This window comes from Corylus avellana, chromosome 1, assembly GCF_965113065.1.
Source record: "Corylus avellana chromosome 1, dhCorAvel1.hap1.2, whole genome shotgun sequence".
In the NCBI taxonomy this organism is placed as follows: domain Eukaryota; kingdom Viridiplantae; phylum Streptophyta; class Magnoliopsida; order Fagales; family Betulaceae; genus Corylus; species Corylus avellana.
Window position 1 is genome coordinate 17,314,473 of NC_142490.1, and position 72,089 is coordinate 17,386,561.

The 72,089-nt window shown below is 35.0% G+C and overlaps 3 protein-coding genes, 1 long non-coding RNA gene, 1 other non-coding gene and 3 pseudogenes across 7 annotated transcripts; 6 read left to right on the plus strand and 2 right to left on the minus strand.

Moving 5' to 3' along the window:
* The first annotated feature begins 9,840 nt into the window (after positions 1 to 9,840).
* On the plus strand, positions 9,841 to 10,722 carry LOC148588013 (uncharacterized). The gene is made up of 4 exons (XM_088512465.1): positions 9,841 to 9,915; positions 9,992 to 10,096; positions 10,203 to 10,555; positions 10,657 to 10,722. Exons 3-4 carry the CDS (start codon positions 10,209 to 10,211, stop codon positions 10,703 to 10,705), a joined length of 396 nt encoding a protein of 131 aa, XP_088368591.1. The 5' UTR covers positions 9,841 to 9,915; positions 9,992 to 10,096; positions 10,203 to 10,208; the 3' UTR covers positions 10,706 to 10,722.
* A 1,062-nt stretch (positions 10,723 to 11,784) lies between these two features.
* Positions 11,785 to 12,469, plus strand: LOC132167927 (uncharacterized). Its single transcript, XR_015911323.1, has 3 exons — positions 11,785 to 11,853; positions 11,950 to 12,130; positions 12,403 to 12,469. It is a non-coding gene; the product is annotated as an uncharacterized LOC132167927 (long non-coding RNA).
* A 6,417-nt stretch (positions 12,470 to 18,886) lies between these two features.
* On the minus strand, positions 18,887 to 18,991 carry LOC132173194 (small nucleolar RNA snoR99). Its single transcript, XR_009439285.2, has one exon. It is a non-coding gene; the product is annotated as a small nucleolar RNA snoR99 (small nucleolar RNA).
* A 2,104-nt stretch (positions 18,992 to 21,095) lies between these two features.
* LOC132169284 (uncharacterized) lies at positions 21,096 to 23,905 on the plus strand (annotated as a pseudogene).
* Positions 23,906 to 25,127: 1,222 nt separating this feature from the next.
* Positions 25,128 to 28,469, plus strand: LOC148588014 (uncharacterized; annotated as a pseudogene).
* A 2,072-nt stretch (positions 28,470 to 30,541) lies between these two features.
* LOC148588015 (uncharacterized) lies at positions 30,542 to 43,335 on the minus strand. The gene is made up of 6 exons (XM_088513817.1): positions 42,937 to 43,335; positions 40,661 to 40,808; positions 40,271 to 40,402; positions 35,679 to 35,847; positions 31,519 to 35,580; positions 30,542 to 30,635 (listed from the first exon to the last, which is right to left on the minus strand). Exons 1-6 carry the CDS (start codon positions 43,333 to 43,335, stop codon positions 30,542 to 30,544), a joined length of 5,004 nt encoding a protein of 1,667 aa, XP_088369943.1.
* Positions 43,336 to 50,531: 7,196 nt separating this feature from the next.
* On the plus strand, positions 50,532 to 53,768 carry LOC132169293 (uncharacterized; annotated as a pseudogene).
* Positions 53,769 to 65,894: 12,126 nt separating this feature from the next.
* LOC132171378 (uncharacterized) lies at positions 65,895 to 69,669 on the plus strand. 3 transcript variants are annotated; one of them, XM_088512080.1, is made up of 5 exons: positions 65,895 to 66,165; positions 66,774 to 66,923; positions 68,281 to 68,720; positions 68,822 to 68,895; positions 69,049 to 69,669. In XM_088512080.1, exons 1-5 carry the CDS (start codon positions 65,979 to 65,981, stop codon positions 69,602 to 69,604), a joined length of 1,407 nt encoding a protein of 468 aa, XP_088368206.1. In that variant the 5' UTR covers positions 65,895 to 65,978; the 3' UTR covers positions 69,605 to 69,669. The 3 variants fall into 3 exon arrangements, with proteins under 3 accessions (XP_088368206.1, XP_088368205.1, XP_088368207.1); XM_088512079.1 differs by having other exon boundaries at positions 68,822 to 68,879; positions 69,039 to 69,669; XM_088512081.1 differs by having other exon boundaries at positions 68,822 to 68,854; positions 69,023 to 69,669.
* Positions 69,670 to 72,089: the final 2,420 nt, after the last annotated feature.

A 72,089-nucleotide genomic window follows, 5' to 3' on the forward strand; every position in this document is an offset into this window, starting at 1 on the left:
TTTTTTTATTTTAATTTTATTTTAATTTTTATTGAATAATGTACAACAACTTTGATAGTGATACAATGAAATGATAGGATCAAGTGACAATCAAAATTGAAACAATTGAAATTAAAGGTTCATTCAAATATCCGGTTGATCATAGTACATTTGTTCAATCGATCATGATAGGATCAAATGATCGATGAAACTTGAAACAATTGAAATTGAAGGTTTGATCGAATATCCGATCAATCATAATGAATTAGTTCGATTGATCGTGATAAGATCAAATGATTGAAACAATTGAAATTGAAGGTTTGATCGAATATCCGATCAATCATAATGAATTAGTTCGATTGATCGTGATAAGATCAAATGATTGAAACAATTGAAATTGAATGTTTGATCGAATATCCGATCAATCATAATGAATTAGTTCGATTGATCGTGATAAGATCAAATGATTGAAACAATTGAAATTGAAGGTTTGATCAAATATCCGATTGGTCCTACCTAGTGCATTCGATCGATCGATCGTGATAAGATCAAATGATCGAACAAAATTCAAACAAATTAAATGTTCGATCGAACATTGAATTGAAGTCTAAGCATTTTATATTATATTAGTGCATTACTTAAATTGATCGGGATACAATCAATACAACTTGACATGATTGAAGGTTCAATCAAACATTTGATAAAATCAATTCTGATCGATACTATTACATATTAGTCTGATCGATCGTAATGGGATCAAATGTTTGATCAAACATCCGATTGATCATAATGAATTAGTTCGATTGATCGTGATATGATTAAATGATCAATCAAACATCCGATCGATCTTAATAGATTAGTTCGATTGATCGCGATAGGATCAATCTTTCGATCAAACATCTGATCGATAGTAATGAATTAGTTCGATTGATCATAATAGAATCAAATGTCTGATCGATCGTACTGAATTAGTTCGATTGATCGTGATAGGATTAAATGTTCGATCAAACATCCGAACGATCCTAATGAATTAGTTCCATTGACTGTGGTATGATCAATTGATAGATCAAACTAGATACACTTGAAGGTTCAATCGAACATTCAATTGAAGGTTCAATCCAACATTCAATTGAACTATTAGCTTTTTATATTATCTTAGTGCCTTAGTTATATTGATCTTATATTATCTTTGGATTTTGTATTATTTTATAACTAATTATAAGAGAAATATCAACTTAATGATCTTTATCATAAAAATTTTATGAACCGAAATTTTTAGTTAATATTATAATAGTAAAAACATATTATAAGAGAAAAATTACAAATAAATAAATAAATAATTTTTAAAAAATTGGTAGTATAATTTTTTTTTTTGGAAAATTATAAAAAGATACTAAAGTAGCCTCCCGAACAACCAAATTGTATAAAAATGCCACTTATTTTTAATATTCATATAATACCCCTATTATTTTAACAAATAAATAATAAAATAATTAAAAAAAAAAAACGAAATTTTTTTCAAAAAATAAATTACAACTTGCTGAATGTTTTTTTATTTTTTTCTCATTTATTTTGGAGCCTTTTTTTTTTTTATATATTTTTGTCAATTTTTTTTTTTTTTAAGAACAATGCCCCAAATAGCCATTAAATGAGCTATACCAAATAATTTGCCGCCATCTGCTAAAAACTGGCGGGGGTCTCAAATTTTCGGAGGAAAACAATGAAATGATACCCTAAACGTGCCTTAGCTGCAGCACTCTCACTCTCACTCTCACTCTCTCTCTCTCACTCTCACTCTCACTCAGTTCATATTTTCGGAGGAAATACAGGATTCAACACTCACTCTCACTCTCACTCTCTCTCTCGATCGCTCTCTCTCACTCAGTTCTCCGACGCAAGGTTCTCTCTCCGGCAGCTCTCTTTCCGGCGCACCTCTCTCTGCCAGCTCTCACTCCGGCGCACTTAACGCTCTCCTGCAGCTTTCTCTCCGGTATGAGTTTCTCCTCTCTTCTTCTCTTTCTATTGGGCAGCAGCAATGTTCATGGGTTGCAGTTTTGCATCTAAAATGGTTGATTTTTGTGGTTTCTACACTGTTTCCTGTGATTTTTAGTATTGGGATATTTTCAAACATAGTATAAGGCTAATATTTGATCATTTCAAGCTTGTGTTGGGTGTAAATTTATTCAATTTTGCTCTTCATTTTGTTGCCTATATACTCTTAACAATTTAGGGTCGGACAAAATTTAACCTATATACTCTTATACTCATCCATAGTGATTATATATGAAAACAAGTATTTGGCTAAAGCAACAAGTATTTGGCATATAAATCAGAAGGTTCTGCTTCAATCCTAAGCATGCGTCCATCAAAAAAATCAAATAATAAACTCAACAATAACTCAAAATTACCAATGAAATTAAATAGTAAGAGTATAAGTTCCACCCTTGAACGAACCAGCTAGCAATTAGGCCCCAATAGCCATAATAATGAAAATAGTTCGTCCAAAACGTTTAACACGATCTACATTGACACTAGAAAATTCAAACAAAGTAATGCAAAATTGGTATTGATTTTTTTATTGTCAAGTATGGCTTTTATCTCACTTTAATGATATTGTACTACCAATACGTCTATGAATTTTGGTTTAATAAGCTAATTAATAATACCACAAAATTTTAATTTTGAAAATTATTTGTCATTTCTCCTCCCCCAACCCCATCCCCAAAAAATCTCTTTTTATGTAGTTGTTGTTGTAGTAAATGCCATAGTGTGATCTTTGTCTGTTCAATTGGTTGGAACAATTTTCAGTTGCTACCAACTGTTGTGTTCTTGCAAGTATCTTCTATCCGGCACTTGGAGTTCATTAATAAATGGTTTCCAGAAGCTCATATCTAAGCGGCCAGCCCTAGTTCTATCTCAGGCTTCTTCTTGAATATTTTTCAATGTACACACCCCTCGCCCTCGTGCAGGGGACCTGCCGGTGGAAATCTCACCAAAAATTAATTTGCCAAGAAGTGGCTTGATTAGTGTCATTATGGTATTAGGGACTAATCACCTAGGATTTAAGATGCACTTCTCTTTTATATGGATCTCTTGGTCTACTAACTGGGTTTAAGTATCTTGAGACTAGGTCCTTAGGGACTTGAAATTAATAGTGACCCTGTTTCAATAAGACAATTTTTATAGTGATGTCTTCCTCAAAGTTGTGGTGCCTGAAAGAGTGAGAAACAGCGTACTTGACAATAAAATATGTTACTTACAATTTTTTTTCAAAAGAAAACACAATAAAAATAAAATATTTGAGCCAATAATCTTAAGTTGCTAATGATAGGGTACACATACTTGACAATAAAATATGTGAGCCATAATCATTGAAGAGCTAAATAGTGGATAAGGGTACCAAAAATAACCTGACGCTCAAAAAAGCTCAACCACAACCAAGGTTGCCACTAATTCTGTTGCACCTATTTACATCTCTGACCCTAAGATACCAACTTAGAAATAGTTGAAAAGAATCACATAAAAAACATAACAAAAGAAACACCCTTGCCTTACAAGTAACATGAAAACAAGTATTTGGCTCCAAATCCGACGCAAGATAATTTGTGGTATAGGTACGTGGATTAACGGTGACCAAATGTTGCAATCCGAGTCATGGATCACACACCAAATGAAGAGCAACAATGTAGGAAGAGAAGAGAGAAATTGATCACTCTTGAACAAAGTGTGTAGTATGCAAGACAAGCAATAAGAAAAATACACATCTAAAACTTTGTTTATTATCCCCATTCATAAAGGTCATTCATTTATGACACGACCTGCAAACCCGACACAAACTCAACATGGATTTAGCGAGTTATAATTAAAAAGTCTGACTCGTTTAATTAAATGTGTAAACTTAGCGTTGATCCGTATAGTCTTATACGCATACCTTAACACAACCCGAACTCGAAACACAAGAAGTTGCCACCCCTAACTATTCATGGCCAGGGTAATTAATAGTACTGCAAATTGGGGAGGATATATGAAAAATAAAATTTATGACATTACCTATAAATTAACATTCTAGAGCCATGTTGTATTATTTGATTAGTTTGATGTAACATATGGTTAATTATGTGTATGTATTCATATGCACGGGTGGGTGGGTGCACACACGGTCATGTATAGCCATGTCATTAATTGTTTACCTGTATAAATGTGGGGTTTGTAGAGATATGTGTTGATTGGAGTAAAGCATAAACTAACTTGTTTGTGGGATAGATGATAGTGCGATCGATCGCACTCACTACAAGTAAAACCTCTCTGGTGGTGCGATTGATCGCACTACGTGCTGAAGACCCTGATATTGCGATCGATCGCACCACCAGAGAGTAAAGCCTCTTTGGTTGTGCGATCGATCGCACAACCAGAGAGGCTTTACTCTCTGGTGGTGCGATCGATCGCACACGTGATCATCTGAAAACTTGTATTCCCACTGCATCTCTCCCTTCTTATCTTGTGGTTGCATTAAACCTCTCTTATTCTCTTGTAACCTATTAAACCCTGCTTCTTCTCTTATTATTACTTGTTTATTAGTATTAAGTCTTATTCTTATATTAGGATTATGTTATTAATTTTCTAGTTCACATCAACTTATGTTATCAAAGTTGGTATAGTACATGATTGTATTGTCTTTTCCATTTAAGTTCAATAAGAAAGTAGCACAGTAAACTTGAAGCAAGACAACATTCTATAATAAATATCAAAGCTAACAACAATGGTAAAAAATGTAAAACTGTCATTGAGCTAAACAAGTAAATAAATTACAAATAGAAATTTGTTCTAAACTACTAACCCGCTTCTAGAATATTTTGTTAGGTAACATGGCATTGAGCTAGCATCAATATTTGAGAACAGACCTCCCATTTAATTCTATTAATTCTTAAGAATCTGATCTTCTAATTCCCTTGTGTGCGTACATGTACGCAATGAATAACCTCTAATAGGGACATCAATATGGATAGGAGTTGGATGCGGGAAAGTACTCGATGTTCAGAGCGATTTCAAAAAGGTGTGGAAGAATTCATGGGAATGGCAGTTAAATCAGTTGATTCACGTGATATGACAAAGTGTCCATGCCGTGATTGTGCAAATCGATATTATTCTCATATTAGCGAGGTGAAGGGTCACTTGTATATGAATGGATTTACTCCGGCATACACTCGATGGATATTTCACGGGGAAGAAGATCATTTTAGGGTAAACACTTCTACAAACATGCACACACATACAACTGAAATGATGGAGGAGGTTGATGCAGTTGAAGAATTGTTAGACGATGTATGTATGGGGACATTTGTTGATGCTAACATCGGAGAATCCTCTACTTCACAGGGCCCCCCAACTGATGATCACGAACAAACAAGCTCCTTCTACCGATTTTGGGAAGATGGTTTACGAGAACTTTATCCAGGCTGCAAGAAATTTATACAAATTGCTTTTGTACTGAAGATGCTTCATATAAAGGCGTTCTGCAACATGAGTAACAAGGCGTTTGATATGATGATTGACTTGATAAAGATGGCCCTCCCAGATGGAGAGACATTGCCACGCTCGTATAGAGAAGCAATACAGTTTAGGCGACACGTGGGATTCGGTTACGATAAGATACACGCATGCAAGAATGGTTGTGTGCTTTTTTGGAAAGAACATGCAGACAAAGTGGTATGCCCAAAGTGCAACAATTCAAGATGGATTGATGGCAAAGGAAAAAAAAGTAATATTCCTCAAAAGGTCTTACGGTATTTCCCAATAAAATCAAGGTTACAACGGTTGTTTATGACAAAAGAAATGGCCAAGGAAATGCGGTAGTACAAAGAAGGTCGAGAAGATGATGGCAATACTCTTAGACACCCTGCCGATTCTATTGTATGGAAAGAGTTTGATAAAAGACATGAGTGGTTTGCAAGTGATTCCCGCAATGTGCGGCTTGGTTTAGCAAGTGATGGTTTCAACCCATATGGTAATATGAGTACAACATATAGCATATGGGCAGTAATGTTCACGGTGTACAATCTCCCTCCGTGGATGTGTATGAAGAGTCCAAATTTGATGTTGTCCCTTATTATCCCTGGGCCTTCAGATCCCGGAAAGAATCTTGATGTATATTTGCGCCCATTGGTTGATGACTTGAAAGATTTATGGAATGAAGGCATACGCGTGTACGATGCATCAAAGAAAGAGACATTTCAATTGCATGCGACATTACTATGGACTATAAATGATTTTCCCGCATATGGAAAATTATCTGGGTGGTCTACAAATGGAAATCTTGCATGTCCAGTATGTAATAAGGATACATCGTTCAGGTATTTGAAGTATGGGCATAAGGTGTGCTTTATGTGTCATCGTCGGTGGCTTCCTCAAGAGCATCCATGGCGCAAAAGAGGAGATTTGTTCGATGGTACAGAGGAGCATAGATTGGAATCTGAAGAATTGTCTGCAAGTCAATTGTTGAAACAGCTAAGGGATGCTGAGGGTTTACAATTTCGAAAAACAAGCGGGAGAAAGAGAAAGTACACAGATGTTGTGTTGAATTGGAAGAAGAGAAGTATTTTCTTTGAGTTGCCTTACTGGTCAAGTTTGAAAGTACGTCACAATTTAGATGTAATGCATATTGAGAAGAACATATGTGAAAGTATCTATGGTACGTTGATGAATATTGATGGGAAGACCAAGGACACAGTCAAGGCATGAAGAGATTTACAGTTGATGGGTATACGTAAAGAATTGCATGTGCAGCCAAATGGTGAAACTTATAGGATGCCACTTGCGAAGTACACATTGACAAGAGATGAGAAGAAGAGTTTATGTGAGTGGTTGTCAGGTGTTAAATTTTCTGACGGGTATGCATCTAACATTGGTCGATGTGTGAACAAGCTTCCTGGTAAAATTTCGGGTATGAAAAGCCACGATTGTCATGTCTTCTTACAGTGCTTGCTTCCTGTTGCAATTCGAAATTTCTCTACGTCGGAAATACGAACAACATTGACCGAGTTGAGTACCTTTTTTACGCAGCTATGTGCACGGACGTTGAAAGTTGATATCCTGAAACAAATGAAAGTCGATATTGTAATAATTTTATGCAAAATGGAAAAAATATTTCCGCCAGCTTTTTTTGATGTTATGATCCATCTAGCACTTCATTTACCTCGGGAGGCCGAGCTTGCCGGTCCTGTACAAAACCGTTGGATGTATCCGTTCGAAAGAGAACTTGGAAGATATAAGAAGTGGACACGTAACAAAGTGCGTCCAGAGGGGTCTATTGCCGAGTGTTACCTAGCTGAGGAGAGCTTGACCTTCTGTTCCAGGTATCTTCGGGGGATTGAGACAAGATGGAACCGTGAACGGAGAAATGTTGACGTTGAGGAAGTAGAAATGAGCCAGCGCTTGGATGTGTTCTCCCAACGAGTTCGGCCGTTAGGAGCAGCTAAATTAGTAACACTGAATGCTAATGATTTTGGTAGGGCACGATGGTATGTGCTTACCAACTGTAACGAAACGGCCTCATATTTGGAGTAAGTTTAGTAATGGTCTTTGTGTTTTACCTGTTACGACATGTTATAATTTTAGCGGTGATGATCATTTACGAATATGTTTATTTTTCATGCAGTGAACATTATAATATGATCAAAAGAGAAGGCGGCCGTGACATTGATAAAAAGCATGAGGCTAACTTTGAACGTTGGTTCCATAAACGTTTATACAATAGTGCGTGTACTGCAGACAATGGCTCAAAACAATTATATGATCTTGCATGCGGGCCTGATCGTCATGTTAGATCGTACAGAGGTTGCATCGTGAATGGTGTTAGGTACCACACGAAAGAATGTGCAGAAACTCGTACTACCCAGAACAGTGGTGTTTCTGTTTCAGGTGAGGACGAAACCTCAATAACTGAGTATTATGGTGAGTTAAAAAATATTCTAGAGTTACGTTACCCTGGCCAAAATCTCATGTACTTGTTTGAGTGCGATTGGTGGGACACTGGGAGTGCAACAGGAATACAAATGGACCAAGGCTTCACGATTGTTAATACTTCTCGTACATGGTGTGAATCCGACCCGTTCATCTTAGCATGTCAAGCTTCGCAAGTGTTTTACTTGGATGATCCCAAATTGGGTGGTAATTGGAAAGTGGTGCAGAAGTGGATCAATAGGGACATCTATGATATTCCAACAGTACAAAAGGGAGATAATACAGAAGATGACGAAAGACTCAGTGATGACGTATACCAGGAAGGTGAATGTGTTGGGGGTAATATGGTCTTTGTTGATGAAGCAAATGTTGAAGCCTCCACTCAATTACGTAGAGATGATGCGACAATAGCAATTGATGAATTATATATTCAACTTGATGCAAGCATGTTTGCCAACGATAACTTGTCGAACGAGGACTATGATACAAACTTTGATGAGGAAGAGGAGTTATGTAGCGACAACGATAGAGACTCTGAACACGAACAATCATCTTCAAGTAACAGTGATACAGATTCTGAATATGAATCTGATGATAATATGTGTTGAACATAAGCTCACATTTGGTGTAAGTACAAAGTGTATTAGCATATTTAATGAAGTTGATGTTCTCTCTCTCTATATATATATATATATACATGTATTGTGGTGTTTGTTTTTTTTTTACTAGCATAATTATTGTATGTTTGTCAAAAATATTGAACATACTATATGGTTATAATTTGACTAATATATTTTTTTCGTTTTTGAGTTGTTTGCAGATTGATCATAACAATGACAACAACAGGACGTAAACGTGTTCCAGCAGCACGAGGCCGAGGCCAAGGTCAAGGTCGGGGCCTTATTGATGAGCATGAGAGTCCGACTCCCAATTCTGGGTTTGGTGATACAGATATGCAAATGGCGCCCTCGCCCCCCCTCCTCCTCGAGTTAGTGGATAGGCATCCTTCGCACGAGTCTAATGATCCTATTCACTCAGTGGCAGGATTGGATTCACAGGGAGGTGCCCCTACTGCATCTTGTAAGTTCATGAATTATATGTTTTTGAAATGTTATTTTTGTATTATTTTGGTTTGTTATAAACATTTGACAATATAACTTACTACGTTACCATGTTTTGCATAACAGCTACCACGTCTGTCAGAAGTGTAAGGGGTAAGGCCAAGTGTAAGAAGTTGAGTGAGCACGTACTTAAGCATGGTCCCTTAGTGCTAAACATCCCAAATAGACACCGGGCACCTATAGGCGATAATGCATCATGGTTTGCAAGCAAGATTGGGGAGATTATTCGTAACATGTGCGAACTTCATCACGGTGAATGGAAAAAGGTCCCAGCTGAGGAAAAGAACAAGTTATTATTTCATGTTCAGGTATGAATATCAATGTAATGTTTATGAATATGTTTTGTATGAAAAAATAATGTGACACATTTTTTACCATTGTTTTCTTATCTATTATGTATCAGTCAAATTTCGCACTGAATATGGAACGATACGAGCACGTCAAAGCTGTTGAAAATAAATTGGGTCGTGCATATGCTAGGATTCGTTCGAACTTGTATAGAGACCACTACAAAAAATATTTTGAAGGCATTGATAAAGACGATGATGAGAGGATTGCCAAGGCTAAGGCTATTGGGAGGGAAAACGTGCCAGCAGGATATGGTCTTGAACAGTGGAACCTAATATGCGACTCATTTGATGACGATAAATGGAAGGTAAATATATATTATTATACTGATTAGAAGATTCAGATTGATATAATTTGCATGCACTTGAGGACATTTTATGAATAATTGTGTTTTTTTTTTTTCCAAATTTTATAGAAAAAGTCTGCACGAAATATAAAAAACAGAAGCAAATTGGAAACAAATCACACAGCTGGCACTTGTTCATTTGTTAACGTCATTTACAAAAAGGTAAGTGTCTCTTTTTTATAATTTAATTAAAGTAACATTATTTAGTGTAAACTTTGATTATATGTATTATGTGTAGGAACAAGAAACAAAAGTGAAGCCCAATCCTGTTGAACTATATGAGGCTACCCATACAAGAAAAAAAGATAAAGAGTTTGTGAACGACAAATGCAAAACTCTATATGTAAGTAAATGTTTACGCTTCGATTATTAAGTTGATTAGTGAAGAACATGAATAGTAAACTTGCATGAAGTATATATTAAACTAAAGCCAACTATGACTTGTGCAGCTTCAGATGCAAGAATTAACAACCAGTGAGGCCTTAGAGGAAGGCAGTGTGGAGGGGACAAGTGTCGAGGACCGAATGCAAGAAATAGTCACACAAGTGCTAGGGGGCCGACGATCTGGTCACGTTAGAGGAATGGGATGCGGTCTTATTCCTACCCCTTTAAGTACTTCATCTCAAGCGTTCACCCACTTCGACAACCATGACGAGTGTAGGAAAAGACAAGAAGATACTCAAAGCGAGCTTCAACAGACTAGAATCGAACTTCATCAGTATAGGGAGAATTTGCAAGCCAACGTTGAGGAAACCAACAAATTGAAAGCCACTGTTGAGTTCTTAATGTCACGTATTGGAGGGTTAGTGAAACTATATCTATGCATTAATTTTAGAAAAACACACATACTAAGTAATCGTTAAAAAGCTTATTAATCATTATATGAAATTCTATTCTTCTTAGGTCTGGAGGGAGCTTGCTTGGAGGTGCATCAAGTGAAGCCAACAATTGAGGGAGCTTTGGAATAACCATTTATTTATGATGTACTTTTTGATACCATCTATTTCAAATATTTTTTTTTGATACTATGTATTTGGATAGTTGTTGGTACTTTCTATTTGCTATTGTGTATTTGAGTATTTGTTGATCGTGATCTGTTTGGTAATGTATATTTGTTGGTACTTTTTATTTGGTTTATATTATGTTAAGATATTCGCAAAATTTTTGGTTCACGAACTTTTGAGTTAGTAAATCTCCCTTGACATGTTTATCAAGGTTAAAGAGCTTTGAGTAAACAATGCAAGGGAGTAATAATATCTTTCTAAATTTTATTTTTAAGTGTATGCAGGATGATAAGAGTACAAGAAAGTTAAACTACCCAAGCAGGTTCTTACTTTAATATGTTTCATGAACAAACACATTTTTAGTATTTCTTTCTCTATCATGTTGGGTTTCATTCTTATTGTCTATCATATATTGGTTCATTGTGGTAGATTACTCAAATTGCTTATGAGGATGAATTGGCAAGGAAGAGGATGCAGATAAGTATTTTATTTTGGGTTTTGGAATTTTCCTGGCCATAGATTGTAAAACATATATTTAATAGTTTTGTCCTTTGGCAGGTTTGGTTCATGGGGCAGTTCTCACATATTTTTGATGATTTTGATGAGGTTAGTCATTTTGAGTTACGTTGCTTGTGAGCATTTAGATTAGTTTGAAGATTGTTGTCTGATGTGGTGAAGTAGTGTTAATGCATAGTACTCTTCTCTAAAAGGTGTTAAACTTTTAAACTTTGCCAATATTTGTGGTTTTCGGCTTCTGTTTCCAATGATAGGTGTCGTTTTGTAGTTTTAAGCCATTATTCATGATATGTTTGCCCTTTATATTATATCATTTTCATAATTATAGGATAAAGAGGTATAAGATGTGTTAGTTGTGGTGAATGAATGGGAGAGAGTGGTTGATGGGTTTGTTTTGTTTTGGTGATTGATAGCGTCGAGAAGGAACGAAGCGGCGGGGTGGCTGAGGAAGATGGTGGGAGTAGTGGGGGCGAAGGATTTGCCGGCGGAGCCGTTGGAGCAGGAGTTCAGGCTAGGATTGAGAGGTGGGATCATTCTCTGCAATGTGCTCAACAAGGTTTACTCTGGAGCTGTGCCCAAGGTTAGCCTTTTCCTCATCCTTATCTTCATTTAAATTCTGTGTCTTTTTTGTTTTTTCAATTTGGGATGTTTAAGCAGTAGTTTGATTTCTTTTTAGGTGGTGGAAAGTCCATGTGATTCTGCTTTGGTTCTTGATGGGGCCGCATTGTCCGCATTTGGCTGCTGTATTTTATGCACAGAAAAGGAAATATTCTGATAAGTTAGGACCTCAATGGAGCAAGGAGGAGCTTGAGCATTTTTATCAAGCCTATTGGAAATATGGAAAAGACTGGAAGAAGGTATGCCTTTATTTGACGTTGTGTTTTATTTACTCTTTTGGGATTTACTTAATTAGCCATAATTGGTTGTCTTTCATTATATAAGCAGCTTCTAATTTTTGTGGTGTAACTTGATATCTAATTTGGTTATGCATACATATGCAAACATTTTTCATGCTTTCTCCCTGTAATACTGTTTACAATAAAATTTTCTGTTCTAATGAGACAATTTCTAATGTGCTTCAGTTTTGTTTTTGGTCACTTTTCTATTATTGACTTATGTGCATATCCAGGTGGCTGCTGTAGTACATAACGGATCCGTTGAGATGGTGGAGGCTCTCTACATTACAAACTGGGTTGGTAGCATCCATTACTGTTAGATTGATTTATAACTAGAATCCGTAAAAAACAAAGCTTTCTGCAATTTAGGAGTATTATGGCAATTATACCAACAGTTCTGTATGTGACTCTACCTTTTCCTTTCCTTGCATAAGCAGTGAATATTCTTCTTTTCATGCAAGCTAATTTTTAAAATTAAGCACTATTTTCACCTTTCTTGTATAATCTATTGCGCTTTATTTTAATGTAATTGATTTGCATGAACTAATGATCAGGGTATGACCTGGTTTAATATTTCTTTTGTTTTTTTCTTAATACTTGTCACTGCTTTGTCTTGAACGCGTTCTTACAGATTTGAATAAGGGTCATAGTGCTCATTTACTTCTATTAATTGCAAGCTGGAGGATTGAATCTACTAAACCTCTTGGCAGAAAATAGTTTCTTTTGCATCCCAGTTATTAGATAGTTTGGAGCGGGTTTGTCATTCAGTTAATAATTTCTTCTAGTTTTAGTAGTTAGTTATGGTGAGATTCTTGATAACTAAAGTTAATAAATTTGTATGAAATTTGATCTTAAATTCATAAATGAAACTGGTTTGCATATGTAAGTAATTTGGTTCCCTGGGTCTGGGTCTGCGCTCGATCGCACACGATTGTGCGATCGATCGCAACATCACAAACACCTTCTGGTACTGCGATCAATCGCACACGATTGTGCGATCGATCGCAAAATCTCGAACACCTTCTGGTACTGCGATCGATCGTACACATTGTGCGATCGATCGCAGATTATTTTTTTTTAAAATCTTTTAGGACAATTAGGGTCCACTTTGTGGACGCTAATGGTTAACTATTAGCGTCCACTTTAAGTCGACGCTAATGGTTAACCATTAGCGTCGACTATGGGTTCCGTTTACATCACCTTTAGGGTCAAAAAATTGTGACTTTTAGGGTCCAAAAAGTGGACGCTAAAAGTTATCAATAGGGTCGACCCTAAGCCGACGCTGATAGATAGTTTTTTATTTTTATTTTTTTAGGACCATTAGCGTCCACTTTGTGGACGCTAATGGTTAACTAATCAGCGTCCACTTTTATTTGGACGCTGATAGTTAATTTTTTTTTTAATTTTTTTTAGGACCATTAGGGTCCACTTTGTGGACGCTAATGGTTAACTATTAGCGTCCAATTTAAGTCGACGCTAATGGTTAACCATTAGCGTCGACTATGACTTTCTTTTACATCACTTTTAGGGTCAAAAAATGTGACTTTTAGGGTCGATAAAGTGGACGCTAAAAGTTATCATTAGGGTCGACTTGAAGTGGACGCTGATGATCACACGTATGAGCATTAGGGTCGGACTATTAGCGTCGACACTTTTAGGGTCCAAAAGTCGACGCTGTTGGCAACAGCGTCCACTTTAGGACTTTTAGGGTCGACTTTGAGTCGCCCCTAAAGACCTAATTTCTTGTAGTGTCTGCATCTTTCTGAAACTCTCCAAAATACTAGTGTGTTTCTCCTTCAGTAATTATTAAATTAATTTTAATGGCGTTGTAAAGGTTAAAAGAGCGGTGATATATGATGACAGACTTATAAATGAGTTGGCAACTACTCTCTGTTTTTGGATTTTATTCTTTCTGACTACACTACAAAATGTCAAAAGGTCAAATGATGGCTCATGGCTAATGGTCATATTTTATTTATCTCCATCTCTACACTCAAACTATATTCACCTATATATATATATATATATATATATATATATATACTATACACCATTTGTTTAGTAATTTAGTGATCTGGACTTTTTTCGGTGATTTATTAGTGAGGAGTTGTTGATTTACAGATAAGATCAACGCGCCATAGTTATAGTATATATATAAAAAAATAAGGTCAAAGTGTCACATGGACGGCAAGTAGCTCTGAATTTACTGACTTTGTTAATTGTGAATTTATGTGGATTCTAGAAACTTGAAATGCTTATAACAACCGGTTTCGATTTTCAAGGGTAGTTCAATCGGCTGTGGACCACGCTTAATAAAGCAGAGGATACTAGTTCGAATCTTCCTCTCCCTTTCCTTGTGTGGATATGTTCAAAAAAAAAAAAAAAAAAAAAAAAAAAAAAAGGGCTTGGAAGACATTATTAGTGCATCATATGCATACATTGCAAAATGTTGGAAAACAAATATATAATTTATAAGTGACGTCAACCTCCCACGAAAGCATTGTTTTTATTTATTTATTTTTGTTAGAACAATACGAAAGCATGGTTAAACTAATCTTAAAATATTAGTGCATCACTTGCATTTATACGTACATTCGTTTGTTGTTGGGGTTTGAACTACTCAATTCCATGTTCTTAATTACACATACATTACAAAATTATGAAAAACAACATGCATGTACTTGTTAATAATAATTCAAAAGTGACGTCAATCTCCCACGAAAGCATTGCATTTTTATTTTAGCTTAAAAAATAAACTAATCTTAAAATATGATTGCATCACTTGCCTTCATACATTACAAAATTTTGGAAAACAAAATGTCAATACATCGTGCTTTAACTTGATCATAATTAATATATAAGTGGCCTCAACCTCCCATGAAAAGAAAGTTTGCTAGAATTGAGACAATATATTGTTATAATCCTTATATAAAATATAATATATATAAACATAAATCAAAATATATAAGAAATATAAACCAAATAGAATATTTTTGGCTTCCTAATATTAATCGGTCAAGCGCTATTAAAGGGAAAATAAATAAATAAATACAAAACAACTTATCCAAGATCATCATTCTCCAGTTGTCAATCAGGAATTTCAGCTACTCAGCAGTTTAATAAATATTTGGGTTACTGACGCTTGTGGGAAATTCCAGAATAAGAGAGCCCAAAACCATTAAAGACAGAGTGTGGAAGCGGTTGAAAGATTGGAAAACAAAGTTTCTAAGAAAAATTTATTAAAAGTAGTGATCCAAGCAATTCTAACGTACAGTACGAGCGTTTTCCTACTATGACAGGAATTGTGTTGAGAAATTCATTATATAAAAGTTTTGGTAGAACCATAAGAAAAATGATTCAAAGATTGGGAGGATAATCTGGGAGAAAATGGGGTATTCAAAGATGAAGGGACTGATGGATTTTAGAGATTTATTATGTTTTAATAAAGAACTATTGGCTAAACAATGTTGGCGAATTTTATAGAATTCCCATAGTTTGGCAGAACGGGTCATGAAGGCAAAATATTTTTCCAAATGAAACTGTTAATGGATGTGGCTTTGTGCAGTAGATCACTGTCCTTTGCTTGGAGAAGTATGTACGTGGCACGTTAGTTATTACAAGAGTTATTTGGAGAATCGGGAATGGAAAGGCGGTTAAAATTTGGGAGGATAAATGGCTGCTAACTCCAACAACTTATTATGTCCAATCACCATGGAGGCTAGCTACTAGTGGAAGACGCCAAAGTGGTGGAGCCGATAGACCCTGACGCAAAGTGGTAGAATACGTCCTTAATTAAAGAAATTTTTAAGGAGGAAGAGGCCGGAATAACAAGCAAGATTCCATTAAGTCGATAAAGGCAAAGAAGATCAAAAGTAGAATAATTGTCTAAAAATTTTGGGAGAACTATTGTAGTAGCAAGTAAGCGGGTTGTTTGCTTAATACAAGGGTGTGCCTTTTACTAAGTTTTTGTAAGTATGAACTATTGAGGAATATAATCCCACATTGCCTATGGACAAGACCTTGGGTATGTTTATAAGGAATGGACAACCCTCTTCTATAAAACTGGTTTTATGAGATGAATTAGGCCAATAAATTTTTTCATGATATCAAAGCCTATTACAGAACAAATAGAACCCACACCAGGGATGGAACTGGGGGTGGCCGGTGTAGGCCATGGCCCAAACACAAGGAAAAAATAAAAAAATTGTTTAGGCATATTAAAAAAAGTGATAGGAGTGGTTGGGCTATAGTTTTCATGCATAGAAACTTGGAATGCTTACAACTGGCTTGCAGACATTATTTGGGTTGTTAAACTAATCTTAAAATATTAGTGCTCAACTCACATGCATTAATACATTACAAAATTTTAGAAATCAAAAGATGACTTCATCATTAGTGACGTCAATCTCTCACGAAAGAATTACTTGCGTATTATCGAGAGGAGCTTCTTGTAATTTCCTTTTAGAATTAAACGAAATTATTTACTTTACTATTTTATTAATTTTTTGTTCCATATATTCATTTGTGTTTCTCAACATTGCTTCATAAATCTGGTGGTGGACTTCGTTTCAAACGCGCCAGCTAGGTTAGTATCTTAAACTCTTGCCCTTCACAAAAACTCCGTTTCCTTTGTTAAGCTCAATTCCCTTTGGCTAGCTTAGAATTTTGATATATTTTTATGTTTTTTGTTCTGACGTGTCAATTTTAATTATTCGGTTTCCAAATCTTAAAATTTGCTAGTATCTCGATATATATATATATATATATATTTTGTTGTTGAAAATATCTGTCTGATTCAACGTGGAATTCATGCATGTGGGAGGTGTTTGATATTTGAACAAAACCATGGTAAATTATCATTTCCCATAAACTGAGATTATTTACAAATGAATAACTTATTGATTATGTACTGATCATATGTTTTCTATCTGATTTTATTTCTTACAAAAGATGAAAAGGTCCAAGGTTGTGCTGTGAAGTAAAGAGCCTCAAGAAATAACACAAAAGTGAAAGGTGACAATTGCAAGGAGTGAGATATTTCCAAAAAAATGAGTAGTGGACAAAATAACGATCAAGAAGCATCCACTTCCTCTAAATCAAAAACACCATTAGATAAGTCCGTCTCAGATGAGAAAAATCTAGCGAGTGAGCGATCTCTCATTCTTTGTTGTCTATATGCTGTCACATAGAGTACATATGATCACAAATCACTTTTTCAATTAATATCTTAATTAAGGAGAAGTATTATTTATGAATTCATTTGTTTTATGTTATGCATTCCATTCCAACTCACAAACACTTGATTGGGAATTTGGCTAAAATGATTTGTAAGCATTTCTATAGGCCAAGGGGTTGGCTCACCTGGTGGAAGCCTGGGACTTTAATGGTTTGCGGTTTGAAATTCACTGAGTGCAAACTGCCTCTTGGGACTCAGAGTCTTCGCTGGCAACCATCATGAGCTTGTGCACGCTTCCCTCCATCTCAAACTGGGCTTTTGCTCTGATACCATATGTAATAATTCACTCTAAATGATATAATATTGTCCGTTTTAGGCCAAGCCAGCATGGATTTATTATTGGATTTATCCCGAAATGCCTTATACCATTTAGAGAGAGCATATTATATATAAGCACATCATTTTTCTCACACTCAGGCAATATGGGACGTCACACCCTACCTTGGTAGGGTTCCCGGTCATGCAAACAAAAAAGAATAACGCACATAGCGCGCACACAAAAAAAAGAAAAAAGAAACATTTCATTTGCTGCCTTATTAGATCTTTATGATCTATATTTCCAGGGAGGCAGGGACAAACAGATTTCATTACCTTGATACTTCTGTTCGCTTATATATATATAAGTCCTATTTAGATAGGCTCAAATCTTTGACTTTAAAAGACATTTAGATTTTAAACATTTCATGCCTGTGAGGTCGGTCATTTTATATTATAAGTATATTGTGAAAACTTAATTGAAATCTAATATTTTCTAATCTTGTATGTCACTTGAAAGCCAAATAGGGAACATGATTTCCTAGACTTTAGGATCTGAGATACGGACTTTGCTGTATCCATGCATAGATTTTAGCAATAATTTTTATTTATTTATTTATTTATTTTTGTCTCTTGGGGATTCTAATTATAACTGGCTTTCAGAAATTAGTCACATTATATAGGTTCTATGATTAAACTAATCTTAAACAGAACAAAATATTAGAAAACAAAAATGTGAGTGCAACATGCATGCATGCATAACTGGTCGTATTTCATAAGTGACGTCAAGCTCCCACGACAGCATTGTTTGCTTATTATTTACAGGTGAGTACAGTTTTTGTCTGCGTATGTGTTTACGTCATGTAGTGGATTAATTCTAATTTAATTAATTTAATTAAAATGATCAAACTCTTTAATCATAATCGGACCAAATTGGTTAGTTTGTGTTGGGTTTGTGTCCACTTCACGAGTCGTGTCAGAAATTATTAGCCTTATGTCGCATGTCGGGACATGCAGTAGCATGAATATAAGACTATATATGTCAATCCTAACTAACCCTTTAAATTTAATAGGCTAGATCCCTCAACCTTAATCTACTAATTTTATTTTAAGTTCATGGCACAATTTGTCGGCGGTAATATTATTAAGAGAAACTTGTAATTTTATTTAGTATTGTAATATATATATATATTTGATAAATTAATATACTTAGATGTAAGGTGAGAGAATCTAGCATCCTAAAATGATCCGCTAGACAACAAAAGAGACAGCGGGCAAAGTGAATGGGATGGATGAATATATTTAATGGTGAAGATTGTTTTATAAATCTGGTGGACTTTGTATCCAAACGCTCCAGCAGACTCTGAAGCTCAATTTGCAACGGCTAACTAGAATTTTAACAGTAAGTGTTCTCAGCCTCCTACAATAAATCTTCAGCACAATAGTTGTTGTCATCATGCCAATAGTAATTTCTCTTCCTCATGATTTTCTTCTTCTTCTTCTTTCTTCCTTTTTTTTTTTTGTTTTTTTGTTTTTTTTTCCCATTCGTAAAAGATAAGCCTGGTACTCTATCATGGTGCTTCCTAGATATTAATTTACTGATTCACAAATTTCATTAAGAAAACTCTATGAAAAAGAAAAACTGACTAACAAATCATGCTCAATATCACATACAACTGGGATCTCTATCTCTGATCAGCTTACAATATTGTTTAAATTTATGGAATGAAATTTGATAAGCATAATGAGCAAGACAAATGAAAAAAGTTATGCAGGATCTTTACTCAAAATCATCTCTCTCTCTCTCTATTAGAGTATATTTGAATGACCCTAAAGTTAGGGATTTGATTATGATTGATGAAGATTAGATTAGCCTAATTTAGGGATTTGATTATGATTTTCTTCATGGTATCAGAGCGATAGGCTAACGCCATTATACGATCCAATGGTACTATGTAAATTTTTTTTTTTTCTTCAATTTATTTTGCTTCTTGCGAAAAAAAAAAAAAAAAATTCAGCATATTCAGCAACGTCGTTCTCCGCAAGGTCGAACCTGCACCCAGCCACTGTCCACCTCACGGACAGATCCATCACCGTGAACCTCCGCGCCGTTCAGAACATCCGATCTCATCCCAGCGCCGGCGCCGGCAGCGTTTCTCTCAGCCTCAGCCTCAGCCTCCTGTTTCAACGGATTTCTTCACCGGCGATTCACCAGTGTCGAGTCCAGCCGAGTTGGATTTCTCTGTTGCCATCCTCATTCCATCTGCTTCCAGCCTTCCAAGCGCCGACTTCCATCGCTCTAAGCGTTGTTCGCGTCTTCGATCTGCAGCCTCCTCCATTGGTTGTCCACAACCCATCACCAGAGGTGTTGTGTGTGTGCTGAGAAGATTTTGTAGAAGAAGACGTGTGTTTGGCTACAAGTTTCATTTAGCCTTGTTCGAATTTGCAGATTCTCTTATTCTAGTTTTAGGAATATGTTATCCTAGTTTACAAAAGAGGCCAAGTTGCCCATCAAAATTCAAAAGAGGCCAAGCTGCCCATAAAATAAAAAAAAAATCAAAAAATCAAAAATCAAAAATCAAAAGAGGCCAAGTTGCCCATCTATTTTTGCTCGGCTCTGTGGTATTGTTTAAAACTCAGGCTATTTCAGCCCATAGTTGACTCTCTCTTCAGCCCAATGTTGGCTATCTTTTTATTTAGCTCTGTGGTATTATTTAAAACCCAGGCTATTTCAGCCCATAGTTGACTCTCTCTTCAGCCCAATGTTGGCTATCTTTTTATTTAGCTCTGTGCTATTGTTTAAAACCCAGGCCCACTTCTTTTATTTAAATTCTTGGTGTCTCTTTTATTTAAATTCCACTATTATTTTATTTTTTCATTTGATTATAAATTTCTTCATGGTATCAGAGCGATTTCTCTATTTAAAGAGACACCAAGATTTTAACGTGGTTCGGTCAACGACCTACATCCACAGATAAAGCCCAAAGGGCTACATTAAGCTCTTATTGAATGATTTGTTTACAATACAAAATGCCCTATTTATAGAGCTTACACATAAATCTAATCTTAATCAAATCTCCTAATTTAGGATGATTAAATCATAATCAAATCCCTAAATTAGGCTAATCTAATCTTCATCAATCATAATCAAATCCCTAACTTTAGGGTCATTCAAATATACTCTAACACTCTCTCTCTCTCTCTCTCTTAGTTTTTATAGTCACTCTTCATCTGCTCATCTCCTCATCCATTTAAATATTCTATAAACATGCGCAATACTATATTAACTATGTACTGATCACACGTTTTCTATCTGATTTTGTTTCTTACAAAAGAAGAAAAAGTCCAAGTGGGTGCTGTGAAGTTAAGAGCCTCAATAGAGAAGACAAAAGTCAAAGTTGGCAATTGCAAGGAGCAGTGAGATATTTCCAAAAAATGAGTAATATTCGTCAAAGGGCTTCTGGTATTACTGGACAAGATCATAACGATCAAGAAGAATTCGATTCCGCTAAATCAAATACATCACCAGCTGAGGATATTATAGATGAACGTATGGCGAGTGAGTGCTCTCCCATTATTTTTTGTCAATAACTTTTGCAATAAATATCTTAGGGAGAAGTGTTATCAATTCTTTGCTTTATAAGTCGCACACACAAAAGAAGAAGAAGAAACATTTCCTTTGCTGCCTTACTAGATATTTTATATCTTCCTGCTTCTTTAGTATCTAAATGGTATGATATATCACCATAATATTATACTTCATATGCTTTCTGCTTCAAAATTTCCAGGGGAAAAAAGATTTTACTACCTTGACACTACCGTTCCCCTCTATCAAGCTGCCCTAAAAGGAGATTGGAAAACTGCTAAGGCTCTATTTGAGAAATATCCAGATGTCTTTAGTCGTCCCATAACAGAAGGGAATGACACAGCTCTTCACATCGCAGTTGTAGCAGAACGGGAAGCTTTTGTAAAAGAAGTGGTCAAATGTATGGTTCCTAAAGAAATAGCGTTATCAAATAACGTTGGAAACACGGCCCTTCACTTTGCTGCTGGATCAGGAATCGTGTCGATTGCCAAGGAGATGGTGGAAAAGACCAAGGGACTGCCATTAATCCGTGGTGCCGATGAAAAGATACCACTTTACGTGGCAGCTTTAAACGGACGTAGAAAGATTGTGATGTATCTATACCCTCGGACTCCTTTTGAAGAATTGGAACCTATGGAACGCATTGATATCCTTATTGCCACTATTATGACTGATATGTATGGTATGTACGTATTTGGGAGTTCGAGAAAATTAATTTACAATTTGATCTACTTACTCAAGTTTCAATTGAACGTGAAATGTGTATATCATGAAAATTTCAAAATGGCATAGAAAGGTTTTTTTCTGGACAGAGTGGTTTCTATTGCGATATACGTACTGACCATATATTAATGATTTTTGAGCCAACCTTTGCAATGATCAAATCAAATGTGTTGTTTTATGGACAGATATAGCATTGGATATTCTGAAAAATTATCGAAGTTTAGCAACTATGGAGAATAGCTATGAGAGGATAGCATTCCAAGAGTTGGCTAGAAAACCTTTTGCAATTGGCAGCAGAAGTCAGCTATCAATATGGGAAAGGTGCTTAAACAAGTACTCCTGTGAGCTTTCCTACAACACAATTTTCTTTACTTGGGCTGTGGACTGTGGGTTGTGGGCTGCAGTAGTGGGTTTCTCAGTCAACTCCTTTTAAAAAATTTATCAAAACATTTTTAATAAAATGATGTAATTATAACTTTATAGTTGTTTCCAATATCTATTGGACGAGAAAGTTAACAGAGTTCTTGATTTAAAAATGCTTGTATACATGTCTCAAATTTATAAAATTTAAAACTGAAGTCTCAATGTGAAAAGCAGGAAAGCACAAACAGATGGTGACATAATTTTCCCAACTTAAAATATCATTTCTTTTTATGAATCTTACTAAGATAATTATTGCAGTTCCCATCTTTATTGATTGTAAAATTGATATTTCTTTCTTATCAAATGATATATATATATATATATATAAATTTTCTTTCTTTTTTCATAATCACAGGGTTCAAAGGGATGTGTAACAAAGCTTTGATGCAGACATTAGCTCATGAATTAGTTCATCTTGTCTGGAAAGAGGTTCTACTATTGCCAGAAAAGAAGTTCGAAGATCTAGTTAAAGAGCATTCGTCTTTTATTTTTAAAGTTGCAGAATTAGGGAATGTTGAATATCTAATTATACTAATACGTTCTTATCCTGATCTCATATGGAGAATAGACAAAAACAACCAAAGTATATTTCATATTGCTATTAAACATCGGCAAGAGACCGTGTTCAAACTAATATATGAGATAGGCGCTATCAAGGGTATCATTGCACAATATCTTGACCCAAATGAGAACAACATGCTACATTTAATTGGACGATTGGCTCCTTCCGATCGACTAAATATCATATCAGGAGCAGCTCTTCAAATGCGACGCGAGTTATTGTGGTTTAAGGTGAGTGGTAATTATATAATCTAAATTTATTTTTATTTTGGTTGCACTTTCACTAGTCAATTTTTTATACCTCAATCAATGTAGGAGATAGAAAAGATTGTACCGCCTTCATACAAGAAGATGAAGAATATAGATCAAGGCGGTACAGCTGCATATACACCTTGGGAGTTATTCATCAAGGAACACAAACAGTTAAAAGAACAAGGTGAAAAGTGGATGAAAGACACAGCAAATTATTGCATGCTTGTAGCAACATTGATTGCCACAATGGTCTTTGCTGCAGCATCTGCTGTACCAGGTGGCAACAATCAAGAAATAGAAACACCAATTTTTTTGAAAAGTAATTGGTTTATGGTTTTCTTCATATCAGATGCAATGGCACTGCTCTCCTCTTCGACTTTGATACTGATATTTTTGTCAATTCTCACTTCGCGTTATGCGGAAGGCGGAAGGGGATTTCCTCACGTCATTGCCTGCAAGGTTGTTTTTTGGACTTACAACACTCTTCATCTCTATAGCAAGTATGGTAGTTGCTTTTAGTGCAACTTGCTTTTTGGTTTATTACAGCGAAGTGGCATGGGTTCCAATTGTTATAATAACTTCCGTTGGTGTCCCAGTTACTTTATTTGTTGGGCTACATTTTCAACTTTGGGCTGATATTATCCGCTCAACATACTGGTCTAGGTTCCTTTTTCGGCCACATAAACATAGGCTTTTTTAGCAAAAGATGTTGATGGGCAGTTGATTAAAATTTGAAGTGTAGGTCAAACAAAAACAAGGAAGACTGTAGAAAGAATGGTGCAAGGAAAGATTATGAATTGATGTTCTTCTAAATCATTTCCATCAAGACTTTAAGTTGAGCTTCATTGATTAGAACTAGCGTTATTTTTATTTTTATTTTGAATTGTACTTTTCTCTATAAATCCATAGTGGGTTGATTATAGTCAAGCTACCCACTAGTAAGAACTTTCATTTTGTCAACTGATTCATACTATACTTCTCTTTTAATATCAGCAGATATAGAAAAAAAATAGAGGTACACATAATATGAATAATTAAATCACAGAGAATCAAATCTATTTTGAGAGATTGTCTACATTTACAAGGCTGCAAGAATGATATTTCTATTTCACTATATATGAAAAATAAAATGATTATAAATGGTAAATTTGGGCCACTCTTCATCAAAGTCTTTAAAATTAGTTCTTGGATACAATAAAATTATGAATTTATTGAGATGAGCTCAATTTAAACTTAAGTAAAATTGGTATGAAACTAGAATTCACAACCCAAGAAGCAATATTCCATTTCTTAATGTTCACATGGGTTCCTTCATTTAACACTCTATAATGACTAATATTCTCTCACTTGAAAATTAGTTTTAGAAAAAAGAACAATAACATTGAAAAATCTCCAAGAATGCTTATATATTGATGCTAGATTTAGAGGGGGAATGAATAGGTCTTGTTGAATTAACCTACTAATTTAATTAGTATTTAAATCACAGTTCAACAAAATTCAAACATATATTGATTCGAATAAATCAATATTGTATATGGAAATCAAACACTAATTAATGCACTAATAATACATGTATCATATGATGACACAATCAATATTAATCAAGCATCAATATACTATGATAATAAATAAATAAATAATCATCACATTAATAATGAAACACAATATTTATCACACCACATGATCAACACCAATATGATATTTATTGTTGAGAAAAATTTACTTGCTTTAGAAAAACCATAGAACTTAGTGCAGTTCAAATGATATTATAAATATAAGTTTTCATAAGACAAAAATATTGTATGTGGAAATCAAACACTAATTAATGCACTAATTATACATGTATCATATGATGAAACAATCAAGATTAATCAAGCATCAATATAAATGGTATGATATATCACCAAAATATTATACTTCATATGCCTTCTGCTTTAAAATTTCCAGGGGAAAAAAGATTTTACTACCTTGACACTACCGTTCCCCTCTATCAAGCTGCCCGAAAAGGAGATTGGAAAACTGCTGAGGCTCTATTTGAGAAATATCCAGATGTCTTTAGTCGTCCCATAACAGAAGGGAATGACACAGCTCTTCACATCGCAGTTGTAGCAGAACGGGAAGCTTTTGCAAAAGAAGTGGTCAAATTTATGGTTCCTAAAGAAATAGCATTATCAAATTACGTTGAAAACGCAGCCCTTCACTTTGCTGCAGGATCAGGAATCGTGTCGATTGCCTAGGAGATGGTGGAAAAGACCAAGGGACTGCCATTAATCCGTGGTGCCGGTAAAAAGATACCACTTTACGTGGCAGCTTCAAACGGACGTAGAAAGATGGTGATTTATCTATACCCTCGGACTCCTTTTGAAGAATTGGAACTTATCGAACGCATTGATATCCTTATTGCCACTATTATGACTGGTATGTATGGTATGTACGTATTTGGGAGTTTGAGAAAATTAATTTACAATTTGATCTACTTACTCAAGTTTAAATTGAACGTGAATGTGTATATCATGAAAATTTCACAATGGCATAGAAAGGTTCTTTTCTGGACAGAGTGGTTTCTATTGCGATATACGTACTGACCATACATTAATGATTTTTGAGCCAACCTTCGCAATGATCAAATCAAATGTGTTGTTTTACGGACAAATATAGCATTGGATATTCTGAAAAATGATCAAAGTTTAGAAACTATGGAGAATAGCTGTAAGAGGATAGCATTGCAAGAGTTGGCTAGAAAACCTTTTGCAATCGGCAGCAGAAGTCTGCTATCAGTATGGGAAAGATGCTTAAACAACTCCTGTGAGCTTTCCTACAACACAATTTTCTTTACTTTGAATGAGATACCCACGGCAGTGGACTGTGGGCTGTGGGCTTCCCAGTCAACATTTTTAAAAAAATTTATCAAAACATTTTTAATAAAATGATGTAATTATAACTTTATAGTTGTTTCCAATATCTATTGGACGAGAAAGTACTTAACGGAGTTCTTGATTTAAAAATGCTTGTAGTACATGTCTCAAATTTATAAAATTTTAAACTGAAAGTCAAACAGCTCCACAATAGGGATCGGGTTCAACGGCATCATATTCCTTCTTTCAATGCTCCTAAACTTCTAGCATCTATCACAAGTTGAATAGTAGGCACGGGAATCATGAAAAATGGAGGACCAATAGAATCCACTTTGAAGAATCTTCGCTGTCGTCTTTTTAGAACTGAAGTGGCCTCCACATGCATGATCATGGCAAAAAGAGAGGACATTTTGCTGGTCACTTTCAAGAATGCATCTCCTTATAATCTGATCTGGGTAGTATTTGAACAGGTAGGGATTATCCCAAAAGAAGTACTTCTCCCCATCCAAGAATTTTGATTTGTCTTGCCTGGTCCAATGTGATGGCATCTGGGCGGTGACAAGATAGTTCTCAATGTCTGCGAACCACGGTGCAGGAGTCTGAGAGATGTGTATAAGTTGATCATCAGGGAACGTCTCAGCAATAGGCACAGTAGCATGATCCGAGTAGACTAAGACTTTAGACCATTGCAAGTAGGGTCTAAACTTATCCAGAGCAAACACTACAACCAACAACTCCTTTTCAGTGGTGGAGTAGTTGAGCTGTGCATCATTTAGGGTCTTGTTGGCATAGTATATGACATGCGGAAGCTTCTCCACTCTATGCCCCAAAACAGGTCCGACCTCATAATCAGAGGCATCACACATTATCTCGAATGGCACTCCCTAATTAGGTGGCTGAATGATTGGTGTAGAAGTTAAGGTCTTCTTCAGAATCTCAAAGGATGTTTGGCACTTGTTATTAAAATTAAAAGGAACATCTTTTGCCAACAAGTTACATAGATGAAAAGCACGAAAGCACAAACGGATGGTGACATAATTTTCCCAACTTAAAATATCATTTTTTTTATGAATCTTACTAAGATATATAATTAGTGCAGTTCATAAAGATTGTAAAATTGATATTTCTTTCTTATCAAATGATATTTAAATATATTTTTTCTTTCTTTCTTTTTTCATAATCACAGGATTCAAAGGGATGTGTAACAAAGCTTTGATGCAGACATTAGCTCATGAATTAGTTTATCTCCTCTGGAAAGAGGTTCTACTATTGCCAACAAAGAAGTTCGAAGATCTAGTTAAGGAGCATTCGGCTTTTATTTTTAAAGCCGCAGAATTAGGGAATGTTGAATATCTAATTATACTAATACACTCTTATCCTAATCTCATATGGAGAGTAGACAAAAACAACCAAAGTATATTTCATATTGCTGTTAAACATCGGCAATAGAGCGTGTTCAATGTAATATATGAGATAGGCGCTATCAAGGGTATCATTGCACAATATACTGACGCAAATAAGAACAACATGCTACATTTAGCTGGACAATTGGCTCCTTTAGATCGATTAAATATCATATTATGAGCAGCTTTTCAAATACGACGAGAGTTATTGTGGTTTAAGGTGGGTGGTAATTATATGATCAAAATTTATTTTTCTTTTGGTTGCACTTTCACTACTCAATTATTTATACCTCGATCATTGTAGAAGATAGAAAAGATTGTACCACCTTTATACAGGAAGATGAAGAATATAGATCAAAATGGTAAACATTTGTATACGTGTATCTGCATATGTATGTCGAATATAGAGGAAAATGATCAACATGGCCATAAAGATCAAGTTGGTAAAGCTACGGATACACCTTGGGAAGTTCTCATGGAGGAACATAAAGAATTAAAAAAACAAGGTGAAAAGTGGATGAAAGACACGGCAAACTATTGCATGCTTGTGGTGACACTGATTGCCACAGTAGTTTTTACTGTAGCTTTTACTGTACCAGGTGGCAACAATCAAGAAATAGGAACACCAATTTTTTTGAAAAGTAACTGGTTTATGGTGTTCTTCATATCAAACGCAATGGCACTACTTTCTTCTTCAACTTCAATACTGATATTTTTGTCAATTCTCACTTCACGTTATGCAGAATGAGATTTCCTTGCGTCATTGCCTGTAAGGTTGTTTTTTGGACTTACAACACTCTTCATCTCTATAGCAAGTATGGTTGTGGCTTTTAGTGCAACTTGCTTTTTGGTTTATTATAGCGAGATGGCATGGGTTCCAATTCTTATAATTGCTTCGGCTGGTGTCCCAGTTACTTTATTTGTTGGGCTACATTTTCAACTCTGGGCTGATATTATCCGATCAATATATTGGTCTAGGTTCCTTTTTCGGCCACATATACATTGACTTTTTTAGCAAAAGATGTTGATGGGCAGGTGATCAAAATTTGAAGTTTAAGTCAAACAAAAACGAGAAAGACTGTAGAAAGAATGGTGCAAGGAAAGATTATGAATTGATGTTCTTCTAAATCATTTCCATCAAGACTTTAAATTGTTCTTCATTGATTAGAACTACCATTATTATTATTTATTTATTTTATTTTGCATTGTACTTTTCTCTATAAATCCACAGTGGTTTGATTAAAGTCAAGCTACCCATTAGTAAGAACTTTCATTTTGTCAACTGATTCGTACTATACTTCTCTTTTAATATCAGTGCATATAGAAGAAAATAGAGGGACACAAAATATGAATAATTAAATCGTAGAGAATCGAATCTGTTTTGGGAGATTGTCTACATTTACGAGGCTGCAAGAATGATATTTCTATTTCACTATATATGAAAAATAAAATGATTATAAATGGTACATTTGGGCTACTCTTTATCAAAGTCCTTAAAATTAGTTAATGGATACAATAAAATTATGAATTTATTGAGATGAGCTCAATTTAAACTTAACTAAAATTCATATGAAACTAGAATTCACAACCCAAGAAGGAATCAATTTCTTGTTCACATGGGTTCCATCACTTGACACCCTATAATTGCTAATATTCTCTCACTTGAAAACTAGTTTTAGAAAAAAGAACAACACTGAAAAATCTCTAAGAATGCTCTATATATAAGCTAGACTTAGGGGAATGAATAGGTCTTGATGAATTAACGTACTAATTTAATTAGTATTTAAATCACAGTTCAACAAAATTCAAACATATATTGATTCGAATAAATCAATATTGTATGTGGAAATCAAACACTAATTAATGCACTAATTATACATGTATCATATGATGAAACAATCAATATTAATCAAGCATCAATATAATATCAATACATGATAAAAGATAAATAAATAATCATCACATTAATAATGAAACACAATATTTATCATACCACATAATCGACACCAATGATATTTATTGTTGAGAAAAATTTACTTGCTTTAGAAAAACCATAGAACTTAGTCCAGTTCAAATGATATTATAAATATAAGGCTTAATAAGAAAAAAATATTCTTATAAATTCGAAAAAACCAAAAAATAAAAAACTCACCAATTAAGAATGTGCGACCAACAGGTAGAAGAAAAAATGAAATGTATTATTAATAAAGATAAGACATTTATAAAAACCAAAAGAATTTATTGCGTAGAAACTAAAATAAACAGGATCGATCAGAATTGTTTGGTAATAAAACAGCACTGCGCCAAATATTTTCACACAGCAAATCCTTCATAGTTCATCCAAGTCTGATATTCCTCATCAGTAGGTGGTATCCCTTGCTGCAAACCGTTGATAGTGCTAGTGAGGGTCTCCATCTGAATTTGCATTTGTGTATACCGAGTATCCAACGACGACATAATATAACACTTGATTAACCAGATGATACATGCAAACACGCACACACGGATTGGAAGTTTTGATCCCGCAAATGGCCAAGAAATATCTGAATATTCCAAGGAAAAACCTTCGCCAGCACTTGGTGGGTTACTCTGAGTTCTTGAACCTGATTTGCTTGGCTTGAAGGAATCCTGCTTTTTCGATTTAGATGATTTTAATTGCCCATCTAGAATCAATAAGTATAATTAGTTACCAACAGCACGAATGGCACCAGAGAATACTCAACAAGTCAGCAGCATATATATATATATATATATATATGTGTGTGCGCGCGCGCGCGCGCAAACATACACACAAAGCTGAAGTTCAAATATATGAAAAACAGCTGATGATTGGAAAAAAATAAATAAAAAATAAAAAATAAAAAACCTGTGGCAGGGCGTCCATTTTTCTGATCATGAGCAATATCTGACTGCGGGTTATTTCTTCTTGGTTTTTCTTCCCTTGACTTCGGGGAATGCACTTCATGTTTTAGTTTTTTCATTCCGTCTCCATTTCTCACCCCTAGAGGATTGCAAGATTTTTTTGTTCTTGCTTCACCGGAAGGGAATAGGACTGTGAATTGATTATACAGCGGAATATCATCGCTCGGAGACGGAACGGAATATGTCCTCATTTTTCCTTCTAGAACGAATTAGTCGGGCACCAAAAATGTTCAACAAGTCAATGATATGTCTGTTGAGTAGATATGTATGTCAGCCAATGATTAAGGAACTAGCTAAAGCTAATGCACCTCGATCCATTAATTAAATTTTTTACCATATATATATGGTTTATTAACAAGAAAAATTAAATATATATAAAAATTAAATGATAAATCCAAAATATGAAACCCTTTCATCATAGCCGACGCTAAAGTAATTTCCTGACTTATGCGGCCAGATCTCACTGAATATTGGTCTCAAACAACTAACGAAAGAAGATCACGTAGAAGAGAATTAGGTTTCAGGTGAAGTACTGAAATATGTATACTAAAATTAAGCAAATAAAGAAGAATTATTTTCATTTGGACTATTTTCTGATTGTTTTTATATGTTTGTCTAAGAAAAATGAAATTTCCATATATATATATATATAAAGATTTCATCATGTGAAGGAATGCCTCACCGGAAATAGTTAAAGTATTCTCGATCTAAATTCTAATTAAACATAATCCTTGAACAATTTTCAAATGACCTTGAATGCTTCAAATTGCAAATTTTACTAATTATCAGATCATGATATATATATATATATATATATGGTGATGATGGAGATCGAGGAGAAGACACATGAAAAGAGTATGAGACTAAGAAATTGATTACCTGCAGAGATCGATATATGATGGCGAGGATAATCAGTCAAGAAGTATCGTAAAACTCTCCAGGCCACTGGTTCAAGACCCCGTCAACAAATCAACCCAACCTTTTTTTTTTTTGTAACAAGACATCCATTAACAAACCAAGGGGCCAAAGGCCTTACAACAGGAGAAAGAAAGAGAGGGGGGTGGATCCTTTCCACTACATAAGGGGAATGATGGAGAGGGGGGGGAAAATAAGTGGGAATGCAGCCCGAGAACACTCTTGCCGCGGCCCAATAAGCCACATGGTGGGCGCAGAAGTTTGCACTTCTGTGAATTTTCTTTGCCTCCCAAAGAGGGGAGGCATTAAGGAGTAACAAAGAGTTGGCAATCACTGATTGTATATGCCAGTCAAAAGTGATGGAAGGGTTTTGCAAAGCATCAATAATCACCGATGAGTCACCTTCAAGAGAGAAACTTGAGAGCTTCAAAGAGGCTGCTAAGGAGGCAGCAAGCTGAGCTGCAAGAGCTTCACCATAGATGGGATCACATGGAGGATTTATTTGGGAAATAGCCTTAACAATGTGACCCTTTGAATCTCTGCAAACAGCAGCCTGCACTGAAAATTTTTCCCTTATAGCAGTGTCAAAATTGATCTTGTGTGAACCTGCTGGGGGAGGGAACCAGAATTCTTTTACAGTAATAGGGGAGGAATACTTCCAAGCTGCTGCATGATCCAGAGATGTTCTTTTGATGGAGCTAGCCAAAGAAATGATATCTGGAATAATGCCTTCATGCACTGCTTTATTTCTAGAAAACCAGAGAAGATCACATAAAACCGAAGCATAAATTTGAAACAAGTGAGAATCAGCTTTAGGAATACCAAAAGAGGAAAAAGGATAGATGATGCCTTTTATCCAGTCTGGGAGACTAAGAGAGGACCAAGCTAAGGAATCAAGAGGCCAAAAAGAGGATCTCCAAGCAACTCTAGCAAAAATGCAACGAAAGAAGAGATGGGAAAGAGAATCCTCTTCTGAGCTGCAAAGAGGGCAAAGGGATTCTGAATTAGGGATATTGAAGATAGCTTTCAGCCTGACTTTAGAGGGGAGAATGTCCCAAGCAATTTTCCAGAGAAACAAAATCAGCCTAGCATTAAGCTTTAGCTTCCATAAAGCCTTCCAAGAGCTAGACTCAAGAGGAGAAATGACAGTAGAGGTTCTAGAGTTGCTAATCAACCTAAAAGCTGAGCAGGTAGAAAAATTGCCATTTGAGGAGGGGGTCCAAAGAAAAGAAGTGGAAATGTTAGGGCTGATTGGAATCTTTAGAATTTCTTTGACACAAGGGGAAGTGAACAAAGAGACCAGAAGAGGAAGATTCCAACAGCCATTTGGGGTAATGAGATCCGATATAATCAAGTCAGGATAAGAGGACCTACTCAGAAGAAGAGGAGTGGGGGTGAAAAAAGGCACAGTAGGAATCCAGGAGGAGTTCCAAACAGAAAGGGAGGAAAATCTATGAATCCTATGGCAGGCACCTTGAGAGATGATTGGCTTAGACTTTAAAATGCCTTTCCACAGCCATGAAGAGGAAGAAAGGGAAGAGGGGGAGAGGAAAGATTCAGATTGGAGATACTTACCTGAGAGCTGGGACACCCAAAGAGAGTCTGAACCCGTGAGGAGCTTCCAACCAAGCTTTGATATGAGGGCTAGATTCACATCTTTCATCCTCCTAATGCCTAAGCCACCAAAAACTTTGGGGGTGCAGATAGAGTTCCAAGACTTGAGAGAGAGATTCCTGGTTTTTGATGAGGGAAATCCCCACCAAAATTTTTTGAAAGCCTTGTCTAACTGGCTGCAGAGACTCTTAGGGAGCAGGAAAGTGCTCATGGCATAGGAAGGGATGGCTGCAGCCACAGCATTGATAAGCATCAACCTTCCAGCTTGAGAGAGGGACTTTGCACGCCATCCATCCATCTTAGATTTAACTCTATCAAGGATATTGAGGAAAGCTGCTTTTTTGGAATTGCCTAAGAGGATAGGGAGACCAAGATAAATAGACTTTGATGGGTTTTTTGAGTAGGGCAAGATATCAAGAATCATTTCAGCAGTGGTGAGGTTGGTGTTTTTTGAGAATCTTATAGAAGATTTTCCATTGTTAATGGATTGGCCAGACCAGAGGCAGTATTTCTTAAGGCAAGAACAGATACTATTGGCTTCTTTGAGGGTGGCTTTACCAAAGATCAAGAGATCATCAGCAAAAAGGAGGTGGTGGATGGCTGGGGTATTCCTAGAGATTTTCAGCCCTTTGATGTTTCCTAGAGTTTCTTCTCTAAACAGCAATCTAGAAAGGACTTCTGTTCCTAAGATGAAAAGGAATGGAGAGAGGGGATCACCTTGGCGAAGGCCTCTCTTGGGGGAAAACTGACCAAAGGGGCTTCCATTAATAAGAATGGAGAAAGAAGAAGAGGAGATGCAAAGTCTGATCCAGTTAATCCAAGATGGATGGAATCCCAACTTCTTCATAACAGATAATATGAAATCCCATTCCATTTTGTCAAAAGCTTTCTCCATATCCATATGAAGAAACATGAAACCCCCTTTCCCTTTTTTGCTTTTGAAAGAATGCAGAAGCTCATGGGCCAGAATGGTGTTGTCTTGAATATTTCTGGAAGGAACAAAAGCTGATTGCAGGGGAGATATGATCTTGGGGAGCAAAGTCTTCAATCTAGTAGCCAAAATTTTTGTAATAATTTTGTAGACAATGTTACACAAGCTGATAGGCCGAAAATGGTGCACTGAATGAGAACCCTGCTGCTTTGGAATCAAAGCAATGTGAGAGTGATTTTGCTCCTGCTGCAGATGATGATTCTGGAAAAAATTTCTAATGCAGACAAGAACATCAGTTTTGACAATGGACCAGTATTTCTTATAAAAGAGAGCTGTGAACCCATCCGGACCAGGAGCTTTAGTTGATCCTAAACTGGAGAGGGCTTGAACCACCTCTTCTTCAGGAGGTAATGCACATAAGAAGGAGTTGTCCTCTGCAGAGACAACAGGATCAAAAAGACTAAGCATATCTTCTTCAATAGGAGGAACCGAGGAGGAGAACAAATTGGAGAAATGGGACACAAAATTCCCTCCAATTTCAGCTCTATCAGAAATCCATGCCCCTTCATTTGTCTTCAAAAAGTTTACTGCATTTGATCTTCTTCTAATCAGAGTAGAGGAGTGGAAAAATCTGGTGTTGAGATCCTTACACTGCAACCAAGTTTCTCTGGATTTCGACCTCCAAAGAGATTCTTCTTTGATCAATAAACCATCAAGTTCTTTTTTCAGCAGAGATTCTTGCAAGCTAGCTTGGGAGCTAGGAGGGGAAGTCTGGATCTGATCAATCTTAAACAGAGAGGACTTGATCTTTGCTTGAATGTTACCAAAAATAAGGTTGTTCCACCTTTTAAGGGCTGCTTTAGTTTGAGCCAGCTTCTTCACCAGAACAAGGCCTGGAGGGCCAGAAACCAAATGCTTCCAAGTAGCTGCAATGACCAGACCACAAGAGGGATCCAGAGTCCAGAATTCTTCAAATTTGAAAGGTCTAGGCAAAAAGGAGGAGGTAGTGTTAGTGTTTAGAGAGATGGGGTTATGATCTGAGATGGAGGCCGGGAGATGGATAAGAGAGAAATCAGGGTGAAGATGAACCCACTCTAGGGAGGCTAAACCTCTATCAAGCCTTTCTTTAATAGTAGCAAAACCTTTTCTATTGTTGCACCAAGTGAAGGGGTTACCAACAAAGCCAAGGTCCACCATGCCATGCTGATCTATAAAGTTTCTGAAGGGACAGTGGGAGGAGCTAGCAACAGGTCTGCCTCCAAGTTTTTCAGATTGATCCAGCACAAAGTTGAAATCACCAATGCAGAGCCATGGACTAACAAAAGCCTCACCAGCAGCAGTGAGAGAGTCCCAGAAGGCTAGTTTGTTTTTCTTTTCTGGGGGGCCATAAATACAAGATAGGATCCAGGGGCAGTTGGGAGGGTCAGAATAACACCAAGCAGTGATGTTGTTCTTATTAGTGAGAAAGCTTTCTAGTTCCACGCCTAACCTCCAGGCAAGAACAAGACCACCACTAGAACCAATTGAAGCAACTTGAGTCATCAAGTAGAAACCAAGACGATTCAGAATAGAGGAGACTTGAGAAGGAGAAGTTTTTGTTTCAGAGAGAAAGAGAACATCAGGGCTATTGGCTCTGATCAAAGCCCTGAGACCACGAACTGCAGCAGGACGAGAAATCCCTCTGCAGTTCCAAGATAAAATCTTCATATGCTGCTGGGGGACACCATATGGTCCCCTAATTCAGTGGATACAATATTAATTGGCACAACAGAGGCAGCAAGAGAGATAGAAGGTATAACCTTTTTCTTTTTTCTAGAAGCTTTGAAGAAAGACCTTGCTGGGAGCTGCAGAAGTTTGTCTGGAATGGAGTCCATAGGAGTGGGAGATTCCAACTCATCAGGTGTGAGAGCTATCAGAGGCGAGCTACAAGAGCCTTTCTTACATGGGAGAAGATCCCCAGTCAGCCTAGCTCTTTTCTTTTTAACCAGAGGAGGGTTATAACCTGGAGGGGAAGGCTTTACAGGTTTGTGTAGGCGTGGTGGGAAGAGGGAGGAACGAGTGTTTTTTGAGGGGCTAGCTTTTTTGGAATTGTTTGAAATTTTTTTCCCGGGTAGAGTTGAAGGGTTAGTTAATACCGTTGGCTTGAAAGTGAATTCTGATGTGGAGGGGAGAGGTAGAGACATGTTTGGGCTTAATGGGAGACTAATGAATAGAGAAGGTTGGGCTTTAGTGGAGGGCCCAGGTAGATCCTGGTTCGAAACTAACGAGCATTGGGAGTGAGGAGATAACTGTTTTGGAGGAATGTACGCATTGCAGTTTCTATCAGTTTTGAGGGTTTATAATGGTCAGCATATTACGAATCTTCATTATTCAAAGTCAATTAGAACACAAAAAACTATGAGAGAATGCATTAAGACAAAGTCAATGGCAATGAGCAGCTGGTTTATCACTTTTTTTTTTTTTTTTGGTTTCTTTAGAAAGAACCCCCGAGGTTTCCTAGCCTCCGAGGCTTACAAATCATTAAAAATAAAACATTAGCACATATGCTATCCGTAATGTGAAAGCAATTAGGTCAATAAATGACAGCTGCAAGTGTGAAAGCAGTAGGTACTGATCAAGACCGACTTTCTTAGTAAATAATAATAATAAAAAGTCTGAACTAGTTTTGTTTTGTTTTTTTTTTTTTTTTTAATAAAGGTAAGTAAGACTAAATACAAACAAAAAACACAGTTAAGGTAAAAAATTACATAATCCAAAATACAAAGACCAAAAAGAAAATATAATCTTGACAGCAATTCAACAAAAACTTCAAAAGGGCTCCTCAAAGGCAATCAGTGTAGCTCGCCCAAGAAGAAATCCTAATTGAAATGCAACCTTTCACAATCAAAGTTTAATGTGATTAATTGCTAATAAGTATAACATGTCCTTTTTATACTTGATATTCTAGACTTATAAGTCCCTTGACAACCAAGAAGGGATAGGTTTTTTGGATTTTGCTGTACTTTATGCGGATTCTAGAAACTAACTATATATATATATATATATATATATATATATATATATATAAGAAAAATAGGAGATTTTCAATAATAAATCAGGAAGAAACATTTACCTCAACAAGAATACTCTCAAAAATAAATACAAAAAAGTCCTTCCTCCAAACTTGTTCTAAAGACTGATTAATATCCGCCTTTGCTAATTTGTGTGTAGCTTCATTGGCTTCCCTCTTTATATGTCTCAGAAACCAGATTGAAAACTATTCAGAAAAAGTTTAGCAACTTCAATCAATTGCCAGTGCCTACTCCAACACCGCCCCTCTTTCCGCAATGCATGAATTATTTTTAGTGCATCTCCCTCCATTATAATATTTTGTATCCTATATTCTCTACAAAAACCCACCATCTTCCAAGCCGCAAAAGCCTCAGGAGGATCATAAATATATGGCATTGTGGAGCACAGTGATGCCAGCACTTTCCCTTCATGATATTTGGCTATTATTCGTGAAAATTCTAAAAACTACTTCAAACGACACCTATTGAAATGTCTAGATGTTTCACAAAAATTATGTATAATAAGATCTAACCTAACAGTAAAAATTCAACCAAATACAGATATGAAATAAACATTCAAAAACACAGATATTTGGTTACGAAAAGGAAACCATTTAGAGAACTCTCTAAATGTAAAACCTCTCCGGAGCAGCCAAACCCAGGAAATCAATCCACTATAAGAAGAATAAGGAATACAAGAAGAATTACAAAACCTTTGACTCTTCTTTGCACACGACAAGCGGCCCACTTGACTTCTATCGCAATAGCCCTTTCCAGAACATCTGGCACTATTCTTTTATATGATTTCCTTTTACCAGAACTCCGATAGACTTCTCAACCGTAAATTTATCAAAGGAATAATAAAAACTCTAAGAGATTCAATTTAACGCTCACCACATATGATCTCTCTTAGCACAGCCTTCGATGAACTCTCTAGGGGTGAAAAATTTGTGCCTCTTTCTTATATAATGATGTATATATATCAGTACATCAAACCCTAAACCTGGGCCCACTAAAAACACGTTTTTGGGCATAATAGGTACGGGGTGTCCGGACAGGTTAATGGGATGTCCGGACACGGCCTTGCGGAGCAAAAATAAGGTTTCTGAAATTGCAGTCCGGACACGGGGAAGGCCTGTCCGGACCCGGCATGCAATGAGTGAAACATGATTCTGAAATGCTGTCCAGTCTTGATCAACAGCTCCGATCGATGGGCATTTGTGGCCCGATTGATCTAAAATTTTGTACAAATGTTCATGACACATGAATCTACATTATGAACGGTGGAGATTTGATTCTGAACATTCTATATCAGTGTTTGAGCCTGTGAACAGTAGCCTCTACATTTTGGAACTGAATTAAGCCAACACCAGAACTAACAAACTCCCCCTTTGGTAAATCAGTGACAAAACCAAAATGCCGATCCAATCCCATCATCTCCCCATATTTACTCCCCCTTTTTGTCACAGAGTGACAAAAGGTCTTCATATTTTCTAAAATACTTCACAAAATAAATCAAGGCATATGTGGAACAAGAATATAGAAATAAAGCTCATGACAAAAAAAAAAATGACGTAGAATGCAAGCTCATGAACACACATCACCAAAAACTCCCCCCCAACATATCACTCAATAATCAACAAGAAACTAAAAAAGCAAAACATGTTTCTCCCCCTCAAAAGTCAAATGAACACATGATACACACATCAATAACTCATGTATTACACAATGAATATCCCAAACATGCTCTAAATATGCAAAATATGCATTAGACTAGAAATGGCAAGAAACTCATATTGCTTAAACCAAAAAAATTCCATTCAACCCATGCTTGTGTGGTGTGTGTGTAAGCCATCCAAAGAGAAAAATTTTCAACTTACAAAATGAGGAAAAAGTTTCACCACCATGAGGTTTTGACAAGTATATCAAATCAAAAGTCAAATCTTATCATACTAGGGCTTAGCCACTCTCAACCTATACATTTCTCTTTGTAAAACATTTTACACAAGTTTGACACAGTGAAATAAATTCCTTTTGGAATATGATCTTTTGATTTTATTTGTTTCACTATTTTGTTTATTTTTCTCTTTGAGAAAGAGTCCTTAAACTTTTGGTGCTTATCACAAAAGAGAAAGCAGGAATTTTTAAGCCTTAGGTTCAACTAGCATATGGTCAATTTGAAAAATATGACTAGTCAAAAATCTCATATGGTTACCTAACAGACCTCACAAATAAAGTGAAACAATACCTCAATTTAAACTTAAATGTGCACAAGAGATAAAGCATAGGCAAAATGTACCACATAAGTTCAGGCTTTAGGTAACCACAAAAACAAGTCCATTGACACAAATTTTCATTTCATGCATATTAAGAACATTCCAAGACACAAGGAATTAAATCCATGAAAGAAACATGAGAAATTAATGGACTATATATCTAGGTGCATAAGACAGAAGAAATAAAAGAAAACAATCAAAGTAACATATTTTTGTCTTTTTAAAAATTTTCACAAAAGAAATACACGCGAACGATAACAAATGCAAAACAAACAAAAATGCAATGAATAAAAAAAAAAAAAAAAACATGCTTGAATTGAGATTACAACAGGCAATACATGAATAGCCTTTAGTATTAAGCTTTCATCACATCTTATAGGTCCCACTACAAAATAATGATTTGGTTTAATAACAACTTCTAGGTCTTCACAAGACATTACACATTTATGAACACTTGATTAGCAAATAGACAAAAATCTTTGTGGTCCGCACACAACATCTCATCTATAAGCCTTTCAAAGATCATAACATATGAATTTCTTAAAAAGTCCTTTATGAATATGCCTCATAACAGAAATCTCCAAACAAACATGTATACACTCTTCACACAAAAAGTGTAACAGCAAAAAAAATTGCAATGCATAAACTAGAAAGCAAAAAAAAAAAAATGCAAAGCAAAGAAAAATAACATGCTCTAGGATTTTCAAAAATAAGCAAAACAACAATTCCTAAGCATGTTATTTACTCACCTAAATTTAGGTGAGATCACTACCACTCCCCCTCAATGGGTGAATGGTATCAACCTTCTTAATCCAAATTTTCTTCATATCGGGGACAAATATGCGACTCTTGTCCAAATCATTTAACAGGTTGATAACACCCCTTAGCATGTTGAATAATTCCTCATAAATATTCCTAGAATGAAAATAATCTCTTTTTGACTCATGATTATTTAACTGAAAACAATTAGGGCGAATATGCCCAATCCTATCACAGTGATGACATGTAGGAATGAACCTTTGAGAAGGTTGGTTCCTTGCAAGATAAACAAAGTTGGAGTTGCTTATATGTAAAACGTGCTCAACACGAGAGTACTTACCTTTCTTACCCTTCTTACCTCTTAAGGTCGCAGTAGCTGTTTTCTTCTTTTTCTTTAAGACTTCTTTTCCTCTTCTACTTGAGGAGTGAACAGCAACTTGCTTATCTTTATCCAATGGCCCTTCCAAGTTTTCTGTTTCAACAAAAACTTTCTTGGAAGAAGAAGCAAGGTTAGAGGAAGGAGCAATAATCTTGTCAAAATCAATCCCAGGTTTATCACAAGTAGATTTTTTGGTATGCAAAATTTTGTCGAGAAGATTATCATTAGAGAATTTTTTCAATAGAGTTTTGGACTCCTTTAATTCATTCTCTAATGACTCAACTTTATTAGCAAGATCATGGTTTTCAGATTTCAATGTTTTACACAAATCAAGAGAATCACTCAATTCACCAATTATCTCATCTTTATCATGTTCAGCCTCTCTGAGTTTCTTTAGATTCTTGGAATTAATAACTTGTAGCTCAGAGAATTTTACAAACAACAAATTATAAGTCTCCTGAAGATCAATTTCATTATCAGAATCGTAATCAGAATAATACTGTTTATCATAAGACATAATAGTTTCACAAAAAGTATTATCAACAGTTTCGAAACAATCAAGAGTTTGGAACATCTAAAAAGTATATAGGATCACACTCAGGAATTTAATCCTTTGACAGAGTGAACCCGCTTTGATACCAATTGAAAATTCTAAAAACTACTCCAAATGACACTTATTCAAATGTCTAGATATTTCTCAAAAATTATTCAGAATAAGATCTAACCTAACAGTACAAATTCAACCAAATACAGATATGAAATAAACATTTAAGAACACATATATTTGGTTACGAAGAGGAAACCATTTAGAGAACTCTCTAAATGTAAAACCTCCCCGGGGCAGCCAAACCCAGGAAATCAATCCACTATAAGAAGAATAAGGAATACAAGAAGAATTACAAAACCTTTAACTCTCCCTTGCACACGACAAGCGACCCACTTGACTTCTACCACAGTAGCCCTTTTCAGAACATTTGGCACAATTCTTCTATATGATTTCCTTTTACCGGAACTCCGATAGACTTCTCAACCATAAATTTATCAAAGGAATAACTAAAACTCTAAGAGATTCAATTTAACGCTCACCACATATGATCTTTCTTAGCACAGCCTCCAACGAACTCTCTAGGGGTGAAAAATTCGTGCCACTTTCTTCTATAATGATGTATATATATATCAGTACATCAAACCCTAGACCTGGGCCCCACTAAAAACACGTTTTTGGGCATAATAGGTACGGGGTGTCCGGACACGGCCTTGTGGAGCAAAAATAAGGTTTCTGGAATTGCGGTCCAGACACGGGGAAGGCCTGTCCGGACCCGGCATGCAATGAGTGAAATAATATTTTGAAAATGCTGTCCAGTCTTGATCAACAGCTCCGATCGATGGGCGTTTTTAGTCCGATTGAGCTGAAATTTTGTAGAGACGTTCATGACACATGAATCTACATTATGAACGGTGGAGATTTGATTATGAGTATTCTATATCAGTGTTTGAACCTATGAATAGTACCCTCTGCATTTTAGAACTGAATTAAGCCAACACAAGAACTAAGAATTCGAACTCCTATCTTCTTTTTAATTCTTTCTACGACAACATCCCAAATTGTCGTGATCATTCTTACTGGTTGCCTTTCCCATATCCACACCCTAGTTGCTTAGTTATTCTTGACTTTATTCCTTAACCATGCTTTTTAAATTTCCTCTACGAACTCTCTTGCACATCACCATGAATCCCTATATTTCTCTACAACCAATTTTTGGGAGCCATAGGCACCAACTCTAGATCCTCATCATCTAATTAATCTCTTCATAAGAAATTAGCAGGTTGCTAGGTTGTAGGTGGGCTGAAGCAAAGAACATCAATACGGAACTAGATAAATAATTTTAGATCTTGAGTCTATCAATGATCTAAAACCTCTTCTCAAAACTATAGAGTCTATTTATAGTCCAAGGAAAAATATGAAGAAAACTCACCTATGAGTAATTCTTATTTAAGACAAAATTGATAAATCAACATAAATTGTTTCTCTAGAGGCTATAATCATGTATTTATAGCCCCTAGACTCCTATTACTAGTAGAACACAGAATAATAACTCCAAAAACCCTAATCCTACCAAAACAAGGAAAGAAAGTCAGTTTAAACTCAAAAATGTAGCAAAACATAACATAGTGTTCCCGCGTGCGCTCGATCACACCTCTAGGGGCCTGGTGCGCTCAATCGCAGTCAACGTGCGATCGATCGCAGTTCCAGGAGCTTTGCAATCTGCATCATTCTCTCCTTGTTGGAGAGAATTCGCCCTCGAATTCGTCCAGTTCTTTCCACAGTCCTTTGGATGTCCAATCAGTTCATTTCATTCTCCTCTTCTCAAAATCACAAGGCCACATCCCATAAAAAACATGATGGCTCTAATCATTAGCAGACTACGACGACGATGTTGAATGCCCTGCACCTCACCTTACCGTGTAGATTTGCCATGCTTTTCTCATGTCTTGTCTTTCCCATAAGCCATGAAAATCGTCAACTAACTAGCAACGACCGCATCACCTTTTGATAGAACCTTCCCCTCCGCCATATAGATCTTATCACAAATTTAGTTAGAAGAATTTGACAAAATAGCATCTACCCCGATGAAATCAACATCATTAATTGGTGTAACACTCAAATCAAAGGCTTTATCCTCAGGGCTCTTATCAAGCACATGATGTGTAGAATTGTCATCAAAAATTGCAAAACTATCTGAAAGATTTACCACTTCCAAGGGTTCCTCCTCTTCATGAAAAGTCGCAATACTCTCTGAAAGGTTTACCTCTTCCACTTGTTTCCCAAATTCTTCAAGCTCTTTAGGGCTCTTGATGCCGTGCGGATGATTAGGAACATTTGAGCCCGGCACCAAATCAAGTTGAGGTTGAATAGCTTGTAATGGTGGTACCACTTTCGGTAATTCTGCTTGTACCACGTGGACAAATCTTCCCAACAGCTCCTTTATTAGCCCCGGTACCACTCCCTTGATGCCACTTTCCATGTCCGTCAACTCCTGCTTGGCTACAAAGGATTGGCCATCCCCTTGTGAAAGTTTTGGCTCTGCCCATGGGCCATGTAGCAACATCAATCTGGTTTTACGCAACATGAAGCTGTACGTGTTCTTTGTTTCATCATGGATAGCAGCTTTCTCATCTTGTCACGGCTTGCCCAATAACAGGTGACACGTCTCCATGTCGACCACATCACACCATATAGTATCTCTATATTTAGCTCTAATGGAAAAGGACACTAGACAACGTTTAGAAACCGTTACCTCATTTCCTTTTGTGAGCCACTCCAATTTATAGGGAGTAGGATGTTTCTTGGTCTCAAGCCCCAACTTCCGAACTGCTTCCTTCGAGACTATATTCTCATGACTCCTTGGATCAATGATAAGCTTGGCCCCCTTGCCTCTCGTGGTGCATATAGTTTGAAATGGTCGGCACGTATGTTTAATGTATTGGGAGACCGAACGACACTTGATCTCCGCCCCCTCCTTAGGCATAAATTCTGCCATCTTCCTAGGTACTTCTTTTTGTGAAAATTTTCTAATTTTTTTTTTTTTTTTTTTTGCCACCATGAACTCTTTGGGTAACAACCTTGGAATTTCGGTATATCGAGTTTGAATCTAGTCACCCACTGATTGGCATGAGTTTGCGCAAGGTGCTGACGTCCCTGCGTTCGACGCTCCATAAATAGGTTTCTAGATCCATTCCCATTGTGATGACACCAGTCAGATACTTGGGCAGTGAGGTCTTCAATTTGATCCTTCATAGCCCTGAGTCGATCCTCTTTGTATTGCCACCACTCAGCGTTAGATTTGCCTTCCGCCTCCGCGAATCATGGTCTTAGTTGGTGACAAGAACCGTTCGGCCGAACGATTGTTGTTTGCTCCCTACGTGCTGCCTGTATGTGCATGTGTACCTTGTTCATATCTGCAAATCTGTTGCTCCTCCCCATTCATGGAAAGTAACTGGTCTCTGATACCAACTGATGCAGTGTGACTTGGTGGGCAGTAGCGAAGACCATCAATAAGGAACGATATAAATAATTATAGATCTTGACTCTATCAATGATTTAAGAACTCTTCTCAAAACTGTAGAGTCTATCTAGAGCCCAAGGAAAAATATAAAGAAAACTTACCTATGAGTAATTCTTATTTAAGAGAAAACTGATAAATCAACATAAATTATTCTTCTAGAGGCTATATGCATGTATTTATAGCCCCTAGACTCCTATTACTAGTAGAACACGGAATAATAACTCAAAAAACCCTAATCCTACCAAAACAAGGAAAGAAAGTCGGTTTAAACTCAAAAACGCAGAAAAATATAACATAGTGTTCCCGCGTACGCTTGATCGTAGCACGCGGGTGCTTGATCACACCTTCAGGGGCTTGGTGCGCTCAATCGCAATCAATGTGTGATCGATCGCAGTTCCAGGAACTCTGCGATCTGCATTAGTTGTAGAGTGAGAAATTCATTGTGATCGATGAAGAAGTCAAATGAATGAAATTGTATTATTAAGTTTACATAGATAGATTTTATTTTTTATTTTTTCTGTAACAAACTTTGCATTACTGAAATTGGGAACCAAAGTCCCTATTACGTACAGGGACAAACAAGAGAGGGAGGTGGATCTTTTCCACTATAAATGGGGGTGGAAGGGGGTGGGGAAGGGGTAAGTGGGAACGCAGCTCAAAAAAACTCTTGCCGCCGCCTAAAATGCCTCATGGTGGGTGCATAAATTAGTACTTCTGTGAACTTTTTTAGCCTCCAAAATGGAAGAGGCTGGAAGTAGTAACATGGTATTAGCAATAACAGATTCTATATGCCAGTTTTGAGTGATAGAAGGTTGCTGTAGAGCTGAGATAACCACCAAAGAGTCACTTTCAATGATGAAATTCTTCAGCTTCAAAGAGGCAACAAGCTAAGCTGCAAGGGATTCACCAAAATTGGGGTCACAAGGGGGGTTGATCTAAGAGATGGCCTTGATGATATTGCCCTTAGAGTTTCTTCACACAGCTGTGTGGACAAAAAACTGCTCTCTAATAGTAGTATCAAAATTAATCTTGTGAGAACCCATTGGAGGAGGGGACCAAAGTTCCTTTGAAGAAAGAGAGGAAGACTTCCAAGCTGCTGCATGATCTAAAGTGGTTCTTCTGATGGAGTTGGCAAGAAGGTTAATATATGGGATGACACCTTCATGCACAACTTTGTTTCTGGAGAACCAAAGTAGATCATAAAGAACCGAAGCAAAAATTTGAAACAAATGTGAGTCAGCCTTAGGAATGCCAAAAGAGAGATGGGGGTGGATAATGCCTTTAACCCAGCCTGAGAGATGAAGAGAGGACCAAGCCAGGGAATCAAGGGGCCAAAAAGAGGATCTCCAGGCTACCCTAACAAAAATGCATTGAATGAAGAGATGAGAAAAGGAATCATCTTCAGAGTTGCAGAGAGGGCAGAGGGAATCATAAGCGGGGAAATAAAAGACTGCTTTCAACTTGATCTTTGAAGGGGGAATGCCCCAGGCTATTTTCCAGATAAAGAGAATCAGACTAGCATTCTATTCAAGATTCCATAACAATTTCCAAGAGCTAGACTCTAGAGGAGAAGTAGCAAAGTTAATTATGTTGCTACTGATTAACCTATAAGCTGAACTAGAGAAAAAAAGGCCATTTGATGAAGGGGTCCAGAGGAATTTTGTGGAGGGGATAAGGCTAATGGGAATTTTCTAAATCTCCTTGACACTGTGGGGGAGTGAACAAGGAAAGAAGAAGAGGGAGATTCCAAGATCCATTTGGGGAGATGAGATCCGAAATCATCAAATCTGGATGAGAGGATTTGCTCATTGGAAGCGAATGGAGGAAAAAAGGAATAGCTGGAATCCTAGGGGAGTTCCAAACTAAGAGGGAGGAGAATCTATGGATTCTATGGCAGGCACCTTGGGAGATAATAGGCTGGGATTTACGGATGCCTTTCCAAAGCCAAGAAGAAGAAGAATGGGAGTATGGGGCTTAGATAGATGTTAGTTGTTAATGTTATAGTAATGTCTGTTTGAAAGCTTTAAGTCTACATTGATCATACATGATTTTTTTTAAGGATGTATATTAGTTTATCTCAGATCATTTATTTTTTCTTTTTGCTATAGTATATTTTGATAATTAGCATTGTGTACTGATCTCAACTAAAATTAATTAATTTGAAGACACTACGAATAATACTCCATGTAAATTTAATTATTTAATCTTGAGGGTTCACTTACACATGACAATTTCTCTGTTGGGGAGTATAACAAGTTGCAGAGAAGAAAGATTGGGTCTTATAAGATTCTGCAGAAGATAAATGAAATTGCATACCAGCTATGTTTTCCAATATCATTTGAAGACTTTTGACGTGTTAAACATGAAACACTTGATTCCCTATTTTATTGATGTTGACAAAGATGACTTGAACTCGATGGCGAGTTCATTCCAACCCGGAGAGGCTAATGCAAGTGAGTTCATAGTTGACTTGTGCAAATTAATGAGACTAAAATATCTTGACAGAGAATATCGGCACAAGAATGACACAAATCGGCTATAAGATTTGAATAATATCTGTTTGCTTTGTCTCCAACTTTGCTGCTTGTATAAGGACATTTAGTCTGCGTTATTTTTCAATTTAGTTTTGGAGTATTAATAAAATTTTAGTCTCTCAGATTTATTATGTGTTTTTATTTGGAGCAACTAAAGTTTGTGTCTTCCCTAATTAATCATTATTTTCTCTTTTCTTAAGTAGTTCTCTTTACAGATTTCAATTTTTAAGTTTTGTTTACTCTCATGTGCTGTCAAAACAATCTTAGTTCTCATTGAAGTCATTTTGAGTGCCTTTCGGAGTTGTACCATCAGCAAAGTACTCAAAAGACCTTGTCATGGGGAGTAAATGATCACCCTAAAGAGAAGGACCGGGCAGTAACCAACGGAAAGTAGTTAAAAGTAACTAACTATAAAAGATGTAATCCACAACCTAGTAAAAGGGGCATTTTGCTCTCTGGCCAAAACTTTGTCCATTTGCAATTCATTACTTAGATTCTCAAAAGATTTTGCTGAGTTTATAAGCATTAGAGTTATCCTCTCCCGATTCCTTTTTGATAGGCTCCATTGATTATTTTTTCTCTTTACAGGTGCAATTTGATTAGTGTGTCCGACTCAAGAAAAAATGTTCTAACTAACAACAACATTCCTATGATTTATTCTAGCCGCCAGTTTTTTGTTTTTTTTGGCCAACTTAATCTTTTTTCTTAGTTGTTTCAAAACATGCAAGATTAATTTGGGTGTATATAATATTTTAATAGCTCAAGAACAAATATGAAAAACGATACATAAAAAGGATTATATTGCTAAAATCACAAACTTAGACTTTATATTCTCTATTTTCCTTATTATATTATTTCTGAAATATTTGAAATATTTATTATGCTTTTAAATATTTTAAAATTACTGACGTCACCCAACTTGATGTTGTGCACTCACATTACTGTGAAGGACGTACAAATAAAAATGCATTGGGAATTCCGTCAATTAATCTAGTCTTACAAATTCGTCCTTCCATTTTTGAAGATTACTTAATTAAGGACGCGTTCCCTCGGCAATATACAAATAAAAATACATTAAGTACGCATGGTTGATTATATGTTATTATTAAGTTAATTATAATGGCGTTCTAAAATTTAAAAGATCTTTAGATTTGTTTTTTACACATGTACATAGATTATATATATTTAATTTTTTTTTTAAAAAAAAAATGATTGAAAATGAGAGGGCAGCGACTCCTGTTTTACATATATTATATTCAAATAAAAAATATTGAAAATGAGAGGGAAACTACTCCTGTTTTAATTCTCTCTGATCAACACTACAGAATGTCAAAATGTCGTGGTCAAACAATTATTTTTGTTTATCAAGGTGGTTGAATATGAAACATTGAAACATAAGGTGGATAAAATAAGTTTTAAATAAATAGTCGCTATGACCTTCTATTTATTTAGTCATATTTCTTACGGGTGATTTACAGACAAGGTCAAATATGGAGGGCTGACGGTTCTGAATTTAGTGTGACTTGGATGTACTTTATTTGGATCTAGAAACTTGGAAAGCTTACAACTTGCCTGCAGACATTATTAGGGTTGTTAAACTAATCTTAAAATATTAGGGCATCACATGCAATACTAATGCATTACAAAATTTTAGAAATCAAAATACGATTTGATCATTAGTGACGTCAATCTCACACGAAAGCATTGCTTGCAAATATATATATTATCGAGAGGAGCTTCCTGTAATTTTCGTTTCGTATTAAACAAAATTATTTACTTGACTAACTTTTTAAATCGTTAGATTGTTTGCATAAAAAGAAAATGATTTTTTTTTTTTTTTTAACATTTATTATTCTAATCTTCTAGGTCCCTCGACGACAAAGATTAATTCCTGCTCTTAATTTAATTACGTGGATTCTAGAAACTTGAAATGCTTACTTACAACGGGCATATGCATGCAGACATTATTTTGGTTGTTAAACTAATCTTAAAATATTAGTGCATCACATGCATTCATACTTTACAAAACAATAGACTTAGATGTAAGGTGAGAGAATCTACCATCCGATCGACAATGATCCACAAACAAGAAAACAAAAACGACTGCTGACAAAGTGAACGCGGGATGGATGAATATAAAACTTATAATTTTTTATTATATTTATTTTTTATAATTTTTTATTATATTTTTTATTATATTTATTTAATAATGGTGAAGATTGTTCTATAAATCTGGTGGACATTGTAGCCAAACACTCCAGCAAGGTTTAGTATCAAAAACTTCGTTTCCTTTAACTGCTCAGCAGATCACTCTGAGCCTCAATTTGCAACGGCTAGCTAGAGTTCTAATAGTAAGTGTTCTCAACCGCCTACTTCAACATATATAATAGTTGTTGTAATCATGCTAATATATAGCAATTTCTATTAGAGTATGTTTGAAATTGTATTTGATAAATAGAGTTTTTTTTAGAAATTGTTGTTGTAATCAAAAAGAGTTTTTTGGTAAAAGCTTTATTTTAGCCGTTTTTAGGCTTTTTGAACCCTTTAAAGCTCTTTCAAATTTTTTTTACCAAACGAATTTTTTTTTTTTAACGGACTTTTTGAGTGTTAAACAAACACCAAAATAGACCCTTAATCATGTTAAGCAAATGTCATGCATGTGTACCTTTTTTTTTTTTTTCACTTGCCCTTTTTGTTTGCAATTCATAAAACATAAGCTTGATATTTCTGTCATGGTGCATGTTTCCTATATACTAATTTACTGCTTCACAAATTTCATCACGAAGACTTTCTGAAAAGGAAAAATTGATGATTTGTTGTGAGGGGAGGCTTACTGCAGTCCTGCTAAATTGGCTAACAAATCATGCTCAGTATCACATGCAAAGCAACTACAACTGGGATCTCTATCTCTGATCATCCTACATGTTTAAATTTATGGAAGGAAATTTGATAAGCATAATGAGCAAGAGAAATGAAAAAAGTTATGCAGGATCTTTATTCAAAATCATCATCTCTCTCTCTCTCTCTCTCTCTCTCTCTTAGTTGTTATAGTCACTCTTCATCTATTTAATTAGTATTCTATAGACATGCGCAACACCATTTTAAATATGTACTGATCATATGTTGTCTATCTGATTTTGTTTCTTACAAAAGAAGAAAAAGTCCAAGGGGGTGTTGTCAAGAGAGCCTCAATAAAGAAGACAAAAGTCAAAGGTGACAATTGTAAGGAGTGAGATATTTCCAAACAATGAGTATTCCTCAAAGGGCTTCTGGTAGTACAGGACAAGATAACGATCAAGAAGATTTCAATTCCGCTAAATCAAACATGTCACCAGATAATGATTTTATAGATGATCCTTTGGCGAGTAAGTGTTGTCACATTATTTGGCTAAAATGATCTGTTAAGCATAGGCCAAGAGAGACCCCCAAAAGAAAATTTTCATTTGCTGTCTTATTAGATATTTTGTATATATCTTCCTGCTTCTTTAGTATCTAAATGGTATGATCTATCATCAAAATATAATAGTTCATATGCCTTCTGCTTCCAAATTTCCAGGGGAAAAAAGATTTTACTACCTCGCCACTTCCGTTCCCCTCTATCAAGCTGCCCTAAAAGGAGATTGGAAAGTTGCTAAGGCTCTATTTGAGAAATATCCAGATGTCTTTCGCCGTCCCATAACAGAAGGGAATGAGACAGCTCTTCACATCGCAGTCACAGCAGAACGCACTGATTTTGTTAAAGAACTGGTCAAATGTATGGATCCGGATGACATAGCATTACCAAATAACAATGGAAACACAGCCCTTTACTTTGCTGCTGGATCAGGAATCGTGTCGATTGCCCAGGAGATGGTGGAAAAGCAAAAGGAACTGCCATTAATCCGCGGTAGCGGTGACAAGACACCACTTTACGTGGCAGCTTTAAACGGACGTAGAAAGATGGTGTCGTATCTATACCCTCTCACTTCTTTTGAAGATTTGGAAACTATCGAACGCATTGATATCCTTATTGCTACTATTTCTACTGATATGTACGGTATGTATTTGGGAGTTTGAGAAAATTAATTTACAATTCAATTCAAAGTGAATTTATATCATGACAATGATCAAATCAAATGTATTGTTTTATGGACAGATATAGCATTGAATATTCTGATTAAGGATCGAAGTTTAGCAACTATGGAGGATAGCTATAAGAGAATAGCACTGCAAGAGTTGGCTAGAAAACCTTTTGCAATCGGCAGGAAAAGTCAGCTATCAGTATGGGAAAGATGCTTAAACAACTCCTGTGAGTTTTCCTACAACACAATTTTCTTTAATTTACTTGCACAAATATGTTACCTTTCCTTAGTAGTTGCTTGCTTTTCTAATACTAATCAGACATTGATGACAATTTTGCTCAATTCACCTTGGAATGAGAGAATTAGCTTACTTGACCACACCAAATCTTTAGCTGACATCCATTTCAATAACTATGGCAAATTCTAATGGGATAAATCAGTCTATATTTAGATGTCTCGATCATTGTAAGTAGGTTTTTTTTTTTTTTTTTTTATTGGGTTGGGGTTGGGGTTGGGAGTGGGGGGGTTGTGGTTGGTGTTATAGCTAGAGCATCTTTTTACGTAATTAAAGTGTATCGATCTTGATGCCTAGAAAAAAAAATTTATAGATGTTTATAATTTTTTTTTGAGAAATGCCGAGGGTCAATATTTTTCTCATATTTGACTCTTCTCATCTCATAAATCAATCATTAGATTTGTAGACTTATGTGAACTATACATAAGTTAATAGTTGATCTATTGAATTTATATGAAAATATGGGTCAAATATGAAAAACTTATTGACCCCTAGTATATATTTCTCTCTATTTATTTATTTGTTTGAGAATAGGCTAGACATTCAAATCGCAGGACATCTATCCCCAAAACTCCTAAATTTGAGGTTTTTATTCTTATAATGCCTTGATATATAATTAAGAAATATGACTCATGTAATACATTTAAAAGAAAAATGCTAGGCTTAAATACAAATTTTACAAAAAAAAAGTTTACAAATTGATGAGGTACAATATAATTGGGTTTTTCAAAATTTGAATTTATCTCCTTTCCAATAATATATATTGTGCCACATCAATTTATAAAAATTTTTTTGTAAAACTTGTTTGTAATTAAGCCTAACATTCCTCTATTTAAAATACATTATCAACTATACCGATTTGCAAATAAATTGATCACCTTCTGTGAAAAATAAATACAATGATGTCAATTTCTTTAAAAAAATAAAAAAATAAAAAAAAAAGAAAGAAAAAAACCCAATGAAAAAAAGTTTGGGTCTTGTCCAATGGCCAGTAATGTAGACCCACCGTACCCCACCGTGAGAGTGCATATGGAGGTCACGGAGGCCCCACAACATCCTCTGCATGACCTCTGTGGCGGGTGGGATGCTAAGGCCCTACAATCGAATGGTGCATTACATGTCTTAAATTTATAAAATTAAAAACTGAAGTCTCAATGTGAAAAGCGCGAAAGCACAAACGAATGGCGCATGACATAATTTTCCCAACTTAAAATATCATTTCTTTTATGAATCTTGCTAAGATAATTATTGCCGTTCCCATCTTTATTGATTGTAAAATTGATATTTCTTTCTTATAATCAAATGATATTTAACTAGAGTTTTTTTTTTTTTTTTTTCATAATCCCAAGGTTCAAAGGAATGTGTAACAAAGCTTTGATGCAGACATTAGCTTATGAATTAGTTGATCTTCTCTGGAAAGAGGTTCTAGTATTGCCAAAAAACAAGTTCGAAAACCTAGTTAAGAAGCATTCGACTTTTATTTTTAAAGCTGCAGAATTAGGGAATGTTGAATATCTAATTATACTAATACGCTCTTATCCTGATCTCATATGGAGAGTAGACAAAAACAACCAAAGTATATTTCATATTGCTGTTAAACATCGGCAAGAGAGCGTGTTCAATCTAATATATGAGATAGGTGCTATCAAGGGTATCGTTGCACAATATCCTGACCTAAATGAGAACAACATGCTACATTTAACTGGACAATTGGCTCCTTCAGATCGACTAAATATCATATCAGGAGCAGCTCTTCAAATGCGACAAGAGTTATTATGGTTTAAGGTGGGTGGTAATTATATGATCTAAATTTATTTTTCTTTTGGTTGCACTTTCACTTGTCAATTTTTATACCTCAACCATTGTAGGAGATAGAAAAGATTGTACTGCCTTCATACAAGAAGATGAAGAATATAGATCAAGACGGTAAAGCTGCATATACACCTTGGGAATTATTCATCAAGGAACACGAAAAGTTGAAAGAACAAGGTGAAAAGTGGATGAAAGACACAGCAAACTATTGCATGCTTGTGGCGACACTGATTGCCACAGTAGTTTTTGCTGCAGCTTTTACTGTACCAGGTGGCAACAATCAAGAAATAGGAACACCAATTTTTTTGAAAAGCAACTGGTTTATGGTGTTCTTCATATCAGATGCAGTGGCACTGCTCTCCTCTTCAACTTCGATACTAATATTTTTGTCAATTCTCACTTCGCGTTATGCAGAAGGGGATTTTCTCACGTCATTGCCTGCAAGGTTGTTTTTTGGACTTACAACACTCTTCATCTCCATAGCAAGTATGGTTGTAGCTTTTAGTGCAACTTGCTTTTTGGTTTATTACAGTGAAGTGGCATGGGTTCCAATTGTTACAATTGCTTCGGCTGGTGTCCTAGTTACTTTATTTGTTGGGCTACATTTTCAACTTTGGGCTGATATATATTATCCGCTCAACATACTGGTCTAGGTTCCTTTTTCGGCCACATAAACATAGGCTTTTTTAGCAAAAGATGTTGATGGGGAGTGATCAAAATTTGAAGTGTAAGTCAAACGAAAACAAGAAAGACTGTAGAAAGAATGGAGCAAGGAAAGATTATGAATTGATGTTCTTCTAAATCATTTCCATCAAGATCTTCATTGATTAGAGCTACCATTATTTACTATTTTTATTTTGCATTGTACTTTTCTCTATAAATCCATAGTGGGTTGATTATAGTCAAGCTACCCATTAGTAAGAACTTTCATTTTGTCAACTGATTCCTACTATACTTCTCTTTTAATATCAGCACATGCTTATAGAAGAAAATAGAGGTACACAAAATATGAATAATTAAATCACAGAGAATGGAATATGTTTTGGGAGATTGTTTACATTTACGAGGCTACAAGAATGATATTTCTATTTCACTATATATGAAAAAGAAAATGATTATAAATGGTACATATTTGGGCTACTCGATCTTCATCAAACTCCTTAAATTAGTTATTGGATACAATAAAATTATGAATTTATTGAGATAAGCTCAATTTAAACTTGGGTAAAATTCATATGAAACTAGCTAGAATTCACAACCCTAGAAGGAATTAATTTCTTAATGTTCACATGGGTTCCATCACTTAACACCCTATAATGACTAACGTTCGATCTCACTTGAAAACTGGCTTTAGAAAAAAGAACAACAACGTTAACATTGAAAAATCTCTAACAACACAAACTTGGGCCTTTTCTTCAATCCAATTTAGACAAAAACTTTGTCTAAATACATATTTGGTGAACAGGCTACTTATAGTGGAGTTAATTTTTGTCCAAAAGAAGAAGAGGGAATATTTAATATGTGCTCCTGATTATATTAATTAAGATGAATACTAAATTTAAATTTTGTGCATAAAACCCACATAGATGGATGATGCCCAACATTGAATATTTAGCTGAAATAGGAGTGAATTTTGAAGTCAATGTTCAAATTTATACCATCTAACTCTAATATCATGATAAGTATACCACTTATCCCAAAAGTTTTTAAATCGTTAAGAAGTGATAAATTTAATCATTTAATTAATACTTTAATACGATATATTGAGCATATATACAATGATTTTGAATCGACCTTTGACAATGATCAAATCAAATGTGTTGATTTGTTGACAGATATAGTATTGACAATTATGAAGAAGGATCCAACTTTAGCAACTACGAAGAATAGCAAAAAGCGGATATCATTGGAAGAGTTGGCAAGAAAACCTCTTGCATTCGACAGCAGAAGTCATCTATCAGTATGAGAAAGATGCTTCAACTCCTGTGAGTTTGTCTACATCACAAGTTTCTTTACTTACACAAATCACACTAATGACAATGTTACTCAAATCACCTTGGAATGAGAAAATTAGCTTACTTGATCACACCAAATCTTTAGCTGAAACCTATTTCAATAACTATGGGAAATTCTAATGAGACTAATCATTCTATATTTTAGATGTCTCAATCTGTCACAATATCTATCACATAGAAGAGAATTAATGTAACTAGCCTTTTTTTTTTTTTTGGCTTGTTCAGACAATATTTGTAGCATCTTTTACTTAATTCAATTGTATCGATCTTAATGCTTAGTAAAAAACAAAGAGTATTATTTAAGTGAAAACTTCAGAAAAACTTATTGAACTTCCACTCATTTTGAAATTATTTTTTAAAATTCAAAAACTCTCAATTTAGGGTATCGAACTTTCAAATTTTTTTCAATATCGCTACCGTTATGATTTTTCGTTAAATATTCTCCTAACCGCTCATCAACCTGTCTTAACAGTCGTTCATCACATGTTTCTTTGCGCCATGCGCGCACAACACAATTGCTTGCATATATCTTGCCTCTGGCCGTCACATGTTCTTTGCACCCTGGCAGGACATTTGTTGGGCAAGCTGATCATAACCACCCTGGCCTGCATCAGTATATACTACGTTTCGTGTCAAAAAAAAAAAAAAAAAAAAAAAAAAAGTATATATGACGTCTCATAAGGTTTTTTTTAAGAGGGCTTACCAAGTTTTTTTTGTATAACACTAATCACAAATTGACGAAACTTTTACTCAAATTACTTTTGACCATGGGTAAAAACGAACCAAAGAAAAGATAGATAAATTTTATGTTGACCAATTAATTACTCTCACTGGCCAATAAAAGAATTTTGGTAAAATCTTATCACTAAAAGAAAGAAGACTCACAACTCAAAAAGAGAAATCTCATCTCTAAAAAAGCTTTAAAAAAAAAAAAAAAAAAAAAAAGGCTAAAATAATTCTCATTTATTCATTGATTAAAATAAACTCATTCACATTGATATATATAGGCACTAGCCTCTTATTTGATAAAGTTAGCCACTACTACATAGGATGATAAACAAGGGTACTTCAGTAGCTGATCACAATCAACTACGTTTATTGCAATGAGAATTGTTTTCAAACAGCAAATACAATACAAGTATAATTATACTATACGATCATCTACAAATAGAACATCAAAGTCTAATCCTCATCAGTAGATGGTCTCCGTTGAGGATTATTAAATGCAGAACGAAGTTCCTCCATAGTGCTAGTGAGGGCACCGATCTGAATTTGCATTTCTGCGAGCTGAGTCTCCAGCAGTTTGAAATGATTGTCAAAACGCGCCGTCATCAGCTTAGACCAAGCAGGAGTCTCCTCTTCTGTGGACGACGAACTCTCCTTTTGTCTTCGTTTGGACTCTACTATATTCAACGACAAATCAATCATAATTAACATGGCAATTTAATAATAAGGCAAATAGCGAACAAATTATATACCTTGGCCAGGGCTTGTTAGGGACAGTTTAACCATCGGCGGCTTTTGCGGTGTATTTGGTCCTTTTTGCCAATCTAGAAAATAAATATAAAGTTAGTCTCGTATAGACACCCAACATTACGAATAATGTATCAAAAATTTAGATATAATTTTAAAATACACATCAATTTTAAGAATATACAAAAAAAATAATAATAATAATAACATTCCTAAAGGAAAAACCTTTGTCATTTAGCCGTCGCTTTTTCTTTTTTTCATCATTACGGTGAGGAGGGTCTTCTTCCTCACGGGGATTAGACTCTTTTTTTTCATTGTTACGGTGGGGAGGGTCTTCGTCTGGGAATGGATTAGAATCCTCATCATCTTCGGGCGAAGGACTCCGGGGTCGTTTAGGCATTTGCTCTTGTAGAATAAGTAAGTGTAATTAGTCTAGCACAAACGCCCAATGTCACCGCCAATGGTGCCTGAAATAGAGAATATTTCAATATTAACCAAATATGCAATATACGGAAAATATATTTCCATATATTCTAATAATGATATTAAAAAGCAAGTGAGAAACACATACCATATGAAAAATACATGTGCTTATCCTATGCAAAGAGATACATGTTACTTTTTTAAAGGTTTACATTGTAAGAATTCTTCCAACCCAATTTGTAGCCTGTAGGAAACTTTTGTCTATTACAAATTACCTTCTCATGCCTAATTTAAATGAAATATATATATATATATGAGTGTGATAAGTAAATGTGAAGATTAGCAGTAGTCAATATAATCTGAATAATGTTATTCGTTACACTTATTTGACACCAACCAATGTGATATGTTTGAAGCCACATTCTTTCAAATAGAATATTGTTACTCTTCACACCTATTATCACACGGACGTGAAGAGTAGCATTATTTCCTCAAATAATATTACCCTAGCTAACAAAAGTCCTGAAAGCCTTATCCAATAAAGGTCCTGAAATCTATTGAAAAGTTTCTATATTGTTGTTAAAATAAAAGGATAATTAAAACTCTAGAAATAAGAGAAATAGTTTAATTATTCAAATATGAGAATAATATAAAAACTAAAAACTAAAGATAAAAGAGAAATCATAAATCTGAAAATATCAACATGAGAATAATGGGGTGGTGTATAGTTTAATTATTCAAATATGAAACCCTTTCATCGTACAGCCGACGGCCCGACGCTAGAGTTCTTTCAGATGACTAAAAAAATTAAGCAGGTGACACTGGGTATCTATGATCAGAACTGAAAGCAATTTTCACTTTGATAATGTCAGCTAGGAATTCACTGGGTATCTTGAATGCATGAAATTGAAATATTGTATTTATTATACTAATTATAATTGATGTACTAGGATTAATCAGACAAGTAAACGGTGATGGTGATGATGGACGCAGTGAAGAAGACAAACGAATTAATACCTGTCTAGAGAAGATAATCACTCTCCCTCGACAAATCAATTCAACCTCGAGGAAGACAATGCATGTCAGGCTTTCAGAATTTATAACAGTGATCACTGACAAAGTCAATGGAAATTATGATATAGTTTTTTATCTTTTTTTTTTTTTGTTCCAAGATGATTGTAACCCCATAGACTTAAAAAAAAAAAAAAAAAAAAAAAAAAAAATGCACACGGCATCCATAATGTGAAAGTAGTTAAGTCAACTAAATGCGACAGCTGCAATTGTGAATGCAGTAGGTTGGCCAAATTCCCCAAACGCAACCTTTAATATTTAAAAATATTAAAAATATTTTACATGGAAATAAATAAATTAACCTTAAAATCAAACTGAGACAATGCAGTAGGTTTCATAATTTTTTATCTGTGGATCTCTCTCCTAGAGGCATAGACTTTTGTTTTGTGGTCTAGACACAAAACAAATTGGTCAAGTGGATAGTCTTTTTTTTTTTCTTTGATATGCCAAAAAAAAAAAATAATAATAATAATGGATAGAGTTTTAGAAAAGGTAAAAGTTTGAGAACTAATTTGGTGGAGGCTACGTTTGAAAAAAAGTTATATATATATATATATATATATATATATATATATATGAAGTCTACAAAAGAAAATTGGTTTTTTTTTTTTTTTTTGATTTTCCCTAAGTTTATGACACAAAATTACTTTTTGCTTCTCGATGAAAAATATATTTTAAAATAGCTTCTTTTACATTTTCCTATATCATTAAAATATTATTTATTTACAAAATAAAAATAAAAAACTCTTTGATGGATTCTGCATCTTTCTCAAACTCTCTAAAAGATTAGTGTGTTTCTCCTTGGGTAATTATTAAATTAATTTTAATGGTGTTGTAAAGGTTAATTAAAAGAGCGGTGATGATGACAGAATTATAAATGAGTTGGCAACAACGATCTCTGTTTTTGGATTTTATTCTTTCTGACTACACTAAAAAATGTGGAAAGGTCAAATGATGGCTCATGGCTAATGGTTATATTTTATTTCTCTCCCTCCCTAGTCCTTACACTCAAACTATATATATTCACCTAAAATAAAATAAAAAATACTATAAACCATTAATTTAGTAATTTAGTGATCTGGACCTTTTTCGGTGATTTATTAGTGAGGAGTTGGTGATTTACAGACAAGATCAATGCGCCATAGTTATAATATATATATATATATATATATATATATATATATATATATAAAATAAGGTCAAAGTGCCACATGGGCGGCTAGTAGCTCTGAATTTACCGACTTTTTTAATTGTGAAGAGAAGCCGCCTTTCTAGGCACCTTCTTTTTGCTGGACTTTTATATTTTTTCTTTTTGGGTGTCGAGCTTGATGCCTACGTCCTGTGATATAGCATGGGCTTGTGCCGTTGAAAATTCCTTCCGTACTCTGCGCCCTGCATAACGATTGACAGGTTCATTCTCAACAATAAATTTGTCTCCCACCCCCGCGTATCACAGACTTGGTTAACGACGACGAACGCTCGAACCATCCATGTCAGCCAAATGATCGGTAGGGACCCCGTGTTGGGTGCGCGCACGCCCCTTCTTCCGCACAGTTAGGCCCCCAAACCTCTCCTCCATGTGCCGCAAACGAATCGCCGGTTGCTCCTTACATGCTGCCTCCGTGCGCACATGCACTTCGTTCATGTCTGTAAAGTGGTTGCTCCTCCCCATTCATGGAAAGTAATTGAACTCTGATACCAACTGATGCAGCGTGACTTAGTGGGATGCAGCGAAGAATATCAGTAAGCAGCGGATAAATATTTATAGATCTTGATTCTATCAATGATTTAAGAAATCTTCTTGATAAAAGCTAGATACTCTCTAGGTTTTGAAGGAAAATAAAGAAAAACTCTCAACTCTAAGGTTTTTTATTCAACAAAATCAATAATCAATATAAAATCCTTTTCTTGGAGGCTATAAGCATATATTTATAGCCTAAAACCCAAAACCTAATAAAATAAGGAGTTAAATACCAAATACCCCCATGGGGTTTGGTAACTTTATTTTTACTCCCCTGGGGTTTCATTTTTATCACATGACCCCCCTAGGGTTTTGAAAAAGAACCAAGTTAGTCTATCTGTTAGTTGACCGTTAGGACTGACACGTGGACCAATCAGATATTGACACGTGGCACCTATTTAATTTAATTTTTTTTAAAAAAAAAAATTAAAAAAAATGCATTTAAAAAAAAAAAAAAAAAAAAAAAAGAAAAGAAAAGAAAAGAAAAAAATTGGGGGTGGCTCGGCCACCCCCTTTGGCCATGGGGGTGGCCAGGCCACCCCCATCTGGCCGGATGGGGGTGGCCGAGCCACCCCCAATTTTTTTTTTTCTTTTTTTCTCAAAAAAAAAAAAATACATTTTTTTTATTTGAAAAAAATAATAAAAAAAATTAAATAGGTGCCACGTGTCAACATCTGATTGGTCCACGTGTCAGTCCTAACGGTCAACTAACGGATGGACTAATTTGGTCCTTTATCAAAACCCCAGGGGGTCTTGTGATAAAAGTGAAACCTTAGGAGGGTAAAAATAAAGTTACCAATCCTCAGGGGATATTTGGTATTTAACCCTAAAATAAGACATAAATACCCTAAAAACCCTAAACCTAATAAAATAACGAAATAAATACTTTCAAAACCCTAATCTTAGTAAAACAATAAAATAAAGTCGGTTTAGCTAATAAAAGACAAAAAATAACATAATTCCCCCATGTGCACTCGAGTGTAGTTATGAGTGCGATCGAGCGTAGGTGGGCACTTGATCGCAGGATCGAGCGCAGTACCAGGGGGTCCTTCAAACAGGCATCATCTTGATCTGCATCATGAAGACTTTATACAAATTTTGTATGAGCTAGCTATTAGAAAAACTCGAGAATGAAGAAATATAGCTTCTATAATTGCAAGAAGAATATGGTTGCAATTAATTTAAATAATCGTTGGTTTAAAACCACAAGGATTCTTTCAAATTAATGAGCATGAAAAAAAAAAAAAATTAAAGTAAAACTTTATCTAACAAGTAGATGTGAATAAAAGTATTTTCTAACTTATGTTTTAAAAATTTTATCTCTAGGGTTTCTACGACCAACGATCGATAGATGCATACAGTACATAATGATCAGTCGGTGCCTTTGAACGATCAATTGGTGCCCACCTGCATGCTTTTGGACAATTTTTCCAGCACATATTCGTGGGAATTGTCCTATTTGAGGACTTAAAAAAAACCGTAGGTCTCATTTCGCCCATATTCAGTTAGTATACAATCTGGTTAGTGTCTCCTTCTAGTTCCACCTTTTGATGTTCCAATTTCCTCGCAAAAATTGCACCTCTTAAAGCTGTCATAGCTTCTGCAGTAATCGGATCAATGATGTGTACGTAGCCTAAGAGCACTAGCATGTAACAGCTTCTTTTTTATTTTTCCTAAATTTATGGCACAAAATTACTTTTTGCTTCCCAATGAAAAATATATTTTAAAATAATTTTCCTTATATATCCCAATACCATTAAAATATTATTTATTTACAAAATACAAAAAAAAAAAAAAAATCATCGAAACTCTTCGATGGATTCTGCATCTTTCTGAAACTCTCCAAAAGATTAGTGTGTTTCTCCTTCAGTAGTTATTAAATTAATTTTAATGGCGTTGTAAAGGTTAAAAGAGCGGTGATATATGATGACAGAATTATAAATGAGTTCGCAACTACTCTCTGTTTTTGGATTTTATTCTTTCTGACTACACTACAAAATGTCAAAAGGTCAAATGATGGCTCATGGCTAATGCTCATATTTTATTTATCTCCCTCTCTACAATCAAACTATATTCACCTATATATATATATATATATATATATATATATACTATACACCATTTGTTTAGTAATTTAGTGATCTGGACTTTTTTCGGTGATTTATTAGTGAGGAGTTGGTGATTTACAGATCGATAAGATCAACGCACCATAGTTATAATATATATATAAAAAAAAATAAGGTCAAAGTGTCACATGGACGGCTAGTAGCTCTGAATTTACCGACTTTGTTAATTGTAATTTATGTGGATTCTAGAAACTTGAAATGCTTATAACAACCGGCTTGGGTCTCTAAGGGGTAGTTCAATCGGCTGTGAATCATGCTTAATGAAGTAGAGGTTACTAGTTCGAATTCTCTTCCCCCTTTTCTAATGTATGCATCATATGCATACATTACAAAATGTTGGAAAACGGAAATGTCAATTGAACCTGCATTGACTTGATCATAATTTATAAGTGACGTCAACCTCCCACGAAAGCATTGCCTCTTTTTTTTTTTTTTCTTGTTAGAACAATGCGAAAGCATGGTTAAACTAATCTTAAAATATTAGTGCATCACTTGCATTTATACGTACATTCATTTGTTGTTGGGGTTTGAACTACTCAATTCCATGTTCTTAATTACACACATTACAAAATTATGAAAAACAAAAATGTCAAAATGCAACAGCTAGCCAACATGCATGTACTTGTTGATATTAATTCATAAGTGACGTTAATCTCCCACGAAAGCATTGCATTTTTATTTTAGCTTAAAAAATAAACTAATCTTAAAATATGATTGCATCACTTGCATTCATACATTACAAAATTTTGGGAAACAAAATGTCAATACATTGTGCTTTAACTTGATCATAATTAATATATAAGTGACCTCAACCTCCCATGAAAAGAAAGTTTGCTAGAATTGCGGCAATATATTGTTATAATCCTTATATAATATATAATATATAAACATAAATCAAAATATATAAGAAATATAAATCAAATAGAATATTTTTGGCTTCCTAATATTAATCGGTCAAGTGCTATTAAAGGGAAAATAAATAAATAAATACAAAACAACTTATCCAGGATCATCATTCTCCATTGGTCAATCAGGAATTTCAGCTACTCAGCAGTTTGATAAATATTTGGGTTACCAACGCTGGTGAGAAATTCCAGAATAAGAGAGTTCAAAAGCATTAAAGACAGAGTGTGGAAGCCGTTGAACGATTGGAAAACAAAGTTTCTATCACAAGCTGGTAAGAAAATTTTATTAAAAGTAGTGATCCAAACAATTCCAACGTATAGTACGAGTGTCTTCCTACTACGACAGGAATTGTGTAGAGAAATTCATTATATGATCCAAAAGTTTTGGTAAGGTCACAAGGAAAATAATTCAAAGATTGGGAGGATAATCTGGGAGAAAATGGGGTATTCAAAGATGAAGGGACTGATGGATTTTATAGATTTATTATGTTTTAATAAATCACTATTGGCTAAACAATGTTGGCGAATTTTATAGAATCCCCATAGTTTGGCAGAACGGGTCATGAAGGCAAATGAAACTGTTAATGGATGTGGCTTTGTGCAATAGATCACCGTCCTTTACTTAGAGAAGTATGTACGTGGCACATTAGTTATTACAAGAGTTATTTGGAGAATCGGGAATGGAAAAGGCAATTAAAATTTGGGAGGATAAATGGCTGCCAACTCCAACAACTTATTATGTCCAATCACCATGGAGGCTAGCTACTAGTGGAAGACGCCAAAATGGTGGAGCCAATAGACCCTGACGTGAAGTGGTGGAATACGTCCTTAATTAAAGAAATTTTTAAGGAGGATGAGGCCGAAATAACAAGCAAGATTCCATTAAGTCGATAAAGGCAAAGAAGATCAAGTAGAATGATTGTCTAGAAATTTTGGGAGAACCATTGTGGTAGCAAGTAAGTGGGTTGTTTGCTTAATACAAGGGTGTGTCTTTTACTAAGATTTTGTCGGTATGAACTGTTGAGAAATATAATCCTACATTGCCTATGGACAAGACCTTTGGTATGTTTATAAGGAATGAACAATCATCTCTTATAGAACCGGTTTTATGAAATGAATTATGTCAATAAATTTTTTCATGGTATCAAAGCCTATTACAGAACAAATAAAGCCCACACTAGGGATGGAATTGGGGGTGGCCGGTGTAGGCCTTGGCCGCAACACAAGGAAAAAAAAAATTTGTTTAGGCATATTAAAAAAAGTGGTAGGAGTGGTTGGGCTATAGTTTTCATGCATAGAAACTTGGAATGCTTACAACTGGCTTGCAGACATTATTTGGGTTGTTAAACTTATCTTAAAATATTAGTGGTCAACTCACATGCATTAATACATTACAAAATTTTAGAAATCAAAGGATGACTTCATCCTTAATGACGTCAATTTCTCACGAAAGCATTGCTTGCGTATTATCGAGAGGAGCTTCTTGTAATTTCCTTTTAGTATTAAACGAAATTATTTGCTTTACTATTTTATTAATTTTTTGTTCTATATATTCATTTGTGTTTCTCAACATTGCTACATAAATCTGGTGGTGGACTTCGTTTCAAACCCAGCAAGGTTAGTATCTTAAACTCTTGCCCTTCACAAAAACTCCGTTCCCTTTGTTAAGCTCAATTCCCTTTGGCTAGCTTAGAATTTTGATATATTTTTATGTTTTTTTTGTTCTGACGTGTCAATTTTAATTATTCAGTTTCTAAATCTTAAAATTTGCTAGTATCTCGATATATTTTTGGTACAAAAATATATATATTTTTGTTGTTGAAAATATCTGTCTGATTCAACGTGGCCTTCATGCATGTGGGAGGTGTTTGATATTTGAACAAAACCGTGGTAAATTATCATTTCCCATAAACTGAGATTATTTACAAATGAATAACTTATTGATTATGTACTGATCATATGTTTTCTATCTGATTTTATGTCTTACAAAAGAAGAAAAGGTCCAAGGTTGTGCTGTGAAGTAAAGAGCCTCAAGAAATAACACAAAAGTGAAAGGTGACAATTGCAAGGAGTGAGATATTTCCAAAAAATGAGTAGTGGACAAAATAACGATCAAGAAGCATCCACTTCCTCTAAATCAAAAACACCATTAGATAAGCCCGTCTCAGATGAGAAAAATCTAGCGAGTGAGTGATCTCTCATTCCTTGTTGCCTATATGCTGTCACATAGAGTACATATGATCACAATTCACTTTACAAATTAATATCTTAATTAAGGAGAAGTGTTATTTATGAATTCCTTTGTTTTATGTTATGCATTCCATTCCAACTCACAAACACTTGATTGGGAATTTGGCTAAAATGATTTGTAAGCATTTCTATAGGCCAAGGGGTTGGCTCACCTGGTGGAAGCATGGGACTTTAATGGTTTGAGGTTTAAAATTCACTGAGTGCAAATTGCCTCTTAGGACTCAGAGTCTTTGCTGGCAATCATCATTGGCTTGTGCACGCTTCCCTCCATCTCAGGCTAGGCTTTTGTTCTGATACCATATGTAACAATTCACCCTAAATGATATAATATTGTACGTTTTGGGCCATGCTTGCACAGATTTATTATTGGGTTTATCCCGAAATGCTTCATGCCATTTAGAGAGAGCATGTTATATATAAGCACATCTTCTTTCTCACACCCTGGTAATATGGGACGTCACACCCTATCTTAGTAGGATTCCTAGTCATGCAAACAAAAAAGAATAACGCACATAGCACGCGCGCAAAAAAAAAAAAAAAAACAGAAACATTTCATTTGCTGCCTTATTAGATCTTTATGATCTATATATCCAGGGACAAACAGATTTCATTACCTTGATACTTCTGTTCGCTTCTATCAAGCTGCCCTAAAAGGAGATTGGCAAGTTGCTAAGACTCTAATTGAGAAATATCCAGATCTCGTTCGTCGTCCCATAACACAACGGAAAGAGACAGCTCTTCACATCGCAGTTGCAGCAGAACAAACCACTTTTGTAAAAGAACTGGTCAAATGTATGACTTGGGAGGATATAGAACTACCAAATAAAAATGGAAACACAGCCCTTTGCTTTGCTGCTTTTGCTGTTGGATTCGAAGTCGTGTTAATTGCTAAGGAGATGGTGAAAGAGAACAAGAAACTGCCATTAGTCCGTGGTAGCGGTGAAAAGACACCACTTTACATGGCTGCTTTGAATGGACGTAGAAAGATGGTGTCGTATCTATACGACGTGACTCCTTTTGAAGATTTGAAACCTATCGAACGCATTGATATCCTTGTTGCCACTATTTCCACTGATATGTACGGTATGTTCTACATCTTACTAATATTAGGAGTTTGAGAAAATTAATTTTCAATTTGATCTACTTATTGAAGTTTCAATCGAACGTGAAATGTATAACATGAAAATTTCACAAGACTAAACATTAATTGATTTAATTATACATTGTAGCACAACTTTCACAGTGTTAGAAATTTTTCAATCACAACACAACATGGGACTTTTTCTTCAATCCAGTTTAGAGAAATTTTTTCGAAATGCATATTTATTGAACATGCTACTCATTGTGGAGCTAATTTTGGTCCAAAAGAAGAAAATGAAATATTTAATATGTGCTCCTGATTATATTAAGATAAATACTAAATTTAAATTTTGTGCATAAAACCCACATGGATGAATGATGCCTAGTGTGAAATATTTAGCTGAAATAAGAGTGAATTATAGAGTCAGGATTCGAATTTAGGACATCTAGCTAGATCTGATCCTATGCTAAGTACTATTTATCTCAAAAGTTTAAGTTGTTAAGAAATAATAAATTTAATTATTTAATTAATAACACAATATACTGAGCATACAATGATTTTGAACTAACTTTTGACAATGAGTAAACCAAATGTGTTGTTTTGTGGATAGATATAGCATTGACAATTCTGAAAAAGGATCCAACTTTAGCAACTATGAAGAATAGCGAAAACAGGATAGCATTGCAAGAGTTGGCTAGAAAACCTCTTGCATTCGACAGGAGAAGTCAGCTATCAGTATGGGAAAGATGCTTCAAATCTTGTGAGTTTGTCTACAACACAATTTTTGTTACTTGCACAAATATGAAACATTTCCCTAGTAGTTGTTTTTTTTTTTTACACTGATCACACTAATTAATGACAATTTTACTCAAATCACCTTGGAATGAGAAAATTAGCTTACTTGATCACACCAAATCTTTAGCTGATATCTATTTCAATAACTATGGGAAATTCTAATGACACGAATCATTCTCTATATTTTAGATGCCTCGATCTATAACAATATTTGTAGCTCTTTATTGTACGTACAGACATAGAAGAGAATTGTAAGTAGCCTTTAAATTTTTTTTTTTAATTTTTTTTTTCTTGTACATACAATATTTGTAGCATCTTTTACTTAATTCAATTGCATGTATTGATCCCAATGCTCAGAACAGAATAAATAAATAAATAAATAATATATATATATATATATATATATATATATAAGAAGAAACTTCAGAAAAATTCCTTGAACTTCCATTCATTTTGAAACTATCTCTTAAAGTTTAAAAACTTTCAATTTATGGTATCAAACTTCGAATTTTTTTTAATGTCTCCCTCCATTAAGATTTTCCATTAAATATTTTTAAGATTTCTAAAATACCCCTATTTTTTTTAATAAAATAAAAAATAAAAAATATTCATGTATATGTATTTTTGCAAATTCTGTTAAATTGTGACCAATTCAAAGCCCAATATTTGCAATTTTTTATTTTATTTTATTTTTTTATTAAAAAATAGAAGTATTTTGTTAATCATGCTGACTTATGAAATCGCCTCCATGTGAGAGATGGATCATGCGACCTCTGCAATCCCTTTGTTGAGGTCCACCCCTCACAAAGGTCATGGAGGAGGCCTTTGTGGCGGAGCCACAGGGCCGGCCTTTATGAACTCTAATCCACATGGAGGGGTGGGTACATATATATATATATATATATATATATATATATATATATATATTCATATGGTCATTCATAGTTAGGGAGGAGACCAACGGTAATTGGGGGCCTCCATAGTCAACTCTAAAAGCAATTTATCCAAATTTTTTTTTTTTTAATATAATGGGGTATTAATTATAATGTTAAAGTTATTTCAATTATCTTACTAGCTGAGAAAGTTAATTGAGGTCTCGATTCAAAAAAAAAGACTCTAGTACATGTCTCAAATTTATAAAATTGAAAATTGATGTCTCAATGTCATAAGCACAAAATAATTTTCCCAAGTTTAAATATCATATCATCTTATGAATCTTGCTGAGATAGTTACCGTTGTTCCCATATTTATTCATGATAAAATTAATATTTGTTTGTTATCAAACAATATTTGAGTAGATTGTTTTTTTTTAATAATCCCAGGGTTCAAAGGGATGTGTAACAAAGCTTTGATCCAGACACCGGCTCATGAATTAGTTCAACTCCTTTGGAGAGAGGTTCTAGTATTGCCAGAAGACGAGTTCGTAGACCTATTTGACAAGCATTCAACTTTTCTTTTTAAAGCTGCAGAATTAGGGAATGTTGAATATTTAATTATTCTAATACGCTCTTATCCCGATCTCCTATGGAAAGTAGACAAGAAAGACCGAACTATATTTCACATTGCTGTTAAACATCGGCAAGAGAGGGTGTTCAATCTACTATATGAGATAGGTGCTATTAAGGGTATGATTGCTAAATATATTGACACAAACAACAAAAACAACATGCTACACTTAGCTGGACGATTGGCTCCTTTAGATCGACTTAATATCATATCTGGAGCACCCTTTCAAATGCAGCGGGAGTTATTGTGGTTTAAGGTGGGTAGTAATTATATGATTTGAATTAATTCTTTCTTTTGATTCCATATTTATTGGTTGCACTTTCACTTTATCTATTATTTATACCTCCATCATTGTAGGAAATAGAAAAGATTGTGCCGCCCTTATACAAGAAGCAGAAGAATATAGATCAAAAGAGTAGACATGTGGATACATGTATTTGCAGATGTATGGTGAAAACATATCAAAAAGGTCAAGTTGAGGATAAAGCTCAAGACAGTGAAGCTTCTAATACACCTTTAGACACGAAGATGGGAAATACAAATAAAAAATGTCAACCTAAGGTTAATGATCAAGACGGTGATACACCTTGGGAATTATTCATAGACGAACATAAAGAGTTAAAAGAACAAGGTGAAAAGTGGATGAAAGACACCGCAAACTATTGCATGCTTGTGGCCACATTGATTGCCACAGTGGTTTTTGCTGCAGCTTTTACTGTGCCAGGTGGCAACAATCAAGAAATAGGAACACCCATTTTTTTAAAAAGTAAGTGGTTTATGGTGTTTTTCATTTCAGATGCACTGGCACTACTCTCGTCTTCAACTTCGATACTACTATTTTTATCAATTCTGACTTCATGTTATGCGGAAGAAGATTTTCTCGTGTCATTACCTACAAAGTTGTTGGTTGGATTTACAACACTATTCGTCTCTATAGCAAGCATGGTTGTAGCTTTTAGTGCAACTTGCTTTTTGGTCTATTACAGTGAAGTGGCATGGGTTCCAATTATTCTAATTGCTTCTGCTAGTGTCCCAGTTACTTTATTTGTTCTACTACATTATCAACTTTGGGCTGATATTTTGCGATCAACATACTCGTCCAAGTTTCTTTTTCGGCCACATAAACATAGGCTATTTTAGCAGAAGATGTTGATCATTGGGCAAGTGATTAGTACTCTGAAATGCAAGTGAAACAAAGAGGAAGACAAATTTGTTAAAGGTAGTCAAGAGTTTTTGAATAAGGAAGGCTGAAGAAAGAATTGAGCAAAAGAGGACTTTGAATTGGTGTTCTTATGAATCATTTCCATCAAGACTTCAACTTGATCTTCATTGCTTAGAACTACCATTATTTTTATTTTGCTTTGTAATTTTCTCTATAGGCCCATAGTGTGTTGATTATAGTCAATCTACCATTTTCTCTATAAGCTTCCTTATGTAGAGTCCCACAATGGGCTGCAAAAGGAGTTGGTCATCTTATCATTTCAATAAATATAGTTGATGTGTGAGCAGCTACTAAAGCACCAGTGTGTATCATTTATATTATCCTAGTCATAGTTATCATTTTAGTTGTGGTGCTATTAGTTTATCAAATAAGAGATCTATATATATCAATGTAGCCAAGTTTATTTGGATCAATGAAAGTATTAAAGTTTTATGCTAATTATCTGGAGATGTGGTTTCTCTATTTAAGGTGTGATTCGTGTTTCTTAGGTAGTGAGACTCTACCAAAATTTCATTATTGATCAGTAAGACTCTATTTAATGTAGTCGATCATACAAAATGCTTTGTTCACCCAACATCAACAATATGTTTTGTAATACCCCAATCTTTAATCAAGCTTAGTTCACTCTTATAAATGGTTGAAGAGGAGTCTTGTTTTTTTCTTTGAATTTTCTACCTGAGGGAATGTTGAAAGTTAGATTCGATCGTCAAAATGAAGGAGAACGAAAATGAGAAGCTTGTGGCTTTGAGCATCTAGGTTGATTATATGTACCCCTATTATGCATGTGTGTGTGCGCGCAAAAATGAGAAGCTCATCTTTGAAAAATTGCTTATGATTTTATAAGAGATCAAGAACCCATTTTACGGAAATTAAATAAGTTTTTTTAGTGAACCGAAAAAAATATTTTCAATTTGATCATAATTTTTTAGTCGTACCAAAGACCAAAAATTAAGAAAGCGTTTTTTCAAAAAGTATTTTATGTCGAAACAAAAAGAGCTAGCCTTAAATTGCTTATCTAGTAGTGATGGCGTGAAAAACTGTATCTATGCAATAAAATATGGGAAATTATTTATATTTCCAAAAAGACAAGCTTGATTAACACCCCTATCGCTCGGAAATAGAATCTTATAAACATATTTTCTTTTGATGTCATTTCTCTCATATTATAGACATTGTCCACAAGGTTCGAAAGCTACTAAAAGTGACAACTGAATCAACAATGGCCAATAATGGAGACTAGCTACGCGGAGGCCTCACAACACCCTCTCCATGACCTCCATGCGGGGTAGGATAACAGCAATTTCCTATTTGTACTATTTTCTTAATTACCTCTTTTTTTATACGTTTGTTTTTGAAAAATGAAATTTCCATATCTAAAGATTTCATCCGGTGAAGTGCCTCACCAGAAATAGTTAAAGTATTCTCTAAATTCTAATTAAACATAATCCTTGGACAATTTTCAAACCTGCAATTTTACCCCTAAATACAACTAATATTTTTTTTTTCCCTGTGCACGGTTTCCAAAAAGAATTTCATTAGTGATGATTGTTATAGAAAGGAAATTAAGCAATTTTAAGTCGTTAACTCTAAGTTATATCTAATGCAGCTGCATTTTGATAATATAAGCCAAAGCAAAGGCTCTGTTTGGTAAAAGCCCTCTACTATTTTTCAAAAAAATTAACTTTTTATATTTTTACTTAATTTTTATAACTATTCCAATAAAAAATCACTACAAGAAAAAAAAAAAAATTACTTTTTCATACAAAACATTCATACCTTTTTTCACAAAAATAATTTTTGCTATAACAAAAACACCAAAAAAAGCCTGAAGGATTAATTTACCAAACAGACGCGCCGTTGACCAAAGAATTTGTTCGATATGATCTTGAATGCTTCAAATTGAAAAATGTATCCATCTTATTACTAATTATAATCATTATACATGTTCAGATCATGATATAAAGTCTGAACATTCACAGTCAATTAGAGCACAGAAATCTGTGAAAGCATTAAGACAAAGTCAATGGCAATGGCAATGGCAATGTTATCACTTTTTTTTTTTTTTTTTTTTTTCTTCAGAAAGAACCCCCGAGGTACTTCTCTCCGAGGCTTACTAATGTGAAGGCAGATGCTATCCTTAATGTGAAAGCAATTAATTAGGTCAACAGATGACAGCTGCAAGTGTGAAAACAGTGGCTACTGAAGCCCGACTTTCCTGGTAAATAATAATTATAAGAAAGTCTGCACTGGTTTTTTAAATTTTTTTTAAGACTAAATACGAACAAACAATACAGTTAAAACATAAAAAAATTACATAATCAAACCACAGCTCTAAAAAATTTAAGCTTATAAGTAAGAGTTGATTTATAAGTTGGCGGACCTTGTAGGTATCAATAAAGCAAA

Bases quoted from the DNA above. Each gene is read 5' to 3' on its own strand.
- LOC148588013 (XM_088512465.1), top strand. From the start codon at position 10,209: ATGCAAGAATTAACAACCAGTGAGGCCTTAGAGGAAGGCAGTGTGGAG. The intron at 10,556-10,656 runs GTTAGTGAAACT...TATTCTTCTTAG, and splicing joins TTAATGTCACGTATTGGAGG to GTCTGGAGGGAGCTTGCTTG.
- LOC148588015 (XM_088513817.1), bottom strand. From the start codon at position 43,335: ATGGAAAGTGGCATCAAGGGAGTGGTACCGGGGCTAATAAAGGAGCTG. The intron at 40,809-42,936 runs GTAGATGCTATT...TATGATAAACAG, and splicing joins ATGATGTTGATTTCATCGGG to TATTATTCTGATTACGATTC. The intron at 30,636-31,518 runs GTTCTCGGGCTG...TCTACTCAACAG, and splicing joins TATTGGGCCGCGGCAAGAGT to ACATATCATTGACTTGTTGA.
- LOC132171378 (XM_088512080.1), top strand. From the start codon at position 65,979: ATGGTGAAAGAGAACAAGAAACTGCCATTAGTCCGTGGTAGCGGTGAA. The intron at 66,166-66,773 runs GTATGTTCTACA...TTTTGTGGATAG, and splicing joins TATTTCCACTGATATGTACG to ATATAGCATTGACAATTCTG. The intron at 68,721-68,821 runs GTGGGTAGTAAT...CCATCATTGTAG, and splicing joins GGGAGTTATTGTGGTTTAAG to GAAATAGAAAAGATTGTGCC.